At 41.1% G+C, this 72,089-nt stretch overlaps 1 long non-coding RNA gene across 1 annotated transcript; it reads right to left on the reverse strand.

The window, feature by feature from the left end:
- Positions 1-21,051: 21,051 nt before the first annotated feature.
- Positions 21,052-58,109, reverse strand: LOC143441630 (uncharacterized). Its single transcript, XR_013109197.1, has 4 exons — positions 57,910-58,109; positions 23,641-23,826; positions 22,547-22,611; positions 21,052-21,815 (listed from the first exon to the last, which is right to left on the reverse strand). It is a non-coding gene; the product is annotated as an uncharacterized LOC143441630 (long non-coding RNA).
- Positions 58,110-72,089: the final 13,980 nt, after the last annotated feature.

The raw sequence follows: 72,089 nt of genomic DNA on the forward strand, positions 1-72,089 counted from the left end.
AGGCCCAGCTGCCAAGAGAAAATGACAAAAATCTGCAAGAAGATGACAGTTATGACATCATAGCCTGTTGGTACAAAAACCATGAAGAGGCAGGATGAACGTCATGAGGACAAAGAAGCAGAGTCTGGATTTACTGTGTTACTGAGCCAATCCCAGCACACCTAGACATGAGGGCAGAAAGAGAAGGCAGAGTTTGGAAAAGTTAAACAGATTTCTGTCTGATCAGCCTGAAAATCATCTTTGTTCCCCAAAGCACATCTTCAAACATGAAATAAAAAAACGGTTCCTTTTCTCTCACATGTTCATTTTATTTAGCACAGAGCCACTTTGAACTCCTTACTGAACATCTGTAGAATCCAATTTCCGCTTGGTTAAAAAAAATGCTGACATCTGTTTAAATCCTAATATCTCCACAACCATGTAGCATGTTAACTCAAGCTTGGTGTCATGTTAAATCACTTGGGCTTTAAAAAAATATTAAGCTTATGATTTGTTTCAAGTTTCTGGTGATGTTAGCATCTTACTCTTCAGAGGTTCCTAAGTGGTCATCACGAAAAAAAAATTGTGTGTTTCTTGTGCCCCTTGATAATGTCAGATATGAACCTTCCCATCAAGCTCATTTAGGGATTTTTTTTTTCTGAAAATAACCAAGAACTTAGAGCTTTAGAGCCAATCTGACTTGTCCTTAAAAGAGGCCTTCTCCCAGAGATGGTGGCAGCAGATTCTGCTAAGTCAGAATTGTGATGTAGTAAGAATAACTTGGGTTTACAAAGTGTTATAGACATCTTGTGCTTTCTGTATTTACTAGGCCATTAATATTTTAGAACAGAATGAGAAGATGTAGCAGATACCCCAGATATCGCTCCACCCCAGATACACCTCTATATTGGGATTTTTTTCACAGTTGCTGGAGGATGCTTGCCTGCTGGCAGTGGAGTATGTACTGAGGTGCAGTATGGCAAGGTAATGCCCCTCTCCAGGGCCAAACCTCCTACTCTCTCAGCTGGTACTTTTATGGCACTGGTGACTTGCAACACAGCAGAATCCCTCCCCAGGCGCTGCTGCCAACTAACGGGAGTTGCTTCCTCAAAAAGTGGTGTCCTTCCCTAGATGCAGGCTGTACCCAGTAGCTTGGTCACTGTCCTAGGGCATGAAAATTCTAAGCTTTGCTTATCAAGAAACCCCTTTATATAGCAATTGATGTGTTGGAATGTCGCCCTGGTTTAACCTCCATCAATGCCCAGTCTTGCCTTCTTCATTTTCTTTCTCAGGATTATTTCTGAGAGAATTTGCCCAAGAATTCTCTCTGTACCAGTCTCAGCCCATGTCCTTGCAAACCCCATCTAAGACAAGAGAATACTGCTATCCACTCCCTTTCAGAGAGGTTCAGTCACACGGCCCAGAGTTGGGGATTTTAGAAGCAGATGGTGATGAACCATGGGAAATTAAAATACAAAGTCTATTAAAACATGGGGTACCCTGGCTTGGCCTTTAAGGCTGTCTTCCCCTAGAGACAATGGCAGCTGATTTTGCCAAGTCACAGCTGTTAGGACTAACTTGGATTTGCAAGGTGTAAAGACATGTGGATTTCCAGAGGCTTATGTTGCTGCTAAGTGTGGGGGAGTGAGTGTAGGCGATGCTGTCCTTCCTGTCCTCCCTGTCTGTACTGCTGCTGTCCCTCTGTCACTCCACATACCGGCTCTCATGGAGTCCTCGTTGTGAGCAGGCACTATGCTGGACTTACAGAGAGAAATGAGTGCCATTCTGCTCCTTGTGATGTGGAGAGTGGACTCTGCAGCTCTGGTCCCTACTTTGATGCATGCAGGCTTCTCAGAAAGACCTAAGCATCCTTTTCTTTCATTGCAAGCCAGCCCTCTGATGTGGATAAAGAATTCTGAGAGATTGGAACTCTAACAAGGATGATGGTGATGGTGGTGGTGGTGGTGGTGGTGGTGATGATGATATGAGGATTTATACATTATTTTCCCCAAAGTGTGCCATTCTTATAATATAAAATTCATCTATGATTTTTATTTCTAATGAACGTCAAAGAAAAAAGTGATGTTTGTGCAGACCTAAAAACCTTTCAAGGAACAAAGCCCAGGGAGTCACCTGTGTATAAATGTAGCTGGCTAGCCTGGATCACTCACCATGCAGTTCTGTGTGTACACCAGGCCCAGTTTTTACAACACAGCTTTATAATTTATAGGCATAAAAATGTGCTTACTTGAATGTTGACATCAAATTAAAAAAAGATGTGTTCACTGGTGTTCCTTGCTCTCTACCCATTTAATAATATACATTTAATAATAGATAACAATATACCCATTTAATAATATATATATTTAATAATATATCATTTCTAAAATGCACCAATTTAATTCAACCCATAACCTACTGCAGGGGGCGAGGAGCGGGGATGTGTCCTATACCCCACCTTGTTCATGTCACTGCTACCTAACCTTCTCTCTTTAGTATATTTCCACCCCATATATGATCTGTACTCTCTTTGCACACTGTACCCATGTCTCCCTTTTATACCCAGTTTTCTCGGCTTTCAAACTCATTGTCATGTTAGAGTGCTGTAGGCTGAGCAAAACCTCAGGGCCTAAGCTAAAGAAACACTAAGAAATCTTCAGCTCAAGTCAAAAGCTGACCCTTAATCATGTGCAGTGACATAATTAGAGTCTTTGTACTATAATAGAAAATTAAGTATCAAAGTTTGAACAGGTTTAGGAATGCAGATGTGTGCACGCGCACACACACACAAACACACACACACACACACACACACAAACACATGCACACACACATGCACACCTTCCTTTCAGGACTTTTATTTTTTAAAAGCAGAAAATATGTTAATTCAAAGTAATGTGTTCTTAAAAGTAATACTATGTAATGGCCAAATTGAGTCAGAATTTAAAGTAAATGAGGGGTCTGAGGGTCCCAGATCTGCCAAACTGTTGGGGACATGTCCTGATTTGTGCAGATGCTCCAGATGAGCGTTGATTCAACAGCTTGGAAACCAGACATGGAGGCTCAGACACTGCGATAAGTGCTGAGAAATTTACTTGTTTTAGTGAACAGAGTGAAAAGGATGGAGGTCAGCACGAAAATGAGAGAAAAACCATGTTTAAATATGATTTTTTTATATAGCCATCCTCAGTGATGTGGCCCTGTGGCTGGTGGTGATAGCTACCTTTGACAGAGCTGCAGCTAGGACTTCAGGCCATATTCAACTTTTGCTGTAGTGTGGCCGTAGTGGTGTCCTTTGAGCTGTAGCCTTGTCCTGACTCCTAAGTTTGCCACCTAGATCTTTAAGCTTTTGGTCTAGAATAAACAGTGACCTTAGACTTGTGTATCCAGCTATATCAAGAAATATGATTTGGAGGAAGGGGCTGGTTTTTATTTTCACCTTGGTATTTATTCTTCAAGTGTCCTAGTCGGTCTGGATTGCTATAAAAATGTACCATAGGCTATGTGGCTTCTAAACAATGGAAAGTTGTTCCTCACAGTTCTGGGGACTGGACACCAGCGGAGGCAGGCTCTAGTGAGGACTCTCAGACTGCAGGCTGCAGGCTTCGTGTGTTATTCTCATGTGGTAGAAAGAGTCAGGAGAGCTCTTTGAGGTCCCTTTATAACTCTGCTCTGGGCTCATATCATAATGGTTCCACCTTCGTGATCTGATTACCTCTCTTCAAATCCCGACCTCCCACTGCTGGACTGGGGCTTCAAGAGGGGAGTTTAAAGAGTTACAGACCTCCAGCCCATAGTCCCTGGGTTCTCTCCTTTACTTCCAAGCTCCACCCTCATCCTCCTGTTTCTCCACATAACATCTGGCATTTGCTCCTCAGGGGCATGGACTGACCACACACTGGCTCCCTTCCTCATCCACCATGGGCCCTTGTAATGAGAGGACTCACTTTCTTCTGCTTAATGCTGAAGCCCAGTGTTAGCACAGTGCCAGGGGCACACTGAGCATGTCACACATCCTCGTGGGATGATGACAAGAGCGGGTGACCTCGATGACAGCAAAGTGTCTCCTTAGCCTCAAAGCTGCAGCAGTTTCCTTCCATGGACATTTACAGGGCTCTTCCTAGGCATTAGTCACCATTATGGGTGTTTGAGATCGTTCTATTAGGAGTCAAAATAGGCAGAAATTCCTCGGCTGGTAAGGTTATGATTGGTGGACTCCACAGACAAATCCTGTGTGGAATTGATGAGAAAGTTGTTGCCTTGCTTCACACAGCAGTCTCAGGCACATCTCCCAGGCAGGGCAACCATAGTTTTGGAGCAGTGTGAGATTTTTTTATCCTGCTAACCTCCTACCCCAGGGGCTGACAAACTACAGGCGCTGAGTATTTCTGTAAAGTTTTATTGGAACAGTCACACTTGTTTGTTCATGTAATTGCCCATGGCTGCTCTTGTGAGTGAACAGAATTGGACAGTGTGATAGAGACTATACAGTTCAGAGAATTACAGCAGTCATCATCCTGGCCACTGTAGCAAAAGCTTGCTGACTATTTTTCACTGTCACTCTTTCAGTGGGCTGAGCTATGACTTCACCGTAGCCTTTCCTTACATGGTAATGGGTGTTTTATACAAGGAAGTTGCTGCATTGAGATTCAGGTCTATGAGCTTAATGTAAGATGACAGGTCTCAAGATGATCTTTAAAATAGAAACTTACTTACCCAACAATAAAATTAGCTAGATGCTAAAGAGTAAAATAAAATATGTCCCGTCCTTGGTGGATCCTTTGGTCTAACAGAGGAGACAAATACTAAGAAAGTAAGACATTAATGAAGACTTAATTACAAACCATGATAGGTCCTGTCTGGGGAAATGGGAGTCTACCCATGACTCCTCTCTCCATTGTGCTGCCATGTCATAAGAAGGAATGCAAACATGGAGGTTTGACTCCTGGGTTGACTGTGTATTTTACATGACCTGGGCAGGCTGGCAAAGAGGCAGTCCTCAGAGAAGCATGTGTCACTTCTGGGATCATCATTTCTCCAGTCCCAGGTAAGGGATAGCCCAGGACCTTAAGTCTCATTTCATGATGTCACCTTTCAGATACTATTGCATCTGGGAGAAATGCTTAGAGAGGGAAGTTGGCTAAATGCTTCCTCGCTATTCTGGGGGTGGGGGGAGGTAAGAAAACATGGAATGACTCGTTTGAGTGCTTGTTGCTTCTAAGTTTCAAGACTAGGTAATCGGTCAAAGACAAGTATTTCAAAAAGGATGTAGAGATGACCAAAATCTAACAGGAGATCGCCAGGAACCTTCATGCCAAAACCCACTTATATTTTTATTGGTGTGTAGAATGGAGCATTTGGGGGTATAATGGGTGATTAATTAGTTAGCTCTTCAACAAAGGCTCACATGTGGCCTTGTGAACAAGAGGAGGAAATGTCACTTGGGAGAAGGAAACTAGAAAGGAAGGCTTTGAAAATTTGCCCCTGTGAGCATCGACACGACCTAGGAGATGAAGGCAATCTCTTGCTCTCTGGCCTTTCTTATTGTCAGTCTCTTAACTCTGCTTTCCTATTTTTAATGTCTCAGTCCTTCCTTGCTTCCACAATGTGACTGCCTTTCCCTCAGCTCTACCTTGTGGCCAGAGTGGCATTCACACAGAAGCCAGCAGACTCATCTATTCCTGTCACCCCCAGCCTAGATGCATTCCACCTTTAGAGGAGTTTACCTTTGTCTTTTCTTACAGCCCAGGCCACTACAACACTGGAGAAAATTGCAAGCCTGTTGTTGCTTCCAATTCTGTTTGGCTGTCTCCTAGTCAACCCCTGAATGGGAGAAGAGTTGCCATTTCTTTAAGACCCAGTCACCGTGTCCTTCACTGTGTCCTTTGCCCTGTCAAGTTTTGGCTACCCACTGCCTAGTTTTCTCCACCTTCATAATGTAGAAACTGAAAGTCACCACTGATCCCCAGTGGCCTGGGGTTCAAGAGTTAATGTCTGGGCCACATCTTGAGATTGTTGGAAGAAAGGCGCTAGATAAATACAAAGTGTTGTTGTTATTACAGGGAAGAAAAAGTAAGTGTTAGCTCGGGGTCTGTAATTAGAAAACAAATATAGTGTCTGGTGGCTTTGATGATAGGATTTCTATGAAGATGTGGCACGAAGAAAGCCTGTTGACTGAAATGCTAAAAACAACGTTCTAACCATCCTAGTCAGAATCCTGCAGGTTTCCCCTCTTCCTGCCCTTCTTCCAGCCCCCTTCCCCCAACTCCCTTCAGAGGCGAGGTGAGCTGTAGGAAGGCAAGCGCTGGATGAACACCTCAGAAATTAGTGATTTTAACATGTGTAACGGATGTGGACGGTGAGCTTACTGCCTTCTCGCTGAGGCCAGGTCCAAAGACGCGAAGCTGAGTGTGGAGAAGTTCTCTGAACTTCCCCATCCTGGATTCCTGTGCTCTGTAGTCACAGGGCCCTGACACAGGACTAGTCCTCCTACTTGGAAAAGAAGTCTTGAGAATTCTTTCAAGAGAATCTCGGTTGGAAAGTGAGTAAGAAGGAAGTCGTTTGGATGCGTTCTCAAATGTTTATATGCATATTTTCAGGCTACCCATAATATTCTGAGAATTTAAATTGTTTAACAAAATTTCTTCTTAAGGAACATTGTCTTGGGTAGAGGCAGATCAGATTCCTCTCTTTCCGCTATCAATTGGCTTCTTGGTTTTTTACCTATATTTACCTCAATTTCTGCCCCCTTAAAATTGTGGTTCAGCAAATTATCTTGCTTGTGGATGTTGGTGGAGAAAGCAGCTGAGGAAGCAGTTCAATTGTGCAGTAATTTTCATGCGTGCTCTGTTATTCACTAGTCTGCTTCAGGGCTTCAGGCTACTTTCAGGAGTCCCTATTGCCTCAGTTTCCTTTGTATGAAAATAAGTTAAACAATCAAAATGAACTTAGATCGCTTCTGCTTAAATGAAATATTTACGTAAGCGAAGATTTTCAGGTCTTAAATTCTTTGCTTTCCCCTTCCCCCCAACCTCATGGATCCTGGTAAAGTGGCCCTTCCTAGTTTTGCCTACTATGTTAATTTTTTCCTATTCAAGTATGTGTCTGTTATTTTTACTGTGGGAGCTAATTTACCCCCATGAAATTTGATGCCACAATTCTTATTGGAATGGACCTGTTAATTTTTTAAGGCACAAAATTTTCAAGCATGTGAGTTTTTATTTCATGGATAATGAATTGTAGTATGTGTGGGGGCTGTTGTTTTGTTGTTGGTGGTGGTGGTTTGTTTGTTTGTTTGTTTGTTTTTATAGCCACTTTACCCTTGTTGCTTTTATCTCAATAGTTTGGGTTTTTAAGATTTTTTCTCTTATTTCAATAGGTACATTAAAATAAAAACATGTCAAACAATTCTCTCTTCACACCCATGGTGCCAGTGGCATTGAGCAATGGTGTCGTTTCTGTGGTGGGTGGATGAGGGCTGGGCAGAGGCAAAGGTGTTGGTGGAGAGAAAGAGAAGGTCTCTCAGTTTCTTGGAATACCACAAGAGTGTTTACTGCTTTCAGAGGTGTTATAACTTAATTAGTGTTTATTGAATATATTAGAGTTTGCTTTGACTCAAATGCATGGATGCTACCTGAGAACACATTTATTGGCTCCTCTGCTCTGTGGAAACATGGCTTTTTTTTTTTTTTTTTTTTTTTTTTTTTTTTTTTTTTTATGTCAAATTCCATTTCCCTCAGAAGCAGATGTCCTGAGTATAAACTAAAGTGTAACAAATGGGACATATTTCTGGGGCTCATGTTAATGCAATGTAGAATTCAAAGGACAGTGAACAGATCCTCACACCAACTTAAAGAAGTCTCGGAGGATGGGTACACTACTCAAAGGACCACTGAGAGAAGACCGACCGAGTGTTAATGACACATTTGGAAAGCACTTTGCCCATGTGGATTACGCAATACAGGGCCTGCAGAGTGCTGGGCAGGTGATGACAGAGACTCAGACTTCAGTCTTTGTCCCAATCCCATGCAAGGACAAATCCAGGAAAGGCCTTTCTCTCCCTGTGTGCCCAGGACTGGGATGCTTCTCCCTCTCTTTGCCCCCTCTGCTCTGAGCCTGCCTGGATGAAGCTCATCAGAGGTCCTAGTGGGGTAGCCCCCTCAGGGAGTTTGCTGTGGTCACCTCCCAAGTTCTCCAACTCCCTGACACATCTGCTTTCCCGAGTGACAAATTAAAATGTCTGAGGCGGCTGGAGCCGGCTGCCGCCAGCACACATGGCTGACATGTGAAGCTGTGGTCTTCCAGAGTTTTGGCGCATTCCATTCAGGACACAGGGACAGCAGTGTTTAGCAGTTGACACAAGAGGGGTTTCTGCTGCATGCCAGACAGCTAAAAAGCTGCAAGAAATCTTTTGTGGGTTCCCTGGACACTTTGAATTCTTCCAGCCAGCCTGACAACTCTCCACCACTAGCATACTGCAAAGGGTGGCAGTGTTCTTATGGCACTGGGTGAGCCTTCCTGGTGCGGACAGAAGGACACCAGGAAAGCTCCAAGGGGACAATAGATGCCAAGAATTGAAATGCTTCCCCAGCCCAGCTATAAGGATGCTACAGAGCCAAGTGCCAACAGAATGTGACCTGCAGCAAATGGAGAAGAAACCAAGAGACCCCAAGTGAATCTTAACTCTCTGCCCCCCACTCCCAACTACCTCCCTGCTCCCCAGCCCCCTCTGGCCCTGCAGGGTTTGTGTTCAACATCAAATTAAGTGTTCATGACAGCTAACCACAAGTTATTAAATGTGATTCACGGCCACATTGCTGCGCCCTCACTGGTGGTACAGAATAACCACTTAGACAAACCATTTGATTCATGGCGTTGATACAAAGAGTCTTTCAGAGCGAGAGAGGCCTTCTCCATCCTTTAGCTGAAAATTGTTTTATTTCCGTTATTCTCTTAAACAGGTCAGTGAGCTGAATTAAACCCCAAATCCTTTCTAACTGCTTAGCTGTGAAGTCTTTAAGATATTACAGAGCTTGTGCGAAGTGGCTGCGGATTGCCAAGTCAGCGGAAATTTAAGAAATCAGTGTCAAAAATGAACCCGTGTTTGACAAGTGAGACAAGCGATCTGCAGCCCGTGTGAAGGGCGGCAATCTCTCAGCATTTAATGCTCTTAATAATCCAGGCTCCTATCATAGACAAGTCTTCTTATATTCGGTCGCTCCTGCTGCGATGACAAAGCTGGTGACATGCTGGCTGTTGCTTTTCCTGTGTCTCAGTTCTCCTGATTTGGGTCTGGAGATGGTGGGTAAAGACAGACCAGAGGTCTGTGAGCCCGAGAAGCCTCTTCCCACTGTTTTTCTAGTTCAGCATCCAGGGCCTCCTCTGGGATGTGTGGGCTGGTCCTAGGGAGTGCCACTGCCCCCTCCTGGGAGGAACACTACACTATATTTGCTGGTGGGTTCTGCCTTGCTAAGCCAACTGGTTGCATGCATTTAGAAGACCCCAAAATAGGAAGCTGAGCAGTCTTTACTCGGAATTAGCTGGACTGGGCCATGTGTTCTTTTGATAATGCCCCAGAAAGTTCCTGATAAAACTATAACGTGGCCTTCGGTCTCTGCTGAGCAGTGGGCTGTGGGCGCTTGCCATCTGTTTATAATTGGCATCGAGATCTGATATGTTGTAGAGGGATCCCAGGCTTACTGAATTTAAAAGGGGGTACCAAGTTTGTGTGGGATAAATTCAGATCTAACTTGTCATCTCTCTGCCAAGAGCATGTAATTCATTTTCTTATTACCAACATAGTCTATTAGAAAATAAGTTAGCTATGTAACAAATTGAAGCCTAAGAAAATATCCATATTAGGAAACCTAGTTTGATGATTAAATTAAGCAAGGATTACTTTGGCGTGAATAATTCCACAATCTGCTTTTCTGTCCTGAAAAATGAGTTTAGCAAGGCGTGGCTGTGCGTGTAATATTTAACAGCCCTATTTCAGGGCTTTGGATTCCCATTCAATGGGCCCTCAATGTCGCCCGTGACCTAATGTCACCCTGCCTGTCACTTATGAAACTTATAAAAATTACTTTACTAAAGGACCAGACCCAGGGCACATACTATATGCACACCTCATACATGATACACACACACACACACACACATGCATTCACACACACACATGTAGACCACATGCATTCACACACACTAATGCACACCAGGCACATCATATATATATATATATATATATATATATATATATATATATATATACCATATACACATATACATACATGTTCATATACATACAAAGAGCACATACATATACACACTACACACATACCCTATACATCATACACATCACACATATACACACACACATATAGACTACATACATACACACACTACATTCACACCAGGTACATCATACATATACATACATATACACACATATAGACTACATATATATACACTATACACATACCACATGCATCATACACACACACCACACACATACACACACACATATAGACCACATACATACAAATACTACATTCACACCAGGTACATCATACATATACATACATAGACCACATACATATACACTATACACATACCACATGCATCACACACACACAAATTACACATACCACATACACACTCACACAGACACACAAATATAGACCGTGTACATACACACACTACACACATACATCATACACACATACATACTAATAAAAAAAAGTCTTTTTAAAAAGAAATACAAGAAAAGCACAGTTCATGGAGATACACACAGTTTTCTGTTCTCCTGAGAGTCAGGCTGGTAAATTGTTTTGTTCCTGTTACTACTTTAAAGTAAATGAATAAATAAATTTTACTCTTCTCCCTTTTAGATAGAATGAGGGAAATAATCACCAGAGAATTAATATATTGCTAGATCAGTCATACTTTTAAAAACAGCTCTTGTAATTAACATACATTTGCCCAGAATATAGGCACAAATATTTGTTGTTTTGACTAACAGTTGTCTGTTTGTTATAGTGCTTCTTAAATACTGAGAAAAAAGCAAAGCTTATATAATAGAAAGTTTTGATTATAATTGATCTGTGTTTTGATATAACTTAATAAAAGAACTGCTTTCAAGAGTTAAGGTGGCTATTACTCAGGAAGTAGTGTCATTAACAGTCATTAGAAAGTGACTGAAAGACAGGGCGCTCTGGGACTTTTTTTTTTTTTTAACTTGGAAGTATATTAAGATGCCGAGTCTGTTAGCTTTCTTTTAACTGGTAACTTTTTGTAACTTCTAAAATACTGGGTCTCTCTCTCTCTCTCTCACACATACACACACACGCACACGCACACGCACACGCACACGCACACGCACACGCACACGCACACGCACACGCGCGCGCGCATCTCATCTCCTAAACAGCTGCATCAAGGAGATTTAAAGTTCACCTAAAGTGTTTTGAAGCACAATATAAGAGCCTCAGAATTCACGATTACTCCTCAGCATATATAAGGGAAGTGTGGGTATTGGAGGAGGAAGAAGAAAAACTGCATTGTAAGTTGCCTGATTTTGTAGTATTTGGGGCTTCCTAGAAGATCCATTTGCGTGTGTACATAGAGTTTGAAAGTCAGTGCTTATCCAAGATCACAGATGTTTCACCTTTAACACACTCTTACTCAATTCTACTATGAGCCATTCACTCTAGGAGGTCAGGGCTCAACACGTGGGTTAAATACCATCTACCACTTCAGAGAATCTAAAGAGGGAAAAGTGTGACAAATATCACCCATCCATTTCAAACTTACTTAATAAGAGCATTTTATGTTCTAGGAAGGAAAAGGGACCTCCTAGCTGTTAGCCTAAGACAGAGTAAGAAACTACACAAACTCTCAATGAAGAACATGAACTTTAGGACAGAGTGGTAGGCAGGTGTGCAGGTAGATAAAAAATACGTACAAAGGAGTCAGCAGAGAAAGAGCAAATGAGCTCATTCAGAAGGAAGAAAGGTGGCACTAAAGGGAGCCAGAGCTGCAACCGGAGCTTGCTGAGCACGTACTGTGGGCCAAGCATCTCACGGCAACCCTTTGAAGGAGGTGAATGGGTGTCCTGGCTTTAATGAAGAAGTTAAGCTTGCAACATCGCACACTCAGAACTGCAGAGCCAGGATTCAAAGCCGGTGACCGGGTAGTACAGCCTCCATCTTTAGTTGCCTTACGAGGCTGGAGACAGACAGACGATATGGTTTGGGTGCTATGTGGTGGTCTTCAGGCCAAGGAAGAAGACAAACATCAAACCACGTCAGTAAGGAATGAAGCCGTCATTTGCCTTTTAGATGGTTCATTCTTGCATTGGAGTGATAGGCAGATTGGGAATAGGATGATATTTGGTCAGAGGTGATTGCAGGAATGCAGTGGAGTGATTCTGGAGTGAGATATGGAAGGAAAGCAGTACTTGTAAAGATGATTAGGAGGTAGAAACACGGTGGCTTAGTGATTGACTGGCTGTGGAGGACCCAAGAGAGCTCTTGTGTTTCTAACCTGAACAACCAGGATGAGGATGGTAGTATTGTTGACCAGACTTGGGGCACGGGTAGTAAAATTGTTTCAGGATATGTACTGAGATCAGGGTGATACACTGTGAGTTTAAGACCCTTTGAGACATGTAAGTGGAAATGTTCAATACGTAGTGAATCTCTGGAAAGAGGAGTAGACAGCCTGTGTTTTAATCACCTTTAGCATATGATAACCTGTGTGTGTGTGTGTGTGTGTGTGTGTGTGTGTTGACATTTGCATGCAGTGCCAGCAGGCCTGCCTCTCACTTCCCCCCTCATTCCCTCACAGCAAAGCTGGAGACAGCCTGATTCTTCCATGCTCTAACCAGTCACTCAGCACATCCTGGGACAGTCCCGGGATGAGCTACAGAATGAGGCTTGTGGTAAGTAACTCTCTTTCTCCCATGTAGAAGTTCTTTTCATATGCCATCAGATCAAAAAAAAAAATGTCAAGCATTCTCTTACTTAATGAAACATAGTAGTTTCTAGTAATTTTTAACAAATTCCTCAGGGAGAGGCAGGGAGGAATGTAAAGTATTATATAATATATAATAGCCAAGGACTCTGAGGACTGATGTTCTCAGTGTCCTAAGGAAGCAGAGATGGAACACTCCGCCAACAACGAATAAAGGAGGATGTATTTACAAAGGAGTTCGTTCAGAGGTAACTAAGTAGGGAATAGAAGACTAGAGGAGTATTTGAAGTATTTAGACATTTCCCCCAGTAAGTTGTGTTAATGTAATTCGTGTCGGTAAGACCCCATCACTGTGATAAAGTGCCTGACAGAGTAACTAAAAGGAGAGAAGGTTTGTTTCAGCTCATGGTTTCGGAGATTACAGACCACAGTCCTTGGCTCAGTTAACTCTGAGAATGTGATCAGCGGAACCTCCTAGTGCTGGCCATACGTAACAGAGAATACTCACCCCATAGTAAACAGGATGCAGGGGAGAGGAAGAAGCCAGGGACTGGGTATCATCTTTAGGGGTACTACTGGTCTTCCTCCCAACATGATGCTAACATCTGTGCACAGATAGTTCAAACCACAAGGTGAGGGATATTTTCTGCTCCAACAACAGCACAGGACCCCAGATAATTTTGGAAAATGTCTGCCTTTCCACATCTTTGCCAACACCGAATGTTTCCACTCAGATATGCTTGCTAACTACATGCACTGGGAGTGGGCTATCTCTTTGCTCTGTGTGTATTTTCATTACTGATTAAGAGGAGAGACATGTCCAAACACTATATGCTGCTGAAGTACATGCTCAGCTTCCAATTTTATTTTACATGGAGTTAAAATTAAATAATTCGGTCAATATCGTACTAACAGTTGAAAAATTCAGACCCAAGACAAATGCAAATCCATCCACTCTTCAATCTCTTCTGTTTCCACCCTACTGGTCTCTATGATGTGACACATAAGACATTTTGTAACCTGACCCTTAATCAGCTTTAATTTTCCCTTTCCTATAGCCCACTGTATTCCTTACTTTAACCTGTCCCTGAATAGATCGTGCCTTGGAGACTTTCTTACATGGCATATTTTCTCTCCAGCATTGCCAGCCAGCATTTTCAACTTGGTTAATTTCTGTTTAGCCCTTGCACCCTGGAGAAAGGTCCTCCATTCCGAATCACTTCTTACCTTTTTGAGTTGGGTGTGTGAGCCTGCCGTTCCTTTGGGCATCAGTTCACATCACAGTTTGTGATACTCCCTGGGTTGTAAGCTCTTTCATTCTGGTTCCTCCGTCTCTGCTACACCTTACCCAATAAGACTCTTAGAAAGTCACCGCCCCGAATGCTGAATGCAGTGACGGTGTACCACAGTTTGTGTGGCTTGAACACAGGTTCGTTTCTCATATTCCTAACAGAATCCAGGACCAAGGTGCCGGCTGATTCATTTCTGGTGAGGGCTTTATTCTTGGCTTGTAGATGGTCCAGCTTCTTGCTCTGGCCTCACCTGGCACAGTGTACAAAATGTTTTACGTGCCACATCATAGAGACCAGTAGGGTGGAAACAGAAGAGATTGAGGGGTGGATGGATTTGTACTCCCTGCATCCCTTTCTCTTCTTATAAAGCAGTAATAAGAGGGTTCCACTGTCATGGCCAAATGACTTCCTTGAAATCCTACACCACCATATCACTGTAGGGAAGTCAGGAGGATTAAGGCTCCTGTGGTCAAGCCTGATAATGTGAGCTCAATCCCAGGACCCAAATGGTGGAAGGAGAGAACTAAACCCTTCAAGGTGTCTTCCAACTGTGACTCTTGCTAGAGTATACCCTCCACCAAATGAATAAAGGGAGGGGGTAAGAAGTCATACACATAAAAACATCACCCAAAGTGTCAGGTGACCTTGGTCTTCATATTCCCATTGTGTCCCGACAGCTGATGTCACCGCTGTTTATGTTCTTATGTTGTGTGAATTCTAACAAAAAAGACTCTTATCCAAAGTTGCTGGGTGCCCATTCTACTCTCTCCTCCCTTGTGAGATATCCATTTCCCCTTAATCTACCCAGGCCTTCCAGACCATGAGTGTATTAACACATCCATCCCTAAAAAGGCACCCAGGGTCTTACCTGCTAGTCTTTCTTGAGATTTGAGTTGTAAAGAAGGCTGGAAGGCAGACTTCATAACACATTTAATTTCTGCGGTCCCTCCCCATAGCAACCAGACTTGGGAAATTGAGAGGGGAGAATCTTGAGGTTCTCTTGAGACAGAATCTTATTTTGTAGCCCAAGCTAGCTCAGATTCACATGATCTTCTTCCTTAGCCTCATCAGGGCCTGAATTGCAGATTCCAGCCTCAAAAAAATAAATAAATAAATAAAAACAAAAACAAAACAAAACAAAAAAACAAAAAAAAGATACTGTAAATAAAATGAAAACTGTGCGAGAACTATAAAAAAAACTATAGACATTAAGAAGAGTAGGAACAAGAGAAGTAAGGGAGAAAGTTGGGAAATTTTCGACTAGCTTCAGGTAACAGGTTACAACTGACATACATACCTTTGGCAGGGGACTCAGAGGCCCACAGCCTTCCCAGGGGGCCATCCCAGCACAGGGCTCTCCGAACTCCACAGCTTCTGTTCTTCACTTCCTCTACTTTGTCCTGGATCAAATGGAACCTGTATCATTCCAGTGAGCCAGGGTCGATACTGTTGAAACCGAAAGGTGAGAGGGCCAGGGTATCTCTCCCTTCCCTAGGCATGCTTCTAATATTTACAACATGTAAGTCAGTTGGACGCTCTTGTACTGCACACATCCAAATATGTTTGAAAAGCAAGTTAGCCAGTTGTTAAAAACACACTGTCCTCTCATCTCCAGTCTTCTTGACTTTGAGGGCTACTTCAGTAGAATTCATGGTCTCTGAAAAATTCAAACCTAGACATGAGCAAGATGGGCCTTGCTCCTGCTTCACCCTAGCTTCGTCCAGGTCTCTGCTTTGACCTGACCTTTGGCCTGCTTCTTATGTATACATAGCCCTATCTTATAGATGCAAGCCATATGCCTCTCCTTCTGCCTTGCCCTCTTAAGATTTTAGGCCTTTTGGTCTTTCCAATAGAACAGTGGTACTCTACCTTCCCAACACTTTAGTACCCTTCCTCATGTTGTAAAAGCCACCAACCATAAAATTAAATATTGCTACTTCATAACCGTTATTTTGCTAGTTATGAATCATAATGTCAAAAACTGATATAAAGGATATCTGATATGTGACCCTTGTGGGGGTCAGGACACACCGATTGAGAACCACTGGTCTAATGTATCTAGAAGGAATACCAAGGCCCTGAGCGAGGTACCTCTTTGTAACACCCTGAATTCTTCACAGCACAAGCTCCCCAGCTGGAGGAGTGCCAGAAGAGACTGTCCTATATCCTGTCCTAGAAGCCACACTGTCCCTGCCTGCCTGCCTCCGGTGGCATCTGAAGGGTTACAGTCACTCTAAACTCCAGCTTCTCTTCTCCTTCTGTCTCCCATTTGTGGCTTAACCCTGTAGCTCATCTCTGGGTTTCCTGCATGCCTTTTGTTTGCTTCTTGCTCTCCCAGCATCGGTACAGTCATCTCCCTGCTGAACTCCTTTTGTCTTGTGTACACAAAGAGGTTTCTTCTTTTCTGGTCAGATTCTGTAGGATCAGCAACTAATTAAAGACTTTCTCCCTGGCCATTTGAGATAGGGATAGTCTTGGCTTCGTTCTCAGGCCCACCTCCAACTTCTCTTCTTCTTCCTCTCTATTCCCTTCTCCTCCAGCTCCCCATCCCCACCCAAGACCTCCTGATGCTGATAAAAGCATCCCGCCTAAGGGAAGTCAATTTCATATCATTGGTAAAGACTCTCCAAAGATGTTGCTCAAAGAGAGGAAGGAAGCTTGCCTGCAGTGGCAGCCATCTGAGATTTCCAGCACAGAACATTCCAGTGTGACCGCTCTAGCTCCCCCCGGAGCTGACCTTGGCAATTATTTATAAAGTTGCTTCTATGCACACACTACCCTTCTGCAGAACTTTATGAAAACCAGACTTCATGCAGTGTTCTAAGTTTTGATGCATCAAAAAGAAGTTTAAATATTTTCCTTTAATGTGGAAATATTTTTAGATGATGAAGATGATTAAGTGTTGAAAATGTAGTGATCTGTTTGGCACCGAGAGAAAAGAAATATGAAGAATTTTTAATAAAAATCTGACCACAATGGTGTTGGAACACAATCTGTCTGAAATACAAGACAGATACTTTATCCCATGGGCGAAGCTGACTTTGCTAATAGTTTTGGACAGTTACAGGTGTAATTTTAGCTACCAGGGGGAGCAAAAATTATCATAAGAACACAAGAGAGACAATGGGGGAAAACAATTAAAGTTTTAAAAGTAAAAAGTGAATGTAACGTTAACAGCGCTAACACAGAGCACATTTACACAGCTTTTCAAGAGCGATGTCTGTGAATCCAAGGCATTACGAAAGCCAGAAAGGCTTGCTGGGCCTCTGTGTCAAAAGTGTGGAAGTCCTCTCGAGTTGGATGCTCTGACTGCTACAAGTCTGTAGTCTCTAAGTCTGACAAAATCATCCTTGGCCCATTGCTTGGCATAATTAAACCATTAAAGAAACACCACAACAGAAAAACAAAGATTGAGAGAGGGAGAGGAGAGAGAGAGAGAGAGAGACAGAGAGAGAGAGAGAGAGAGAGAGAGAGAGAGAGAGAGAGAGAGAGAGAGGAGAAAGGGAAAAGAAAAGAAAGAAAATGGGAGGGAAAGGGAAAGAAAAAAGATGGATGGTGGAGACTTACTGGGGAGGCAGTTCACACTTAATCACCCCCCCAATGAGTCTCTCTCTTCTCTCTCTCTCTCTCTCTCTCTCTCTCTCTCTCTCTCTCTCTCTCTGTCTCACTCTGTTTCTCTGTCTGTTTGTCTCTGTCTCTGTCTCTCTCATTCTCTCATCTATGTGGCTTTAATTTCCCATTGTAAGATGTAGCCTGTCTGGGAAGAATACGTAGACAGGAGACTCTTATGTGTTTTTATTAAAAAAAAAAAAAAATCAGTGCCATTAATCCATGAGAGATCCTAAAATAACAAGGCAGCTGTGGTGTGTGTGTGTGTGTGTGTGTGTGTGTTATATATGTGGGGTGTATGTGTGTCTGTGAGTATGTGTCTATGAGTGTGTCTGTGTGTGTGTGAGTATGTACATGTGGTGTGTGGATGTGTGGTATGTGTCTGTGTGTCTGTGTGTCTCTGTGTGTGTGTGCCTGCACAAGCTGGAAGGAAAACTTTGGGTAGGAAAACAGATTTAAGTTTTAAGTTTCCAAGGATCTATTTAAATGACAGCAAGGAAAAAAAATATTGAAAAAGTGATGAAAAGTATCCCAGCAGGATCCCTTCAGAAAGCCAGCTGACTTCCGGTGGTTTAACTTGTGCAGTGTAATTTCTACAGCCTTTGAAATATGTGGGCACCCTCACTGCTATTTATGTTCCCAATACTCGGAATCAAATGCTCCATTGGGGTGCCGAGAAGACAGAAGCTTCCAGAAGACTTGGATAATTGCCCCATTCCTTACTCAAAAACAGTGACAAGGGGTCATCACCTCTTTCCCTAAGTGACACTGGCATGTGGTCGCAACCAGGCACAGGGAGGTCAGAGTGTCAACTACAAAGGCATTTCCACACTGGTTAGCCACGTTATGCATAAGAAGTCTCAGAGTAGAGCCATCTCCAGCGTGCTGAGGAAGCAGCAATCTCTCTCCACAGGCAGACATTGACCTGACTGACTCTGAAGAGGAGGCGAGACAAGGACAGACCTGTCCACCCTGGCACTCTAAGAAAGTGGCTCTTCCACAGAGAAAAGCACATTTTTCATGGACTATCTTATGTCTCTAGTCAGTGACAGGACATGCCAGCGCAGCTGTCCCTAATAACACTAATTCTTCCTCACAGGGTTGCTATGGAGTTTGCAGTAACCAGCTCCCTAGAATTACCCTGTTCATATTCTTTTTTATTTTGTTTTATTTCTTTTTAAGATGTCTCTCTCTCTTCTCTTTCCTCTCTCCAAACCCTCCCATCTATTCCTCCTTGTCTCCTTCAAATCTGTGGTCCCTTTTTTTTTATTAACTGTTATTGCATGCATATATGTATTTGTATATACATATATATTCCTAAATATGAACTCCAGATGCATGTGCTAGATCCTGCTGTGTGTGATAACTTAAAATAATATATAGTTCTCAACATATGCAGGGATTCTTCTGAGTGTTCTGTGTGTCACTGATGAGCTACCCTCCATTTGACAGACAGTGTGGCTTGGGTTTTCCCAAGACAACTTAGATTATGGGTAACCTAAGTTTTCTCGCTGCCCAGGGAAAGTGCTGCCGCTTGTTTCTAAGGACTCACACTGGACCTGTTCATCTCTTGATTTTTGCCTTTGGAACTACAGAGTTATGTTAGCTAAGAAGGCGGGCAAACGTGTGTGTGTGTGTGTGTGTCCAGTGATGGATTATCTCATTGTTTATTTAAAATACAGTTAAAGATCTGCAACATAGACTACTCCCTGGTCCTTTACTATTGCCTGTCCCCTTATTCCCTGCCTCCCACTGGGGGACGGTGTTGAAAGAGACCTATTCTTCTGTGCTACTGCTCAGTTTCTGTTCTCTTTTCAGTAGCTGCTAATATTTAGAACAGGTGCTTAACTGTAATATTTGTTTTTAATATATATGGGAACTGAACCCTTGTCTCTTACAGGTATGATTTTCTAATGGCCTTTCTCTCCCATCTTGATTATATATATCTCAAGTGGGATAATGATGCCCCCTGCAGTAGACAGTCCTGTCTGGCTACAGGGGGTTCCTTGGCCTTCCACCTTGGATGCTTAGGGCTTCTCCTGGTATGTTTTGCCGGGAAGACAGCTCCCACATGACTCACTAGAGGTTCTGTGGGCAGTGCCACAGCCTCAGCCCTCAGCCGATCAGGGAAGAAACCACAGAACAACTGGCCAGCAGTGCATTTCAGAGTCAATGGCATGAAAAACTGCATTTTTAAAAAAAAGTGGATGGAATGTTACACAAAATACATCTTATACCTTTTACCCACTCAGAGAAAGCAACACTGGAAAAACACTTGGACAGCAAACATAAGATAATTTCTAAAGACCATGTCAGAAAGCAGCCACGTCATGGCTGCTCTCTGGGAGAGTTCATTGTCTCATAGGCTTATATTTATTGTGGGTCAAGTAAAAGCCTGAAACCCCAACATCTACAGCCTGCGGACACAGAGCAACTTGTTGGAGGGAGAGTAATACCGAGGGATGTGTGCTTAAAGATCTTTTCTCTGAGCTCATCGATCAGCTTGGCCCTTATCTATGTATCAGATGAGGAAAGACCCTGGCTGGGTTTCATCAGGGTTGGGGATAAACTGGGCATCTGTGTGCAATGGTAGACTGTGTCTTTGCAGGTCTTTGGTCCATCTCCTCTTACGGTAACCTCTTTCCTTTGTGGGTCCCAAGTGACCCTGGCTTCCAGGATCATCTACATTCATGTGGCTCATTGGGAAATGCCACTGTTTTCCTGCCAAAGGGTTTGTTACCTAGGTTTACTTTCTGTTTGGAATGAAAAGTATAGCTCAGTTGCTTCTGCGGGCTTTTTTAGAGAGAGAGATGTAAAACCAGAGTCAGAGCAGTGGGAAGCAAACAGAGAAAGCACATAATGAGGGGGTGCAAACTCAAACTTGGGGAGGCTGATTTCGTAAAGGAGGACTGTGTGTGGCCGTAGATGATAGAGGGTGTGCGAGGCTGGCCTGCTCCCCCAAAGCCTCCTTCAGGAGGGAAATCTGGGGAGTTAGCAGGCTAAGTGGAACCTGAAAACTGGAAAAAAGTCAATAGCCTAATCAGATCTAATAACTAAAACTGTGACTACTTCTTAATTGCAAATATTCGCATTATCCTTTTCCAATGGGTAGAATCTTGCATGAATCATAATACCATAAACAATTTTTGTTCTTCACTCGTTTATTTTTTTTTAAATCAATTTACACAGTATTAGGCTTTATTATGGTATTTCACACAAAAATCTGCTGTTGATTCTTCCCTCCCTCCCGACTTCTCCCTACCTCCTGACCATTTTGTATGCTTCCATGCTTTCTATGACTTCTTCCCATTTTCGTGTTACAAAACAAATGTCTCCTTCTTTCGCAGAACTCTTTCCTCCACCGTGGTCTCCTTATAAGCGTCATAGTGTAGACCCACCCAGAGAGATTGTAAGCTGGGATCCACATGTGACAGAGAACATGGCAGAACACCTTGAACTCTTATTCACGCAAAGGAAATACCACCCGAATGCGCCTTCAGAGCCAGATACATGACATTCTCGATAGAGCAGGCCTCATAGAGTTACCTAGTATGGGCACACTAAGTCCTTCCCAGGGAACTTGTCACCGTGGGTCTACAGGGGAATGTTTTCTGCAAAGAATCGGGATTGTATTGTGGTAGAGCCGCAGGAAAGGGAGAGAGAAAGGAGCCTGTAACAAGGTCCCTCCTGTAAGAGGAGAGATGAGAAAATTTAATAAAACTAAATGTGCCTACTCCCCAAAACATCAGACTATGCTATTTTTTAGAGGGAAGATAAAAGAAATAAAATTCTCATGAAAATCAGTATGGCGCTGGGTTGGAGGGGGATACGTTGGGTGAGGAAAGTTACTGCCGTGACACTGGGTGGGTTTCTTTTCTCTTCTTCTAGGTGCAAAAGCAGCAGTCATTTGAACGCCGTTGAACGGCTTTTCAGCTCACACAAAAGAGCAGACGGTTCCACTTATTTCTGAAATTAGATGCAATCATATCTGTGAATCACGCAGCAGCGAACCACCGTAATCTGCATTACAATACATTATCCTGCCACGCTCCCTAACTGCAGTCTACCGCAGCAACAGAAACACTTTGCGGTGACCTGCACGGCTCTGGCAGAAGCGCCAAGCCAAGCCAAGGCACCAACGCGACAAAAAGAAACTGCTTTCTGCTGCGAAAAAAGAGCAAATTACAACAAGAGTCAAGTCTCTGCTAATGCAAGACTGGTGTCTTCTTGTTCACAGTTTGCATAATTAGGTATCCTGAATAGGGTTTTTTATTGTTCTAAAAATACTCCTGCTTTGTTTAAATCAGCTATTTCCTTAACAGCATGACTTTGGTACCAGAATTAGTGAGGTAGTTAGGGCTGCTGCAGCGATAAGGTACTTTTAGTTAACATTCAGAGGGGGATCTCTTTATGCTTTTCCCCTTCCTCCCTCTTGGCAATTGCCCACTGGAATGACAGTGTGAATCTGGTGGAAGGTGGAGGGAGGGTCTGGGGACTCCAGCACCCTAGGACAGCACAGAGCAACTTATATAACTTTTTTGGCAACCAGAGCTGTTGCAAACATTTCACCAATTAAAGACCTTAGTACAAGGAGGCCACCGTAGTACAAAGTCCAAAAACAGCATAATGGTTCAGGTCCAGAAGAAATAGAAAATACTTTGGGCCTTAGTGGTTAGAGTTATGTCACATGTTCTTACCTAATGAGGTGACATACAGGGGACTCTGGTCCAGACACTTTCTGTTTGCCTTCTTTCTTCACTGCCTGTTAAAAGAAACATCTTTCTCTCTGGTGAAGACACCAGCACCAGCATCTTCCAGGGACTAGTTTATTCATCATGACGTGTGTTAAAATGAAGTGTGTGTGTGTGTGTGTGTGTGTGTGTGTGTGTGAGAGAGAGAGAGAGAGAGAGTATGTGTATGTGTGTGTGTGAGAGAGTATGTGTGTGTGTGTGTGTGTGAGAGAGAGAGAGAGAGAGAGAGAGAGAGAGAGAGAGAGAGAGAGAGATAGGTGTTGAATATGTGGGATGGTGTGTATATGTGTCTGGTGTGTCTGTGGTATGTCTGTATGTGTGGAATGTGAGGTAGGGGTGTGGGAATGTGTGGTGTGTGAGGAGTGAGGTGTGTATGTGTCTGGTCTGTAAGTCTGACAAGCTGCAAGGAGTTAATTGGGGATGACCAGTCATTCTACCTGTCTTAAGATCAAACACCAATAAGACCTCAAGGACAGAAGGCCACAGGAAAATTGTGGGCTCAGATTTTCTGTCTCTCTGGAAGCCCAGGACTGGATGGACTGGATAGAAGGTCCTGTGGACTGGTAGACCCCAAGCAGTATCACAGTGTTATCAAAGGCTGGGTCACTCTGAGTCAGTGTCTAGCACATACATACAGGATGACTCTTTCGGCCCCTCAGGATGCCTGATGTCCACTTGGCAGAGCGTATCAAAGGGCCCTCAGTGCATGCTTGACCTTTGCCACTTGTAAATTGCATTAAAGAGCTGTAAGCGTCCGAGGGCAGAGGCAAAGGAAACAGCCCTAACGCATTTACTTTCATTTAGCGCTGTCAGTGCACTGAGACACTTTCCTTCCGATTCTTCTATTTGCATCGCACTTTGGATTATCATATAGCTCAGATATGAGCATCATCCTTTTTTTTCCCCTGAGAACTAATAATAATCATAATGATGAAACTGTGTTAAATGATACAGTGACAACTTCTTAATAAAAGTTGGCTCTTAAAGCCTCCTGGCTATGCTTTACAGGCAGCCGAAGCACAAGAGTTTGAGACACTCACCTGATAAATTCCTTTTCCTCCTTGGGGTCATAGGAACAATTGATTACCATCCTGGCTTGGGTCCTACATGTATTTCTGGTATATAGAAGTGTCAGGGACTATCACCATGATATCACATCAGGACAGGATTGGCAATTCACCGGTAGTATATTTAGCATTTATGGGGTTCCGGTTTTAGTCCCAGCACTGGAAAGAAAGAAGAAAGGGGAAAGGGAGGTGAGAGAGACAAGGAGAGGAGAGGTAAAGGGACTTCCATCTTCCCTTCATATCCAGTTAGAACGTTACAGTCACAGTCCCATCTAAACTCAGAGAAAGCTGCCTCATTAATGTTTAAGGGAGCAAAGTTTACACATTCACTACAGCACAAGAGCATCTTTTGATTTCACCTGAAGCTATTCTTCTGCTAGAGCTAGAAAACTGGGCCTCTAGTTGTCCTGCTGTCATCTAAGCAGCTTGTCTTCCCACATAGACATGTGCTGCTCCTGTAGTCTAATCTCAGCAAAACCCAAAGGGTCTCTTTAAAATCCAGAATCGTTTTTCCATATTCCTCTCTGGGTAAATTTATGGTCTCTTTCATAGCTCTTGAGCAGCAGTGAGCAGAATTGCATGTAGCAACACAGGTGGAGATAAATCCTGTCGTAAGAGGAACCCGAGGCTTGCTTGCAGCTTCCAGCATGCCCCAGATCTTGGCGTCTTAAACTTAAATAAAGGTATATTTCATGCTTCCAACAAAACACTTTAAAAAAAAAACCTTAACCTTCAGACCTCTATAAAGATTTTCATGCCTTGGCTTCATATTAATAGGTGCTTCATTGAGATGACTGAGTATTCTGTGTTTTAATTGTAACAGATATGTGGTAAATTTGGGCACTGAAAAATATTTTAAGAGACATTTTAAATTTTTACTTATTGAGAACAAAACATAGGATCTTCCAATGTGTTAGACACCGTTGAAGCATGAATTCTGGCATGCTTTAATTGTATTTAAGCCCAAGGATAAGTCTTGAGCATATTACAAAGCACCCTATGACCCCTGACACATCTGTTCTTGATTTCTTGGACAGGAAAAGTGACAGCCAGCCCAGCAGAGGCGGGGCAGGGACCCATAGATTGGGATAATTCTGTCTCAGTGTGTTTGAGGGGAAGAAAGTAAAGTTCTATCAAGCCAGCAGCAATGTGGCGTCCACTCCCCTCCTGCCCGCTCCTTTCCCCAAGGCCACTGCCAACTTACCCTGCATTCCTCACGTTGATTATAAGTGAAGCTTTGACAGGAGGGCATTCTGGGTATCAGACAACCACATTATAATTCTACTGAAAAGTGTTCTTATTGTTTCTAAATTGCTAGTTATAGTGAGCAGCCCTTGTGACTTAGGAAAAGGGGAGGGGGGATTTTGAACAAACACATTTAGCCTTAAAGCTGTACTCCATGAGTGGTGAAGAGCAGCAGGCAGAGATCACCGGTACACCTTAATATGCAAAGTGGCTTTGGCTTCCTAAGTAAAAGGGTTAAGCTGCAGAATTGCAATTAAGGAGCCTCCTAGGGTGCCCATCTAGGGTAGCAGTGATGGGCACACTGAGTTCTCACACAGAGGACACATAGAAATCTCTTCCTTCTCTACTGTGCCTTCCTGACCTACAGGTTATAGGCTGTATGGTACCAGATACCAGGGTCCCTGTAATGTGATTTTCCTGGGAATGGTCTATATTCTATTGTAAAGACAATAATGGCTCTCACCCATTAAATCAACACAACCACTTTCTACCATGCTGGCTCCCCTGAGAGAGCTTGGTAAATTTGGTACAATTCGATGACTTCAGGATGTTAGCGATGTCTTAAGAATTCTCCAGCCCTGGAGTTTGAATGTCACATGCGTGACACCCGACAGCTAGTGCTGGAGTCCGAGTGAGTCTATGTAATCAACACATCCCTTATTTTCTCCAATTTGCTTGGCTGGTTCCAAGACCTTCTTTAATTCCTCTGAATTCTTGAATTCTGTTTATTGAAGTGTGGACAGAAATCACAAAGGCAAGTGATACATCTCAGAAGCAAGGGATGCTGTCTACATTGCAGCAGGTTCTGAATAATAATGGATTTGAGAAGCAAAATCAGAATGAAGTCCACTGTGGGTCCCCTGGAGAAGACCGAAATGTCAAGTTTCACTACACTATTGTGGTCGCTGTTGTAACAGGAGAGGATAATAGATGGCTTTTTGGTTTCAAACAACTGATTTATGATGTAAAACTGCTGAATATTTTTCAGTGAGAGAATGTATCATTCCTTTTTATTTCCCACTGAAGTCAAGACCTTGAATATTTGACCAGAAATATTGGTGCCTACTTTAAAACCCTAGGCAGTATAGATGTTTCGTCCATCACAAGCAGCAGCAAAAGGGCTCTTTGGTCTCCATCTGCCCTACTGTATTCTCGGCTCCACTTCTCGCCCTGCCTGCTGTTATCTGAACAAATCATATGACTCATGTTTTTGTCATCTTGGGTATCAAAGATGAAAGAAGGAGTGTCTTCATTTGTTCTAAACATGAAGAACCCTTACCTGGCTGTTTTGAATTAAGAGCTGAATTTCTTTCATGTTTCAGAGATCACAGCACTGAGGATTCTATGTGTATGAGCTTAAAGAGCTAAGTAATATTTGCAAGGGTTGATGAGTGGTCCCTGTGTTACATACATGCTTGTGTATATGGAGACACTGGGGCATCGGAGGCTGCAGTAAAGCCCTGAGAGTCTTACTGGCTCTGACCCTGAGATTGGTCTCTGACATCAGATCTCCCCACCAGATAGCTGGCTTAGGCTTTTAATTCTTCTAGAAGCTGAAAGTCTTGGTCTAGATAAATGTCAGAAATCCTGTTCAGCTTCAAGTATTTAAGGGCTTCTGTATTATTATTAATTTTTTTGTCCACATTAAGAGACTGCAGAAACCAAAAAAGAAAAGGAAAAGGAGTTAGAAAGAAAGAGAAAAAAAACAGACAAAAAGCAGGAGAGCAGCTTTAGGGGAGAGAGAAGAGAGAAGAGAGGAGAGAGGAAAGAGAGGAGAGAGGAGAGAGGAGAGAGGAGAGAGGAGAGAGGAGAGAGGAGAGAGGAGAGAGGAGAGAGGAGAGAGGAGAGAGGAGAGAGGAGAGAGGAGAGAGGAGAGAGGAGAGAGGAGAGAGGAGAGAGGAGAGAGAGGAGAGAGGAGAGAAGAGAGGAGAGAGAAAGCGCCTTTTGGCAACTGGGATTAACCAGATCCACAGATGACTAGGACTCACAGCAGCTGAATGACAGTAAAGGCTGAAGTACAGAGATGCAGAAATGGGCTGATTGTTTTGAGCACATCAGAGCCACAAAACAAAGGGACAGCTCCCTGCTCTCTGGTCAGCAGATCCACACATAGAGACTCATAGACTTTAAGTCCCATTGATTAATAGAAGCATTCTCAGAGAAATTTACATGAAGGTACAGCGTCCAGAAACAGCACAGAATCCATTTCTGAGCGTTGTAGCAGCTCCCACACTGGCCAGGTCGTTAGGCCGGGAGGAGTTGAGTTTTCTCACCTACAGGACGGAGATGATGTCTATGCCTTCTGTGTTTTGTAGAATGGAATGGATGATGTGTTGGTGAGTGTTTCCATAAAATATACAGCACACACGACAGTATTGTTGCCATGTGTATGTGTATAAGACTAAAGAGCTAAGTAATGTTTGCAAGGATTGGCGAGTGGCCCCCGTGTTACATATGTGGCTATGTATGTAGAGACACTGGGACACAGAGGTCTGATAGTCCTGATGGCTCTGGCACTGAGATCAGACTTAAAGTCATACTTCTGGTGAAGCCCAAAGCCCTCCCAAACCCATTTTGTCTTTGCTCATGCAACAGAAGGAATTCAGCCTTTGTAAACTGTGCCCTCCCTACCTCAGATAATAAAATTGTCTTCATAGAAAGAACCAGATTGCCAACACCCGTGTTTTACCCCAAGTAACCAAGCTCCATAGAGATTAAATGGCTTGCCCTAGCTCCACCATGCAGGACCCAGGTTAGATTCTTGGCCTCCTGTGTAGTTATTTTTTTTAATTGTTCCTCAATTTTCATGATTTTAGTTTAGCGTGAGTGTTGCTCATAGACAGAATTGTGACTAATGTCCCAGGTCCTTAGTTGCTAATTTCCTTAAATGTTTAATGCAAAAGAAATGAACAGATAATGGGATGGAGAACCATGTTGGAGCCGAGGTAAAAGGAGACCACGGTCTGCCTTTCTCTCTCCCCTGTATTCTAGCCAATGCCACCTGGGACTTTGGAGTCCTAAATCATGTTTATTCAGCCATGACAAGTGGATACGTGAAACCTTTCTAAAGCTTCACTCCGGGGCCAAGATTCATCTGAATGCATTGCTGTTTAGACCACTAAAAGAAAAACGGTATAAAAGATCTCCTGATTCTCATCTCACAATATGTTAATCTTTCTTATTTATTCCTCCCATTTTTTTTTAAACAATCGCTCTCTGGGACAATTGGGTCTTGTGTTTCCTGTCAAATTTTAGTAGAAAGCAAATTTTTATAACCAAATTATAAAGCTTTCAGCACTGAGGTTTATTTATGATAGAAACATTGACAGAATGTTAATTAAGGCGGCTTCCATGACACAGGCTCCAGAGAGGTCCGATTTCTGAACCAGAAAACTGATCCAATTCTTTAGCATCTTTCCTAACGCCCTTCCCTCGGCACTGTGTGAGATCACTCTTCCCCCAAGCTAAAGAATACTTTATCCACCTTTAGAATTCTTTTTTAAATGTTTGACAGCAATGCTGTGTATCATTTGGAAATGATATCTTCATGTTGTGGGGTTTTGTTTAACTGTAAAACTTGTTCCCGTTTCCTCAGTAACTGGATTAAGAGCAAGACTTTTTTGCTTTTACCTCTGAACTACAGTTGGGAGGGGAGGAGAAACACAAGGCCAACCTTTCTTTTAAAAAGTTACTCTCTGAGTGCAAACAGGAGTGGCTAGGAATAAGAGTTCTCCAAGGGACCACATAGCTTTCTGCCCATTGACTTCTGACAGAGACTTGTACTGCAATACTTCTCTTTGAGAGGTTTCAAAAGCTCCACAGACACAGCTTAAACTCAGTAATGAAATAAGAAGAGGAAGGGAGGGGAGGGGAGGGGAGAAGAAGGAAGAGGAAGGGAGGGAAAGGGAAGAGAATGAGAAATAGAGTCACTGAAATATGAAAATAACCAAGCTGTGATCCAAAAGCAAGAACTTCGTCTCAGCACAATCGCCCGGTATACATGGTTCTTGGATGAAGATGCCATTTCACTCTGGACCAGTGCATGCTCTCAGGGGCAGCCGAAAACCTCCAGCCTTCTGTGGGATGAAAATGATTATAACAAGAAGAAAGCAACTGGAAACAAACAGTACACTCAGCTCCGAGGGCCTGAGGACTGTATACAAACTATTTTGAGGGCTTCGCTTTTCTGGTTTGGGAAATTGACATGGGTACCAGGTATACAGAAGGAAGAAAGACATTCTGGAGCAGAAACAGCAGCAGCTGGCCCTGTTTGGGGGAAGAGAAAAGGGGTGTGAAGTCCACCAAGCCATCTTCTACAGAGCTGAGAATGACCACAGAAAGGAGCAAAGAAAGAAGATTGGTACCTGCAAAAGTGAACCAGTGGTTGCTGGGACTTAGTGATCTAAGAGATGTTATCCTTTAGACAATTATTCTTTTTTTTTTTTTTAACAGTATAATTCTTTTGGCTCTAAGCCTTTGGACACATCAATCTCAGCTTCCCTTCTCTCACGTAGAGCTACCAAATCTTCTAGTTTATTAAGTTATTTTCACAGAAAACAGATGAAAGTATAACTGAGACATCAAAAACATGTATTTGGTGAGCTCCTTTATCAGAAATGTGTGTCAAAGGTCAAAAAAGCACTGCTTGCATGTCTCTTAAGCATGCCATTGTCATAATATAAAAACTGACTTACTAACTTAGATTATTTGGAGAGTTAAGTGCTTGTGTTATTGCAAATTAAACTAATTAGTATCATTTCCTGACAGCTGCAGCTAGTGTTAGCAATTCCACAATTTTTCTTCAGCCGCTCAAGAGGGGGTGTAGAGGGGGGCAGCACTGTGATTTAATGGAACAGGACCAGCTTATCTGACTAAGGGGCTATTGTGCTGTCCCACCTCCCTTCCTGGTTCACTACCAACTGTGTGAGCACACAGATGAGAGGTGTCCGTGGTTTCTGAAAGAGCCCCACCTAGTTGGAAAGATACTGGAATTTGCTTATAATATTTCCCTTTTGGAATAGCTGAGAGTACGCTCTCCATCCTTTGAACCAAAATTGTAGCTGCCCATAAAACATGCTGGAACTAATTTCCTACCACAGCTAGCTTAATTGTTATAAAACAGCCTTATAAAGATGCCCCAAATGGGGCTTCCAGCATCTGTGATTGAATAGCTGAAGAGAAAGGCTGTATGTTTCATCAGTTTTTCTCTGGATCCCATGAGCTTCTAACTATGAATACTTATCAAAGCCCACCAACCATAGGTGCTTTGCCACATCCAACACAGGAAAACTCACATGACAGCATCGTCCTGTGAGACATGAAAATCAAGAAATTATTTATGGGGCTACAGAGGCGCTCAGCAGTTAGGAGCAGGTACCACTCTTGTAAGGAGCTCACTACCACCCAAAAGTCAAGGTGGGACTCCAGGGATCCTGCACTTCTGGCCTCCAGAGGTGCCTGAACTCACATGCACATACTGCATATTCCCACACACATACATATCATTAAAAATTAAAATTAAAAATAATTTTGACTTGAACCTGATCCCCAAAGGAGTGTGTTTCTCTATAACACTGATTCTCCATCTGTGGGTGGTGACCCCTTTGGCAACCTTCTATCTACATAAAATACTTACATGATGATTCATAGCAGTAACAAAATTCCAGATGTAAGTAACAATGACAATAACTTTACGGCTGGGTGTCACCACACATGAGCAGCTACATTAATGGGTTGCAGCATTAGGAAGGTTGAGGACCACTGCTTTAGAGGTTCAAGAGCTGGCTGGTACCTCTGAAAACAAGCATGAAAAAGAAAAGGAAGAGAAGAGAAGGAGAGAAAATGAAATAAAAATGCATGTGTAAAAAGAGGAAGCACAGATCTGCAAGAATTGCATATAATAATGAAAGGAAAAGTTCATCTTATAACGGATTCCTATCCCATTCTTGATTTCACCTCTCTCTCTCTCTCTCTCTCTCTCTCTCTCTCTCTCTCTCTCTCTCTCTCTCTCTCTCTCCTTCTTCCCTTCTTTCTTTTAGGTCTTTGTTATATAGCCTAGGCTGGCCTCAAACTCATGTCTCCTCCTTTAGCCTCCTGGGTGATAGAGCCATGTGTGTTCACCACCATGCCTGGCATGATTTTGCTTTTGGCATCTTCCAATGCTGATGTCATGTAACTCATATTTAATAAAGGAGTGGAAGATCCAGCAATGTCTCTGGGGCTGCTTAAAGAGAAGGAGTGGGGGACATGAAATGTGGAGCTGAGGGGCAGGGAAAACATTTTCCTGACTGGGTCACATTCTCCCTTCTGTCAGATTCCAACAGCAATCGTTTGTTTGTTTGTTTGTTTGTTTGTTTGTTTGTTTGTTTTTATGTCAAGTCTTTTCCTGTAGCTCAGACTGCCCTTAAACTCACAATCCTGCTTCAACCTGCCCAATGCCAGACTTGCAGGTGGGCTCCCTCACACCTAGCTTCTAAGAACAGCTTATTGTGTGTTTGCCTGGGGTTACTCTCTACCCTAGGAGAAGTGGTGGAGCTGTGATCCAGACCTTGAAAAACTGCAAGTTAGAGTCACTAATTAGAGTCTCTGAGATGATAACACCGACATTATAAAAAACAAAATAAAACAAACAAACAAACAAACAAAACCTTGGTGAATGTGATATTTGATGTTTCTCAGAAATACCAGGCTCTTAAAGGAATTAGGATCATCCTGAAGAAGATGCAAAGGGCAAGGTGTGAAGAGGGTTGTGTCTTTCAAGACCCAGAATAGTATTGGAGCACAGAGGAAGTATCAGAAATGCGCCCAGTCTTGATCCTGGCAGCTTTACTCAGGAGCACATTCCATAGCTATGCTCTCAAGGGTACACACGTAAGATGCAACTGTTGTTTAAAATGGCAAATGACTGTATAAAACTTAAGGGGCAACTGATTAAGTAAACTATGTGCAAATATGCAATGAAATACTACACAGATGTGACAAAGAGCGAGGAAAGCCTATAGGTGCCAACACAGATCAGCCTTAGGATATATTAACCTCAAAAATCAAGAGTGAACACTATATGTGATGTGCTATCACTTTGTAAAAAAAAAGAAAGAATTAGGGATATGTGTTTGCATAATCGTAGACTATCTATGGAAAGAGGAATAAAATTCTGGTAACCATAGTTGCCGTAGTTACCTCTGGGGAGGGAATTTGAGGAACTGGGAGTCAAAAAGAGGAGAAAGACTTCCACCATATGCTGTTCCCTACTGCTAGGATTTTTCTTCAGAGTACAGAGTGAAGTAATAATTTACTTTACAAAGTAAAAATCTCTTTAGAATGAAAGATTTAATTACCTTAATTCTAGAAAGCTACATTGTGATAACATGTGCAGCAGTGAGACCCCAATTTATACTTTAAGAAAGTCTTCTGCCTTTGCTTAACACTAAGCAAAGCAAAAATAGTTAATTCTTTCTTTGTGAACTCTTGAAATTATTGTCAGTTGTGAGGGATATGTACTGAGTCTGATCCACTGCAGTGGGGAGTGTGTGGTTGATATGTATCGAGACTGATTCACTATGTTAGAGAGTGTGTGAGTGATATGTACTGAGCCTGATCCACTGTAATGGAGAGTGTGTGGATAGTATGGACTGAATCTGATTCACTGCGTTGGAGAGGAGTGGGTAATATCTACTGAGTTTGATTCACTGCAGTGAAGTGTGTGTGAGTGGATGTACTTAGTTTGATTCATGGCATTGGAGAACAGTGGGTGATATGTACTGAGTCTGATTCACTGCATTGGAAAGCAGTGGGTGACATGTACTTAGCCTGATTCACTGCAGTGGAGGAGCTACTTAAGGAGCCCCTATCAGGAACAGCTTGTTTCAGTAGCACTGGGAAAGTGCGCTGGATGGATCTTCTTACTGTGACCCCTGGGAATAGGCAAGGTGCACAGGATTATAGAAAAAGATAGGAAGGGATGAGAGAAAAGAAAAACCTACAGAAACTTCAAAGACTGATTTTTTGAAATTGTATGTCTATATGAAGATTCTCATTGGTCCATGTTAAAAAGAAAACAGTTAAGACAAGGTGCATTTCTGACAACTAAGCTTATTTGACTTAAATATCTATTTATACTAGTAGATTCTTCTGAATCTTGTATAGGATTCTTTTTATGAAATAATGTGATAATAAATAATAATTATCAGTTTCTATTTTAAAGACTTTTTGGTAAAATAAAAGTTTGATAAAAAAACCTTTGTTGAGCCTCAAAGTTCTACTATCTTAATTAGTAAATATAAGAATTGAGAGGCTGTAGAGATATTTCAGAGGTTAAGACCATTTACAACTCTTGCAGAGGACCTTGGCTCAGTTTCCATCACCCACATGGTGGCTTACAATCCAGGTCCAAACCTAATGCAAACACACACACACACACACACACTCTCATACACTCACACACACTCATGCATGCATGAACACACACACATATAAAATTAATAAATACATAAATCTTTACAAGAACAATTGAGCTATGCTGAGACCATAGGTTGTAAAGAAATCAGAATAAGATAACAATAAGACTTTCTGATAATTGTGTTGATCATTTGATTTTTTATCTATTGATCTGAATAAAAAATTATTTTAATGTATGTAAGTACAATAACTATACAGGTTTGATTTGATTTGTTTTTTAAAAATCAAGCATCTAGTACTTCTTATTTTTTAAAATGTACTTGGAAATAGTAACTCTTCTGAAACAATAATTTTAAGAAAGTTGGAAATAAAATCTTCTACTAAGTTGCCATGAGAAAAGACTTTACTTCTAATTAAAGCCATAGCAGAAATATGGGCTTCTTTAATTCTCAGTATCCTCTTACACCCTTGCTGCTCCAAAGGCCTGTTCACCATTACCAAAATGAAAACAATATTAGAAGTATTACAGTGATTTCAGTCTGTTGAAAACTAATTCTGTGGTCTTTGAGATGTATGATTTCTTTAAGGGAACACATAATCAAAGAAATGACCTAGAACTCCAGGAATTAAATGGTCTGCTGGAGCCCACGTCAGCCTGGGAGGCACCTTTTGTGCTTCTCTGACATGTCAAACTCCGTGGGGTATCTCCGTACAAGATGAATGACACCCAGTCCTGGCTGGTTGTAGATTGCTCACCGTGTTCCTAGGCTGTGTGTGTGTGTGTGTGTGTGTGTGTGTGTGTGTGTGTGTGTGTGTGTGTGTAATCAACCATTACTCATCATCTTAAATCTATGTTCTGCCAGAAACAAGATGACAGCCCTAATGAGACAGAAGTGGGGCTGGTACTCAGTTCTGCCTGCATGAGGGAACCTTCTGAAGACTTTTAAGAGATAGATTTTTTAAAGAGATAGATGTAATATATCTTTATAAATAGATAGATAGAGATACATATTTTATATAATGTTTTTATTTATTCTTTGATACTTTCATAGGCATACACAGTACATTTTAGTCACATCCACCCCTATGTCCTCTTCAACACTTTCCCCTGACAACTTTGTGTGCTCTTCTTTTTTGTCACCCACAGAGTCCACGTGTCCCAGGGTAGGGCCATTATGGCTGCTTTTAAAATAGACCTTTGCAGCCCCTGAGCGGCTACTGCTGCAGCAGATAATCCTACACCCACGGACATACTTAGCTCTCTATGTGGACTCAGTGTGTTTACAGAAGGAGCATGAGCTGGTGGAGAAATGGTCCTGAATAAGTGAAGGAGCTGAGGCAGAATAGGGAGATAGACCTGACCAAAACACATTAGATGCGTGTATGCAATTATCAAACAGCAACCAAATAAACAAAGTGGATCTGGAAGAATGAATAGTAAACGAAGTGGTTTCTGTAATATGGTGGAAATTATTATGCAAATGGTGTGATAATTGTATTTTCCCCATTAAAATGCGAATACTTAGGGTTGCTCAACTTTGTAAATTCCCAGCCCTAAACACAAGGTCTGTTACATTGCAAGGACTCAAACATGGGTGAAAAATTAGATGGGTAACAAAATAAAATTTAAGAGGCAAATTTTTAAACACAAATTTCCCAACATATACAATAACGGACAACAGAAGAAACTCTAACATGTAACACATATGTGCTGTTTCTCAGCTGCCTAACTTGAAACATGCATTCTGTTCTGAGTTTAGTAGCAGACCTTATTTATTAACTTTTGTCATTGGTGATTAAATCTGAGCCTTATTAATGTGAATCCTGAGGCCTGACAAAGCTGAAATAGCCATTGTGAGGTTAGTGAGGTTACGAAGCTAAAGGGGGACACAGAATGGTTGATCTCCAATGCCTTGACTTAAAGTGGTGTCTACGTAGTGAGGAAATTAAAATCCACCCCATTTGGAAGAAGCATTCCTTGCTACTTGGGTCTTTCCATTGGGAAAGAGAAAAGAAAATTTCTTTCTTTTCCTTTACTACCTTCCCCTTGCTTCCTCATGCTTTTTTTCCTTCTCTTCCCTTTCTTCCTCTGCTTCCTCTTTCTCCTCCTTCTGATCAACACACACACACACACACACACACACACACACACACACACACACACACACACACACTTACTTAACTTGTTAAGGATTGTTCTTGCAGCTTTCCTTGGTTTATTTTCATTCTCTGAGCCAGACAGGCAGTTCGGGAGCTCACATCACAGGTACAGACTTATTACATTGGAATCTACCTGGCCCCATCCCTCCATCCCTCAAGAACTCGAAGAGTCCATTCGTTTCTCTACTCATTTCTCCCTTGAGTAATATCAACCAGTTCCTAAGATGTTACCTTGCTTTCACATACAGAGACCAGTTCCAAGGCCCTCCTCAGGCACCACAGTCTGTGGCTGTTGGTATCCTTCACATATATTGGTGTTGTCTTTTCATATATACTAATGTGTGTCCTCAGTGTCTAATAACTTTAAGTGCTACATGAATAGTCATCTTGTTGTTTAGGGAATAGTGATGAGAAAAAAAGTTATCATGTGCTAGGTACAGGGACAATTCATTATTTCTTTTTAATGTCTAATCTTCAATTGGTTTTAATCCTCAGAAAATAAACCTGAGGACACAGAAGGCCACTTGTCTTTACTCTAGTGCCTCAGATGGACAGCATACCTCCTTCTCAGTGCTCATCTGAGCATAGTGAAACAATATTCCGCAGGCAGAGAGTGACTTACCTGAGGGCAGGTGAGACTGGGAAGAACTTCAAAAAAGGGTCCCATATGCAAAGAGGTATTCAGCTATCGTTAGTGTGGTGGCAGTGTGGTGGCAGTGGTATGCTCTGTTTCTGGACCAGAATGTCATGCTCCATGAGAATGGATCAGTTATGGTTTTGTTACCTATGCAGGGCCCTTACCTGGGCTGGCTTCTGTATCCCATCTCTATAATGGCATTTACTTTGGAGTTTGGCTCATGGTAGTGTCAGAGAACTGCCAATATCTATCTTTACACAGTAGAGCAGAGAAACTACTACTCTTTAGAGCCAGATACTCAATTTTTAAATAGCCCGAGTAAGAATTTAAATGGTTCTTGGTAGCAATTCAGAACACATTCTGTTCTCTGTAAGAATGGCACACACACAGTTGCGGGCCTCTCATGGCATCAGCAGGTCTTGGAAGGAGAGCTAATGGGCCATTGGGTAACGAGCATGTATGTTTTATTAATAGCCTAAATAAGCATTAGCATCATGGGTTTCACCGGGGGCTACACAAAGCCACTCTTTCAGGACTCCAGACATGGAGTCAATTATTAATTCTTTTACAGAGTACTTTACCCCGGAAAGAACATGTTAACCAGTGATTTTTATGCCAAAATCTCCGTTTTTCCTGAAGATGTTTCCCATTTAGACTAATGGAAATTTGGCCTGAGCTACAGGAAGGGCAGGGGCAGCAACAGTATATAATGAGAAAGTTTGTCATGTATTAATTTTACAATTGTCAGTTGCTCCTTTAAGGAAGAAACAAGGTAAAATATTACACTGACAGAAATGTCCTACTCAGCACAACTGCTGATAGGCTGCCTACTGCTGTCCCTAGCTCAGGAAGGCATGGCAAGCAGAAAGGACTGAAGTAGAAGACTGGGCCTTAGATGCTTAAGCGCTTAACAAGCAAAAGCAGCTCATGGAGACCTACTATGTGCTTGCACCTAGACAGCTACTTTCCTCTGAGTTCAGATATTCAGTATCTTTCAACTTAAAAACATTAAACTTTATTATTTAATAATATATTAATATTATTATAAATTATATATTTATAATTATATTTATAATTATTTATAAATTATATAAATAATATTATATAAACTTATATAATGATGTCACAATACACACACTGCACTCTGGTCTCCTTTTTCACTGAGAAATCATGACTCGATTTTCATCGAAATAATTAAAAAAATTTAATGGCATGAATGCACATATTATTTTAACCATGCAATTAGGTGACAGCAAAGAAGAAAGTTAATGAATAAAAAAAAAAGTTTGACATAAATAATCAGTGCCAATGTCAAAGAAAGATCATTCTTAATATTCTTTGTTCTATCATATCTTTATAGTCTCTCATTCTTTCCTGTTATTGACCATAATATTCCACTACCTGATATTCCAGCATATAAAGTGTACAGTATATTTTACGTGAAGTATGCTCTCTTTTTTACATAATTAGTTATTTTCTAGAATTTGTTATGACTAGATGCAAATGCAATTTCTTCCATATTTTCTTTCTTGTTTGTCTAATCTTACTAACTTGTCCTTGCTTTTTGTCTTATTACAAAATATTTAAAGTAAAAATCTGGGGTTAAACTTTGTATATACTGTCACATAATCATTTTGAGAGAGAGAGAGAGAGACAGAGAGAGAGAGAGAGAGAGAGAGAGAGAGAGAGAGAATGGCAGGTGAGATGTTCAATGGTGCTTGCCACCAAGTCGACTACATGAATAAAATCTCCGGGATCCACACGATAGGAAGGGAGCATCAGCTCTTGAAAATCATCTCTTAACCTCCACACATGCACACATACACGCACACACATGCACATACATATGCACACACACATGCAGACACACACGCACATACACATGCACACACACATGCACATACACACATTCACACACACATGCACACAATAAATAAGTAATTGTAAATTTTTTTAAATTAAAGGCAAATTTTTCTATTCTGTAGTTAACATAGCTGTTACAGTTAACAGCTCTGAAGGCCTTCACATTTATTTACAGGTTGCTAGAACATTCTTTTGTGATTTCCCTTCATGTTTTGCCTCATTCATTTTTTTTTTTAAATCACATTCTTTATCTTTTTGTTCTTTTAGGATCTGTCCACTTAGGAATACATTTTATACTTAGGAAGACATCTCTCTGTCACGTACATTGTTGTTTCTCCTTATTTGTGAGACCTGTATCACATTACTTAGAGATTTTATCTTTATGTCATCTTTGGGCCATAGTGATGCCATTCAAGTAGAGCGGAATTATCTGCTATGCTCTTCTTTTTACATGTGTGGTCAATCGCTGAGGAGGGGAACTGTCTCACATATGTGGTGGGCAGGGTGTCCTTTAAGAACTGCCTTATTTTTTGAAACAAAAAAAATAAAAAGTCTCTCACCAGTCTGGAACTCACCAAGTAGGCTACGCTAGCTTGTCAGCCAGTGCTGGATATCCACCCAGCTCCACCTCCTCAGCACTGGCTTTTTTTTTTTTTTCTAACATGGCTTCAAACTCAGCATCTCATGCTAGGACAGCAAGTACTATAGCAACTGAGCCATCTTTGTGGCCCCCATGTTAATGACTTAGTCTTAAGAAGCAAAATAGTTTGTAAAAGCTGACATTATTCTTATGAGTTGACATTCATATGAACTCTGGATCCTGTGCTTCAATTTAAAAAAGAACTCTACATGATTTTTGAGGGGAAAAAAAAACTCTATTCACAAAATGAGTCTCTAGAGTCATGTTCAATTATGAGTCTTAGGCCACATATTGGTGTAAGTAAGATCTGTGACAGAAGGATGTTCAGGTTTATGGTAGGATATTTGGTGTTGCTTCTGAAATTAGAGCAAAATAATTCATAAGGTTTCTGTCATTCTGTTACTTACTGTCTACCATATTGACTCCCAGGCTTTCCGGCATTGTCTGGCTCAGAGAACACCCACTGAATGAGTGTGATAAAAATCTACAAGCAATAGCACAGATAGCTTTCAGTTCTGTTTGCCTTCCTGTCACAGTGGGCAGAAGCGGAAAGGGGAGCTCTAAATGTTCACTTCAACCTAACAGCAGCCTTGGGAGACCCTCACTCTCCTCTGTCTCTAACCAAGCCTCGGGATTAAGCTTATCAACTGTCAATAAGAAAACGCATGTTTTCTTTTTTTTTTTTTTCCCAGGAGCTGATTAGAGTTGTGGTCTCTTGTATTTCATGGCATTCCATTGTATTTATTTCTGCTGGAATTTTCAGGCTGAATTACTGTAACTAATATGCCACTAAGTCTGCTGCAAAAACCTTGACCTTTGGATCCTCCCTGCTAGCAGAAAATTGGCATGAGAAATTTCAACACAATAAATGCTTTAATTTTTTTTTTTGCTTAATCTTGATTCAGAATTCATGTGGTTCAATTTAATTATGTCAGAGGTCCTTGCCACCAGTATCAGTTTAGATTAAGGGGTTTTGAAGATTGCCACGATAGGAGAAAACGAGAGAGACGAGATAATTCTATTTGCAGCAGATTATAAGAGGGGAAACAAAAACTCAAAATGTGAAATCCTTTGGTGTTTTCTAAAATAATTTGTGCCCACAGCTCAATTTGAACAGAGATTTGAGGGGCTCCGAGGCTGCGCAACCTGAGAGTCCTTTTCATCTTTAGCATGTGGTTGAAGAGCCTTGGTTCCCACGGGTTGATAACAAGATAATGGCCTATTTTTATTCATCTGCTTGTGTGTAGGATTAGGAGAGGTTTTGAGGAGACAGCCAGAGCCTAGCATATACTCAAGTTGGTAGGGAGGCTGCAAATTCAATCTTGTGTCTCACTTCTGCTCCAAAGAATCAGCACACGCCTTTGGGAAGGGGGCAGAAAGTAAGCTATTTGTGATAACTGGCAAAGGTCTCTGTTACATTATATTATAGAATAGAATAGAATAGAATAGAACAGAACATAAAAGAACAGATAGTCTTATTATTTTTTGTTAGTTTGTTTTACATCTGTTTTTTACAACTCCTTAGAAATGTGAAAAACATTCTTTATTCACAAAGTCAATCCAGAGGTCTTGAGTTGGACTCCATTTGCTGGCTCAGTTTGCCCACCCACTTACGTAAGCTCATTGGAGGGGAAAATCACTCCCCACCACTCCTGCCCACCCAGGTACCACTGCCACTAAGGGTAGACTTGCTGTACATCTCAGTCTGTCATAGTTTACCCAGCACATCTTTGGTCATTGTTTTACTTGATTATCAAAATAGCGTGTATGACAAAGAACATCATGAGTGTATTGGGAAAAACAAGTTCAAACAGGTAGGGACTTCCCCCAAACCATACAGATATTGGAGAAAAGAAGCTCAAATGTTTAGTGGCTTCTCCAAAACTATACAAATGTTAAGAGGGAAAGTCAGGAATTAACATATCTTGTAACTGATGATTGTTTCACTGTCTGTGAAACTGTTGAGTCAGAAAAGGTGTTGATGAATAGCCGATCGTATTGAGAAGGCTGCTAGCCCATGGTTAACATGTTTGTCTGCTGGAACACCCAAGCTTATGCTTGAATAAAACCCCAAGAACACACACACACACGCCCACTTCTTGTACAGTGCAGTGACCCTACAGGTCTAGATAAATTACTAATTAACTTTCAGCCAACTCAGGATATAGGGGAATCTCTACTTAGCTCATAATTCCCACCTACACTGATTTTTAAAAACTGGTGTGATGTGTGCTTCTTTGCTACTTTCAGGGCAGGGAAGGGGAATGGCGGCTGAGTTCCCAGGCACAAACACCAAGATGTGGAATGGCTGGAAGTGGGGAAGAGAGCAAGCAGCCTTCCTCTTCAGCAGCTCTCGATGGGAGGGAATCAGAGTAATGAAACATAACAGAATTGTTTGGAAAGACATGCTAACTCTACTTGTGTGGCCAAAGGGGCTAATCAGGAGCTCCATCAGAAAGACTAGGCCAAGATACATATGGGACTCATTGCTGCATTTTTATGGCTTAGAGACACGAACTGTGTATCCTGTTACACAGTAGACCAACAGGAGCATGGGCAAGATAAGGTCCAAGACACACAGTAACTTTACATGACGTTGTGATAACCTTTTCATCAGAAATTATAGGCCAAAATTGTTCAGTGGCATTTAGTTACATTTGGGTTTTTATTCATCGTCTTCTATATTTAAAAGTATGGGTCTTGAAGAAGCCCATCACTCTGTGACACTTGTTAACTGAGTGCTACCCGAATGCTATGGCCACTTGTGGCTTCTGCAACTTTAACACGTGGAAAGGCTGGAGAAGGTTCAGAAAGGATGTCCAAATAGAAGTACTGGAGAAAGGAAGGCTGGAGCAGGGTTAATGGGAATGGCTTCTGCGAAGGTTTAAAAATACTAACGAGCCATCACATCAAAGATTGTCATTGAGAGATGGAACCAATCATTTTTTCCTCCTATCTAAAACAGGAGTACCAGGAGGCCTCTAGAGCTGGGGTGTATGTTTGTGGACTCCCAGCCCTGTAAGGAAGGCAACAGGAAGGTTTGCCGCTCAATTATTTCTAGGGATCTTCAATTTTATTTTATCCAAAATTAAAAAGCAAAATGGCCTAACAGATGGGGAGATCAGTGTAAAATGTTGTTCTTAAAAGGGGACGTATGTGGCCAGTCAGATGGTTAGGTAGATAAAACCACTCTCACCGACTCTGACAACCCGAGCTTGATCCTCTAGACGCAGTGGTAGAAGGGAAAACCCAACTCCCATAAGTTGTCTTCTGACTTTCATACACGACAAGCCAAACTCACACACAAATAATTAAAAGCCTAAAAAAATTATATTAAAAGTGGGTATCTTAAAACAAAACAAAACAAAAAAAAGTGGAGAGTCACTAACTGAGCATAACACTGAGCCAAGAGTGTATGTGAAAGCGAACTTCCTTCTGGTAAGAATTACGAACAACGATCTGTGCTTTGTTGGACTGACTAAAGTAACTCAGGCCATGATAATTTCAAGGTAGTACAGGAATTTGCATATTTTCCAGTCTACCATTAGTCAATGAAATGTAATCCACGTTCAGTGCCCTGTGGTAAGCTGGGCTCTGAACAATGGGGCAGAGGCAAGCATGACCTTTGGTGTTATGTATGTGGCAAGTAGAACTCAATGGTTTGTGTCCGATGTGTGAGCTGACTCCCTACCTATAATTTCATTTAACTCAACTTGATTTTAAATGTTTGCTTGTAGGGCTTATTTCTGTATTTGACACCGACTTATAACTCAGTAAAGGGCTCACCCCTAAAACTCTAAATTGTGTTTCCCATGTGTGGGTCACTCAGAGTCTCCGTTTTACTTGTGCAGTGTCATAGGAAGGTTTCCTGTAGTCAAATGTGTGAGCTTCTACCTAGACTGAAAGCCCCATGGTGGTGTGGAGAGTAGACTTTATCTCCTTCAATGCCTGCTCACTCTTTGCCAGAACAAGGTGGAGAGGGCTGTGATCTCTGAGTACTTCCCCGTCTTCATCCTATTAAAGATGATTTCCTCTCTAACTATTCACTGAGCTCTCAGTTCATTTACAGAGCTTTATGCGGAACGAAGAACGCCACAAGCCTAAGTCTGCAGCGCCCACGCGCCCGGGGCGGTGATGGCACTCTTCCACAGGCCAAGCATGCAGCCTTTCAAGAGCTTTCCCTTTTATCCTTTTCCTTTTTTGGCACAATTTGAGTTAAATTCAAAGTCACAGACAACACACAAGAGAGATAAATTGTTTCAATTTTTCTCCAGAAATATTAAAAACATTTTGTTCTTAGCTGGGGATTTATTTTTTTTTTCCAAATGACTTTCCATTGACTTTGTACCAAACCTTGGTTTCTTACAGTGAATCACATATATCGAACACTTACATACAATCCAGAAATTAGTTGGAGCATTTTGCATGCATCTTCTCATTTAATCATTGTGACAGCCATGCCGTTATTACCATAGGATGGGGGGAGAGAGAGCTAGGTAACATATTCAGAATCACACTGGTCGAGCTGGGGAGTGGCTCTTACCCATACACTTTCATGATTTTTTAAAGAAGAAATGATTAGATTTCTTTTAAGGAATTCTAATTTGGACACCGCATAAAACTATTAATTAAAAATGTCCAAAATAGCTGGGTGGTGGATGCATTCCAGGACAGCTAGGATTTCACAGAGAAACCTAGTCTAGGAAAAATAAGAAAACAAAAAACAAAACACAACAGTGGCAGCAGCAGCAAAAACAGCAACAATAACAACACACACACACACCAAACTGAAAGAAAGAGGTCTAACGTGTGTCTTAGGTGAATTCTCCAATGTGATTTGTTTACTAACGGAGTACTCTACAGCACTAAAAAGTAAAATCTAACTAAATGATCAGGTTAGGAAAATAGCCCATACTCAACGTGGAATAAAAGAAGCCAGACATATAATTATTGAATTTATTTGTAGAAGATTCAAAAGCATGGGAATTAAATATTGTGATGCATAACAACATCAATGCATGGCAAAATTGTAGGGAATTCAATACACAAGACTCAGGATTGAGTTACATTTATGAGAACAAGGAAGCAGTGTGATTTGGAAAGCCTCACCAGGGAGGAAGGGAGTGGCAGGGGGTGTACAGGGAATTGTGTTTATTAACAATCTATATTATGTGTTCTTACATTTCATATTTTTAAGAAAATAGTTTTATTGCTAACTGGCTAGGATGCCAAAGTTCCCACTAGTTTAACCAACAACTCCCTAGTCAAAGTTTCCCTGCCTCCAACTGAGCTTTCCTTATTACAGGAACACGATCCCCACATTCAGGAGGCTTGAGTTGGGAGGGTTGCAAGTTCAAGCTCTGCTGGTTACAGTGTCTTAGCCAGGGTTACAGATCGTATATTTTTATGTACGATTTCTATTCTGATACATTTCTGAAAGCATGGTGACTTAGAGTTTCTATCGCTGTGATACAAGTCTATGACAAACAAAACAGTTGAGGAGGAAAGGGCTTACTTGGCTTCTGCTTCCACATCATTGTTCATCATTAAAGAAAGTCAGGGTAAAACTGAAAACAGAGCAGGAACCTGGAGGCAGGAACGAAGCAGAGGCCATGGAGGGGTGCTGCTTACTTGCTTGCTCCCTATAGCTTGCTTGCTCAGCCTGCTTTCTTCAAGAATCCAGGACACCAGTCCAGGTGAGGCACCACTCACAATGGGCTAAACACTTCCACATTAATCACTAATTTAAAAAGAATGCCCTTCAGCCAGATCTTATGGAGGCCCTTTCTCAGTTGAGGCTTTTTCCTGTCCTGTGACTTGAGCTTGTGTCAAGTTAGCATAACACTAGCTATCACACATAGTGGTGTCTATCTTTTCAAAAAATGGTGAATCTTTTGTAAGGCAAAACATTAATCAATCCTTGTCTACTAAGGCACAGGTTAAGACTACATTCTTTGAAACCCGTTTGACAGACATTTGCACATCAGTGTCTGCTCTGGCATTATTCACAATGGCTAAGTTACAGAACCACCAAGGTGTCTATCAACAGCGTAGAGAGATAAAATGTGGAGACCACACAATTCATGTTTTAGTCAGTCATGAAGAAGAACGAATTTATGTGGTTTCATGGGATGGGAGGGGTGGTAGATGAAATTGGAGATCATCATCTTAAATAAATTCAGCCAGTCACAGAAAGTCAAATACTACATATTTTCTCTCATTTGTGGGTCCTAGAACTTTATAGACAGATAAAATCTCATATTTACAGATCACATGAAAGTGGGGACTAAGTGGGGTGGAGAATGAGAGAAGAAAGCACATTATATACTTGTATAAAAACAGCCTACATAACCCTGTATAATTTTTAATAAAGAAATAAGACAAATCTATAATGCCAATTACTTGTTCAGCTACTAATATTAAAATGTATTACATATGGATAAACACAAAATATTGATGTTTGTTATTGTTCAATACTTATGCTGCAAGTAGATTTTTATCAAGAAAACTTATTTTTTATATAAAATTTGATGACTAATAACACATGTATATAGATTTTCATGCCCACCATTCCTATCAACACCAGTGATTTGTGGCGATAATCAAGGTTGTTTTATTTCTCGTGGCATCTTTAGGTAAGTTGATGATTCTGTTTGTTTTGTTTTTATTTTTTGAGGCAGGGTTTCTCTACATAGCCCTGACTGTCTTGGAACTCTCTCTGTAGTCCAGGCTGGCCTCAGACTCAGAAAGATCCTACTGCCTCCGTCTCGAGGTACTGGGATTAAAGGGGTGAGTCACTGCCAAGCTTCGAAGCTAAGGATTCTTGACTGGCACCTTCAGGATGCCATCCACTGAAAGGTGATCGGTTCCATTGCTCCTGGTTCCATTGCTTCTGACAAGAGTGGGTGTCCTGACCAAAGGCTGTGCCTCTGCCCTGTGCTGTCTCCCAAACACACCAAGATTCTGGGTCTGCTCATTTCACTTTCAGTTTTTTGTGATCTTGGCAGTGAACCCAACATTTTTATTTCCAACAGTTATTCTGCTCTAGAAAGAGAATTTGTTAAACATTAATACCATCCACAAAACTACCATCTTCTTCTATAGACAGAGGTGGCGAAATGCTGCCATTCACTTAAGATTTCAGGGCCACAGACTGAACATTATAAGACAGGAATGAAATGGCTGTATTATAAAAAAAACAAAAACAAAAAACCTTGCTTACTGACATGGAACGCCTTGACATGGAATGCCATGACCATTACTTCTGTTTAGCTGACTTATTAAACACTTTACCTGGAAAATACATTAAGTGGGATCACTCTGGCTCAGAGAGACCATCACCACGTATGCAGACACTAGCTTCTAAATGTTCTAGATGTGTGGACAGGGGCCAGGAAACTATAAAAGAGACCATGAGATAGAACATGGGGCACTGTCATGAAAGGGGGTGAGAAGGGTACATAGAACACAGGTGTGTGAGAGCAGGAAGACGGGACACTAGAGCAGAAGGTGAGTGTGGGTAGGTGCAGGGGATGAACACTCTAAGTATGCATAAAATGCCAAAAGGAGCTGTTGTTATGTGCACTAATTTAAAAATAAATGTAAGCTGGATATGGTGGCCCATGCCTTTAATCCCAGCACTTGGAGGACAGAGGCAAGTAGATCTTCCACAAGGATGATGCCAGACTGATCTAAATAATAAGTTAGCAGGCTATCCAGAACAATATAGTAAGATCCTGTGTCAAAGAAAATTATTAATTTAAAATACCTAAGGTTTTTTTTATTATTATTAAAGTCATAGTGGCTGGAGAGGTCGCTTAGTTGTTAAGAGCACTTTTTGTTGTCCTAGAGAACCTGAATTTGATTCCAAAAACCAATATGGTGACTCTCAACCGTTTATAACTCCAGTTCCAAGGGATCCAATGCCCTCTTTTGGCCTCAGTGGGCACAAAGCACACACATGGTAGGTAGATAGACATACATGAAGAAAAAAAGACCTGTACACATAAAATAAAGAATTTTTAAGTGCTTTTAGCTGACAGTAAAATTTAGAGTTCCTCAAGATATAAGTAGATTCCTACAAAGGGAATTTAAAAAAAAAAATGAACATCACAGAGAAAATTTAAAACCTAAATTATTGGGGCTGGACAGATGGCCCAGCAGTTAATAGTACTGACTGCCCTTTCAGAGGTCCCATATTCAATTCTCAGCACCCACGTGGTAGCTGACAACTGTCTGTAACTCCAGCCCTAGGGGTTTTGACATCCTCACATCAATGGACATAAAATAAAATTTTAAAAACTACCTAAATTGCTCATGGTTCTATCATTAATGCCAATGTACCTCCAGTCTTCTTCTACGTCTCCACTTTTGTGAATAGACGTATGGGTAGGAAACAGGAAGATCTCATGTTTAACACCCATCTAGGCTACTGAGAGAGCAAAAAGACTGGCCAGGGCAACGGTGTGAGACCCTGTTTCAAACTAAGAAGTAAAAATAATGCCTGGAGATATAACTCAGTTGCAGGACAGCAGCCCAGCCTGGGTAAAGTCCAAGTTCAATTCTCAAAATGACAGAACCCAGAAATGATGTCTTTCTAATCATATGAACAAGAGAACAAAGCAGCATAATCCTATAGAAGTAGGAGTGCATGAGATATGAGATACCCCAGGTTCTCCAGACACCTAGACTCCTAGTTAATATCCAGAAACACAAGAACTCATAAAGATCATCACCTCTCACCTGCTATTTTGCAAAAGTAAACATGAATTCAGTGGACTGGACTTGTGCTCAATTTTACATGCAACTAGACTACGTGTACAGCTGATGCTAACCCAAGCTGTAAGAGCAACAGTGAACCCCTTCCAACAGCCCCCATTTCTGGAGTTCAGCTGCTCCCCACCCTTCTCCCCTGGCTATTTGATGTTTAGACACTAAAGGCTTGATGGCGGAGAAAATATGTAACATTATTCTTTTCTTCTGTTTCAAAAGTCCAAAATCCTGTTATCTTAAATGCACTTCAGGAGAAGGAGAAACAATGAATCAATTTTAGTCAGTGAGTGAGATCCGGCAACTGCTGGTAAGAAAGCCACACATTGTGCTGGATGTTGAGAAGGACATGGGATAGGTTAAATGTAATTCCTTCTTTTAAAGGCATGGCTTAATTGAAGAGGCAATTATAAATGTATTGTATAATTTAAAATAATACAAACACAAGACACAATTTGTTAAAGTGTATGATAATTTCTATCTAATTATATGAACAAAAGAACACAAATGTCCTGATCCTAACAAGCAGGATCATGTGGCATATTAGATAGCCCATATAAGTCTATAAAAATTCAACATCAGTATTTTTAAGAGATCATTTTTAAAAAAATCATGATTTCTAATATTTTATGTTTTGAACTATTCAAAAGTTGATTGGAGTCAAAATTCTATTTAAAATGCTTATTTAAACAATATTAGATTATTTGGCTATATCTAATCTCTAGTCCTGAAAAAAAAAAAAAAAACAGAACAAAACAAAACAAAACCAAAACTCTTTGAAAGACAGAAACAAGCAGAACTTCTTCAATCTGATAAAGAACTTCTTTGAAAAGCCCATAGTTAGCACCCTTGTTGGGAGAAAATTCGAAGTTGTCCCTAAAATAGACACAAGTCAAGCCCATCCTCCACTACTGCTCCTATTCACAGAGCTGGACCACTGCAATCAGACAAGAAAATAAATAACAAACATCCATATTAGAAAAGAAGAAATAAAACTGTGTTAGTTCACAGAGAATATGATTACCTATGTACAAAATCTGGTTGAATCTACAGTGATACAGAATAAGCATGTTTATGGAGATTCCTAGCTATAAGACTATTTTATAAAATTTTATTAAAATTTAAAAATATAAATATAAAATAATATAAATATTTACAAATATGTAAATAATATTATATGACTATATAACTAAACATTACATAAATAGAATTAATTAAAATTCAAAAAGAATGGTATAATAGTAACTATAAGAATAAAGATTATTCAAAATAAAATTGGCAAAAGATAAGATTATAACATACTCATTTAGAAAACCCAAAGGTCCAAATAAATAAGCAATTATAGAAATGAAACTTAAAAGCAACATGAGGAGCTAGAGAGGCACCTCTGTGGTGAGTGTTCTTGCAGAGGGACTGAGTTCATTTCCCAGTATCTATATGGTGGCTCACAATCATCTGTAACTTTAATTCCAAGGGATCTTGTATCCTCTTCTGGTCTCTGAGAATACTGCATGCACATGGTACACTTACTTGTACACATGCAGTCAAAACCCTTTTGCACATAAAAATAAATTCTAAAAATCTTGAAAGTAGAAAGCGATACCATAGTGCACATTTAAAGCTTGTCTCAAATGAAAACATGTGAACATCAAATGTTGATGAGGGTGAGGAAGGGCGTGACACATACGCTGTAAGTGAGGCTTATGATGGCATAGCCACCTAGGAAAACAGTTACTGGTTTCTGTAAAAAGGTGAACATGTGGTTACTATGTGAATCTGCTCCTAACTGTATTCCAAAGAAATGAAAGTGTATGTCCATATGCTGATCTGTAAATGAACATCTATAGCAGGTCGGGAGAGATGTCTCAATGGCTAAAAGCACTTGATCCAAAATCATGAGGACCAATACCTATGGAATAAGCTGAGTGTCTTCAAAGTCCTGTTACCCCAGGACTGGGGAGGGACAGAAAGAGGGGACTGTTAGTTCTTGCTGCCTTCCAGCTTAGCAGAGAAAACACAAGGGAGAGACTCTGACTCAAAGAACAAATGAGGAGTGATATAGAAAGGCATCAAGGACCCCAGTATGGCCTCCACATACATGGGTGTGCAGCACAGATACACACACCCATGGACACATGTTCGAATACACTCATACGGACTTGAGGATAGAAAAATATAGACTCACACACAAATAAAAATTAATATCAATAGCAAATTTATATGTAATAGTGAAAAACTTGAAACAATTTAAAGGCTTGTGAACACACAAATTGAGATATCTCTCTCTTTTAAAGAAAATCTTTCTGGTTTTATTTATGTATATGTGTTTCTGTGTGGATTTGTGTCACATGTGTGCAGGGGCCTAAGGTGGCCAGAAGAGGGCATGGTGTCTTCTGGAGCTGGAGTGTCAGGCTGTTGTGAACCTCCAGACATGGGTTCTAAGAACCAAACTGGGGTCCTTCATAAGAGGAGGAAGGTTGAGCTATCTCTCCAGTCCCAAGGTATAGCTTTCAATAAATTAATCTTTGCAGAGTTTGTTTCAACTCTTAATGAGGGTTAGCAGTATGCGCCGACGGAAACACATGGAATATAGACGTGGTTTGACTGGTCACAGCTGAGGTTTTGCCTTCTCTGGACTTAGTGTGTTGAAGCATCCGCTGTCTTCTGGACACTAGTCACTTGGTAACTTACGACTAAGACTCCACTGCTATGATTGGCTGAGACTCTGCTACATGCTCTAAGAAGACAATTTTTTTTAGTTGGCTTGTACTTTGTGTTCACATTACTAAATTAGGTTGCCGTTTACTACATATGGAACCAGGCTTAGCTTAAAATTGGGTTCACTCAACATATTGACACAATACAGAAATACTTGTCAACAGAAGATAGTACATTATTGGTGTAAAGATCAATACAGATTTACCTCAAAATATCTGCTGAACGAATGGCACCAGACATGAGCAGGTATGATGCCACTCAAGTAAAACTAAAAAGTTCAACATCACCTCAGCAATAGCTAATCAGCTCTGGCTGGCCTGCAGTGGGCTTTGGGAAAAGTACACAACAGGATCACTATCAAGAAAATATCAGAAGATTTCAGGATTTAGACTCTAATCACTACCTTGATTTTGAGAACACTTCCCTACTGCATGCTTGTCAGAGTGCATGTGTACAAATGATGCTACGTGCATATAGATGTATAAGAATTTTACAGTTTAAATCTACTTCATACTTCAAATAATATACAATTTAAAGATATGTACCTTATTTTTCTGCCAATTATACATCAATAAAACTATCAGATTTTTATAGATCCTCCAATTCAAAGCACTCCATCCTACAGGAGCTAAATAAAATTTCCAATTAGATTTAAAACATTCCCTTCTTCTCAAATGACAAAAAACCATAACTGAAGGTTTAAAATTTCATCGGCTGCTTTTATGAATTATTTTTTTAGTGTAAAATGCAAAATCCACAAGTACTTATTAAAATAATACCTCTAAAGAAAACTTTGAAATGATTTCCAGCCAGACTATAGAAATCTAACAGAAATGGTATTGTATGAAATTTAAGCTGGACTATAGAATGAAAATATGTTCATATCCAAACAAGAATGTATGTAGAGGCTCTGCATAAAATCCTATGCAGGCTTTTTGCCCAGTGTAGTTCCAGACCTATGAGGAGAAATATCTTTTCCTAAGGTGTATAATTACCCTCTGTCACTCTTAAATCTCCTCTGTATCTAAGCTCGCTTAATAATGGTGAACGGATGAGCAGAAATTAAAAATAAAGGCCTTCTACCAATTTAGCGCCCCACACATAATGTACCTATAATGATACTTTGATTGCCTGGGCCCGTTATTTTGTTGCTGTCTTTTTTTCTATTACTGCACGAGAGCCCTAGGTTTCAAAAAGAGGGCGGCACTCTGCTCTATAAAACCAGAGCAATTTACATGAACACCAGCTTTGGCCTGTATTAGAAAAATGCATAGAATGAAACGGGAAACATAATGTAAGGCCGCATGGACCGTTTAATGTCAGCGGCATTCTTCACTTAAGTATCATATTACATTTTGGTTAATTTATTTCCCAAAAGGGAAAAAGTGAAAAGCATGAATCTTTTTTCCAGCAGAAGAGGGGAGAAAATTGAAGTGTTTATGACTATTAAAGATGAATAAGAAAAAAGCGGCCTTGAAAAGAGGGCAGCAAGTCCCCTTCAAGAGTTTCCTTGGCAGACAGAAAGCAAGTTTTTTTAAGTTATTAAAGGTAAGGGACCAAACAACATTATTCAGATTTAGCATAAAGTAGAAAAGTTATTAAACAGCATTATCATTTTAATAATTTGATCTTTAAAAATCATTTTGAGAGTGTTTCTCTTTTGCTGGGGGCAGTTGTGTGTGTACATTTGTATGAGTGTAAGCATTCATGTGTGTTCGTGTGTGCGTGTGTGTGCATGTGTGTACATGTAGTGGCCAGAGGCCAGCCTCTAGAACTGTTCCTCAGAATCTGTAAATCTTGGTTTTGAGACAGGGTCTCTCAATGGGTCCTGCATCTTGTAGATTAGACTGGGCTGGCTGGTAGTGAGCCCCAGAAATCCTCCTGCCTCTGCCTCACAAGCACTGGGATTATAAGCACAAGCCACCAGGCAAGGCCTTGTATGGGCCCTGGGATTCAATTCAGATCCTTATGCTTACATGGCTAGCACTCACTTTGTTGATCAAACTCTCTTCCTCATCTCAGTTACTGAGTCATCTCTCAGCCTCACTGACTGCGCTATCTCCCATTTTTCCAGCCTTTGACAAGTTATCGCCCCAGCCCCAAAACTTTATGGATATTTTTCATATTCATCTTCTCTCAAGGACAACTTATTACACTACCAAAAATACCTATTATAACTCATTTGAAAGAGAAAGCAGAAACTGGATCCTGGTACTGCAAGCCTATAATCTTAGCAATTCAGGATGTTTGTGGCCTGCCTGAGGTACACAGCTTGATCCCACTGCCAAGGAAAGGAAGAAACTGAGAGAGGGAGGGAGAGAGGGAAGGAGAGATGAAGAGATGAAGGGATGGAGGCAGGGAGGGAGGGAGGAAGGAAAGAGGCCAGCCTTCGTGCTACAATTAACTCATAATAGTAAGCTGGATATTTTTCAGTTGCTAAGATTACTTCTTTCACTCATTAAAATGAAGTCTCGTTAGTTATTTTAGTAAAACATGACAAAACCTTAAATGCCAATGACCCGTGGAACTCTGTTCTTTGCTAATATATATGAAGGACTTTAAGACCTTTGGGTGCACCATGCCGGGCAGCAGACTTTGATGAGAGTGTGAGGTGACTACTAACTCAGCTCATTTTAAGTCCTGCACATCTCAACTCCTGCTCTGTGCAAAACCCTCACTCCTGGCACATCGGCTCAACACCACTGAGGGCTCAATTATCGCTGGCCCTGCCTGGCAGGCCTGAAGTCTGTAAACAGCTTGTGGTAATATAGGGGCCCTATCTCACTCCAGTAAAAGATCTTCCTCTCCGCAGACCTATGAAATGGCCCAGGGGAACTGTGGGTGGTTTTCAGTTACCTTCCAAACATCCAGTATAGGCCCTGCTTGTACATGGACAAGCAGACTGTATGGATCATTTGTCGTTGTGTGTATCCTTATTCCCACCCGACAGCACCTGTACAAGCAACCCCAGCAGTCGACGTGAATATCTTCAATCATTATAACTTATTCCTCAGTCATTTCCTTAATTTTATGACAACGTTTGGTCCATTTTTCCCCTTAGATGTTCTGGACCGTGGATAGGAAGGAGTGTGAGCCAATTCTTTGAGCTATTTTCTCAAAGCCATTCTGTGTGGGGTCCTGACTGTGCTAGTCAGTGTGCGAGGCGATTCTGGAAGATGGAAACCCCCTTCGCCCTCACGCTCTCTAGCCTCTGGGGGTTGGGGGGAGTGGGCATAGCACAGAACACTATTTTACACATATTAAGTGCCTCTGAGTGCTGAGTCCTGCAGCGTGAAGCAACAGTAGATTTTCGCGCAAAACAAGGGTGCATAGACTGGAACTGGTGGGGGGGGGCTGAGAAGAAACCTTTATTCAAGAGAAGCTGACAGGGCTCTCTGAAGAGAACACATTTAGGCTGCTAAGGTTCTCTTAAGCAAGGTTCAATGTCAGCAAGCCGGAAGTCAGTCTCTATGAAGAAAAAAAACAGAGAAGAAGAAAGCTCCAGGGATGGGGGAGGGGGCATGATACGGGGGACATGGGATAACTGGACCAGGCAAACCAGAAGAGTAGGTCACCCTTACTTGGCTAAGTGATAGGCAGTGGGCCATTTGCACCTCTGAACAGGAAGGCCTTACTCAGGAAGACAGGCTGCCAGGGAACACAGTTCATCCGGGTCTACCCTTAAGTTGAATGCTCTGCTTCTCTCCTAAACTGCCATCGGGACACTTGAGACGAGGGTTAGAAGTTTTATCCATCAGACTTCAGGAATGAAATCTGATCAAATGCTTGAAAGAACGACGGATGGGAAGGAAGCTTTATTTGGGTTCACAGATTAAACTCAGTTCGCCCTGTTGTTTCTAGTCCCGTGTATGGTGGGGCAGAGATTCCTGGAGGGGAACTAGGTAGGGCAAAGCTGTTTATCTCATGGTGGGGCAGGAGACAGAGAAAGAGAACCATGAGGAAGGACAGGGACAGGATATAGCCTCTGAAGGCACAGTAATGCACTTCCTCTGGCTGAGCACAGTCTTTGAATAAAGTCCCTTCAGCTTGGGAGCTCACCAGTAGTTAATCTAGTCAGGAAGTTAGCAACCTGGAAGCCAAGGCCTCTCAGCCGCATCACCAGCTGAGCACCAAGCCTTCCACATATGCCTCCTGAGGGAGTTCATATCCAAACTATAACAGATCTGTCTTCAGAAGACAACTCCCACAGCTGCTCTGCTTTACAGTTGGTAGTGGGTGGGCGGAAGGCAGGGGGTTCTGTAGGTGCAGTACCATCCCAGAACATCAGACTGTTTCTTCTTTCTCCTCCATGGTACTCACAGATCCAGTAGTGACTGTGCATGGATGCTAATCTACTTCCCAGGTGTTGAGGGGTTAGGACATGGCAGGCTGTTGACATAGCTCCAGCCCAGAGGGGAGCTAGTCTCTGTGGAAAATCTGACCTAAAAGTATTTCCAACCTCTAACCTCAGGAACAGTTGTCATGTGTCACAGCTAGGTGAGGAAAGATGAAAACTAACGTTTAGTTGGTGAGCTAAGGGAACATTGATAGGCCCTGCCTTTGTTGGAGTAAGATCTTAAACTGCTCTCTGTGCTAGAGAACTCAAAAGACACTCTCATTAGAGAGCTGATGTCTCCCAGATCCACCCTATGAAGCTGCTGAGTGAACTTCTCATTTCTTTCCTGATTGCATAGTTATCCTTGGTGGGCTCCTTCTTGCTTTCCTGCCCTGTTCACAAATCAACTTCTCTGGGATCTTCCTCTGCTCTTTTCTTCTCTCAAGATGCGAAAGTTCCAGACTTCAAATGGAGAGTTTCCGATAAGTTTTGGTTGCAGCCACAGAACTTCTCTGTAAGGGTGGGAAATGTGGTCAGGCGGCAGAAGGAAACATCTTCCTGAAAACTGTTAGATTTGCTACACTCAATTAAGTCCCAGTGGGAAGTCAACATCCCTTTGCTATTTTGGAAAATTCTTGGAAATGAGATGTACAGAGATTTCAGCAAAATTTCAACCCTAATAACTTCTGTAGATTGTCCCAAGGTAAGAAAAGAAGAGCCAGAGGAAGGGTCTCTAAAGAAACATAACTCCCCCTCCACTACTATGCAGGGCCAGAGTCTCTGAACACGAGTCTTGGTTTAGGAAAGCTCTTGGCCTAGGGGCGGGCATGAGTTAGCATATCACAGAAAGCCCCATATAATCTGCTTACACTTCCTCATCAGGATCTAGTGGGCAAGGAAGATTTTGGAACCTCAGTTTACTAGGTCAGGTGTAGTAGGCAATCAAAAACCCAAATCACACCATTGACATCTCAAAAACATAAAGCCCTAAGTAGGCCTTAGTAAGGTCCTGTGTCTTTATGTTGCTTACCTCAATTCTAACGTTTGCTTTAAGCCTCTCATTTTTTGCTAGGATTAAGGACACTTTCTTGCTTAACAAGAATCAACATTCAAGGACCAGTAGGTACCAAGAAAAAAATTCCTTTTTGTAGAAGCATATCAACTGGTTATCCAATACCAAATTGTTGGCTCTAAGAACAGACATTCAGCAACATTTTACAGACTGAGAAGGTTATGTTTTGCAGTGTGTGTGTGTGTGTGTGTGTGTGTGTACACATACAGATATACATGTAATAATATTTAATGAAAAAAGGCCAAGAGTCTGAAAGAGAGCAAGGAGGGGAATATGGGAGAGTTTGGAGGGAGGAAAGGGAAGTGAGAAATGTTGTAATTCTATTATAATCTCAAAAAGAAAAAGAAAACATTAAAAATATGTTTTAAAGGTTTTGTTTTTTTTTTTTTTCTATCAGACTGCCCAAGAATCTTTTGAGGATAAAGTGGCTTTAGCTTTGGAAACCCCATCCCCAAAAAACATGACCCCTTGTCCAGTCCAGGAGACAAGAAGTTTGGTGGATGTGTTATTGATTCTGGGGTTGGTGGGTGATAACAGAAGGCGAGCTTCAGGAGCCCTGTGGCTATCGCTCTTTCTTATAGAACAGGGGAATGGGGGCAAGAAAGAAGCAGCGAAGTGTGCAAAGGCTCACACAGTCTCGTGTCATAATTCTACCATATGAAAAGATGTCTTTTCATAGGATGGCTCACACCATATCACTTCAAAGCATGTGCTACCGAACATCTCTGTTCTTCCCCTCACTATCTTCCCTATGTGGTTATGTGCTGGTTGCATTTCCTGGCTTTGAATTTTAGGTAAGATGGACCACAAAGTTTATGCTCTTTGGAATCTACTTCTACTCAACATGTGTTCATGGACCTCATCTACTGTGCTGTAGTCTATTATTGGCGTAAGGGACTTGGTTGTAGGAATGCTACAGTTTATTTAGCTATTCAACTGCTAGTCAGCTTTTGAGTTGCATAAGGGACTCAAAAGCCCCTGTTTGTTATGCACATAGGAGGCATTTTAGTGCATTCATTGAGTATAGGTATCATTCCTGGTGGAGAGTTGCTGAGTCACACAATATGTGTGTTTCTGCTTAATAGAGATAGCTCAACAATTCTCCAAAGTGACTGTCCAACTTAAAACTCCACCGGCCGGGGCTGAAGGCTCTAACTGTTACATATCCTTACAAAAAACTTGTCATTAATAGTTTTTTTTCCTTAAGTCATTAATATGATTGTATTTCTTCTGTTTTTTAGAAAAGTTGGAGGAAAAGAAGAGGGCTTCTGTCCCCAGATATTTTATTTTTTTAAATCACGTATAAGATATCTCACTAAATATGTTGCCACTTTCCATTTGGTAAATGACTACAAAAAATATAAATTAGGATTCTAGCACAAACGTGCAAAGCACACACTTAGCTGAGATATTGCAACTAAGGGTAGTTTTCAGTGGCTGCTAAAGTCTTCCACTTTTCAGGTGTGCTTTAATGAGAAATACACATTTTCCACCAGCCAATGTCATAATGGGGTGCTCTAGGATGGTTTGACGGCTGAAGCCTGACCTTAATTCTAAAGAGGACTACAGAAAGGAACATGTGAAAATGTGGCGTGCCACCTGTGGGCTAAGTGCCAGCCTGTAGCCTTCACTTTTACAGTTACATTTTCAAGAGTGCTTACTAGGCCTGTAGCAAAACAGTAAAATTAGAAAGAAGATAAATTGTTAAAAACAAAAGAAAACAAACAAACAAACAAAAAAAAAAACCAAGACAAGCAAACAACAAAAATAACTTAAATTTGGCATCGGATTTAAAATCCAGACTAATTTTTTAAAAATAAAACCTTAAGGTATAATTAAGTCAAAAAATTAGATTATACCCCAAATGGAAACGAATCAGTTAAGTACTTTTTTTATATTGAATAGACAGCAGTCCGATAAGGTGCTATGAGGCTATCTGGGTCAGTAATATTTGAGTATACACTCTCTAAAAATAATTGATGTCTCTAATATCTAGGGTAGATATACATTAGTTCATTAACTTAAATGTAGCAATATAGTTTCATTATGGGAGTCTTATGTTAGTCAGGTACATAATAATCTTTTGCATACATGAGTCTTTGGGTCAACATTTCCCTCTGATGAAGTTAAATTTTTTTTCTTCCATTTTGTACATAAGGAAACCAGACTGTAGAAAAGTTAAGACCATGCCTTTCGCTAAGCTGTAGAGCAGTGGGTATCCATGGCCAGGTCTCCTGGATTCCTCTGTGAGCCACTGCCTTTATAAGCTCCTGAAAAAAGATACAGCAGATCTTCTGGTGGGAAAGACTTCCAAGTGTGGCATTAGTCCTGGGCCCCTCCCACCGCCCTCACCATCTGTCTGCCTCTACCCCACCCACTACCACCTTTCAAAGCCTGTCACTCACCGATCTCTTGCTTTGGAAGGTGTACCCAGTGTGTTTGCTTCTCCTGGTAGATCTCTGACAGGAAAGGCCTCACAGACACGGTTCTGTTTGAATCAGGCTGCGGCAGCACCATCTGCCAGCTGGAGAAAGACACCCCCTTTAATTAGGAACGTTGAAATGTTGGGAATCCAGGCCAGCTTCTAGCATTACCGAAAAAACTTAGGGTATGGAATCCAAGGGGGAGGAAACCAAGAGTTGGGCCAAAATTTTCAGGGAAAACACACAACTGCACAGAGTCAAAGAGAAATAGAGCCTTGTGTCCAGACTGTGGGAGGTGTCCCTGCTCTGTGTGCTGAGTGGTCTCCGAAGTCACAGTGTGGGTGTCAGATACACCAAAGGAAGTTTTCAGTTGTGTTCTTGGATCTCTAGCTTGTCTCTTTTCTCACACGTGTGTGGGGCTTCCTTACCGAGGGTATAGATAAAGCTCTTACCTCCTTTCTGCATGTGTAGCTATTAAAAAGATTCTAGCCATTTCCCTAGCCACATGAGTGAAACTGAATAGTCCAGAAATGCACCTTTAGCTCAGATCTGGGTTTTGTTCTTTCTAAATTACAGAGATCAATATTGATTTGCATAAGAATTATTACACGTATAATATATGTAATTTATTCATCATTCATTAGATAAGTAAGGCATCATTTTAATCATCTAAAGATTGTTTACTTGAATGTAGTATAGTTATGATAGTCAAACCAAGAATCCTTTTCTTTGTATTAAATAGATCTCAGTACAGTCAGTCCTTTTAAAATAAACGATTAAATAAATTAAAATGACAGACTCTTTTTACTTCTGTGTTTAATATCCTTTAGTGGTGAGGGGGTTATTTTATTTATAAACTTTAGGTATATTTTATTAATTTAAAAAGTAAAACATTATTACAACATATTTTATCTGAATTGTCTATTTTTAAATTTTTTACAACATATTTTGATTGTAAGTGACACTGAACTCTAAAAGCATATGCATGTTTGTATTTATGAATATGCATGCACTTAATATTAAAATAATCAGAAGAATAAATACAAGACAAGGTTTGCCTTAGAGGAAATACATAATATGTCAATGCCTAGACAAAACTCTGTTAGGTAAAATCTTACAAGACCTATAGGATTCCAGCATTATAATATTCCTTCATGAGTGAATTTTAAGATAAAGTCATTCTTGTCTCTGGCTAAAAATCACTAAAAATAAAGAGAACAAATAGGTAAATTAATAAATATACTAAAATAAGGAAAACAAACACAGTTTCGCTTTGACTATAATTTACAGTGTTGATAGCATTCTTACATGAGCCCTCTCTAACTGGACACAAGGGAATTAAGACATGGTCTCAACTAATAGAGTGCAGGTGACATTTATTCTGACCAATCAGAATACTGATAAAATTTCATTTATCTTTTGTTCCTCACATTACGATGACAAATATCAAACATCAGGTCTTAATCCTTAAGAATTCCATACCATGATAGAAGTAATCCATACTGGGAGAAAATCCCCATGGCGCCATGCTTCCTTAATTTGGTCACAATAGACACCCTTACATGAGGAAGGCACCGTGTCGAAGTAGGGACTTCATTCCTAATTACTTCTTGCTATAACCTAGTGTAATCCATAGACCTCTGATTTGTCAATCTTGGTCTTTCAAAGAAAACATAATATAAAACTCATCATCCACTGCTCAGTCCTGTGCCTCCACATACCAGTTTAATATCATTAATTCCAAAGTCAATCTGTAGTTTTTTTTTTTAATCATATCACCACCTCAGGTAAGGACTGCATAAAAAGTGCCACAGGAATCATGAATTTTAATTGATAACTCTCGTTTTGTCCATGCCACAGACGCCAAGCTTTTCTTTGCTTTTCTGAGCTGCCCACTATCAATAACATTATAACTTGTTTGCCAGAATGCCACATCTTGTACCTTCTCAAGAACCAATCTCCCAGGTGCTCTTGCTTTCTTCCTTCTGTATGTCAGTCATCACTAACCCCATTAGCTCTGAAATTTAGCTCTTGGAGAGCTGTCCTTGCCACCCCCAATCCCCCTACTTCAGTGTAGACCCTGTGGCTCATCCTTACAGGTATCCCTGTCCTCTGTATGCCTGAGCCTGTGGCTGTCTTCAACCCTGTCCTCTGTATGCCTGGCTCTCTTGAATACTCTCTCTGAGCACAAGCTGCTCATTACAACCGCCAACATAATAATGTCAACTTCCTGCCACCGCATCTGCCAAACAATAATGCTCACACTCTCCCCTTGAATTTTCTAAAAGTCACCTAAAGGTCCCTGGCCAAAGAGTCTGGAGTGACAGCAATTGCGCTGTAGGACTTACATCCCATGTCACCAAGTAAGGGCCTGTCCTGGAGTGGGCTGAAGGTACAAGACACAACCTGTTCTTCCTTTTCGAAAGAGTCTCTTAGAACCTTTCAGTGTGGAGCTCTCATCAACCCTAAATCAAACACATGAGTTCAAAGCTAAGTAACTGTTTATGAGTTCAAAATGACCACCGGTGAATTTTTAGTTTGGGGGTTCTTTCTTCCTTTCTCTTTTTTTCCTTTTAGTTTTCCATGATGTTCTCAACCACAGAATCTGCCTTCTCCAAAGGTGGGAGGAGACTCTGTTGAAAGAATTAACAGAGAGAGGACATGTGGCACCGACAGGGTGCCTTCATAAAATCCTTTTGAGAACATGGAAAATGAGTTATTTTGCCCTCTGACATTTGCCCTCTGACATTTATCCCTAGCTGCTTTGCAAATAGGTTCCATCATGGCATTTCTGAGCCTGCTCCTGGTGTTAGCCACTGTCTGGCCTTTGTGACTTCTTCTAGTGTTTCAAGAATACTCTACACATTTTTTATTTGAGTTGATCCAAGGACTGACCTGAGGAGATGTTTAATAAACACATAACAATGTTGAGAAGGTCAAGTTCAGCTCTACTGCTAGTTTCTTCTACAATTTCTTCTGTGCCTTGTGATCATCATTTGCATGTGCGATGGGAACCTTAAAAATCATTTTTTGTTTGGCACTGAAGCATGACAAATAGAATTTGGGGAAAGCTCTTCCTTTCAGCAAGTGCCATGTGGAGTCCTCATGGTCCTAACCACAGCTGGGGCCCCATGAGAAGGGACTGTGCTACACTCTCAGGAGCCTCTCTCCCAGGTACAACGGAGCTGCCCTATCTGGCTAGTCTTTGCAATGAGCTTCATGAAGCAACTCGAACACAAGCAGGACCATGTCCGTGCTAGAAATTCAAGTGCAAACAGACAACCGTCTGTCTGCCTAGCCTTCCTTTCGAGTTATATGATGGTCCCGGGAGGGGAACAAAGACTAGCTGACCTTACCACCATGGCCTGCAAGAACCCAAGGGTCTGGTTAACTTTCCACCAAGATTTGTGTCAAGATTTGTGGGGGTTGGATAATATTTCGTAGCAAATAACTCAGACAGAGGATTAAATCCATTTCTCTGCAACTGTGGCAGATTTGGGTTTTATTTTTACCCCACAGTCCTTAAATTACAATACCCCTTTTGATGTGGCATATGCACATTTTGTATTCTTAACTGCTTATTTGGATACATTTGGGAATCTCACAAGCTTTTTTTTTTTTCTTTTCACTATAGATGCCAATAAATATGTCTTCGGAGGGGAAGGGGAAATTGCACTTTTATATTCCTGGTTTGGGAGTCCTAATCAGAGCTTTTAAACTTTACAACCTGGTAGCAACCCATGACTCCCACAGCAGCACACCAAAGGATTTTTACTTCCCTTAAAAGGAAAGATGTGGAAAATTTTTTTCTGTCTAAATATGACCTGCTATAGTTTCCCCGTGTGGAAATTCTGAGTACCTTTGTTATCTGGTGCTTCCCTGTTACAGTCACTGCGAACTGAACCTGTACTCCATGGAGTGAGAGCCAGAGAGTTCTCTGAAGGCTCTCCCTAGGATAGCTCATTTTAGCCGAAGGTCATTATATTTCTGTCCTCACTGTCTTTTGATTTGATTTTTTTTTTTTTGTCCCATACCTGCTGCTGCCTGGTGGCTTGTACCTTCCCCAAAGTCGCGTTTTGACACCTAATCTCCATGTTGGTGGTGATAGAATTGGGGCCTTTCAGGAGTCATTAAGCTCTTGAATGTGGAGCTCTCAAGACTCAGATGAGTGATGCCCTTTTATAGGGGCCTGAGGACCTTATCTGCCTCTTCCTCTTTGTTCGTACATGGAAAAGGTGTTCTCTCAAAGTTGGGAAATGGGACCTCACCAGACTGTCAATCTACCTGGATTTTACTATTGAGCTTTGCAGCATTTGGAACTATGAGAAAGAACTGTTGCTTGTAAGCTATTTACTTCATGATATTTTTGTTACCATCTCCTGGATGTGCTGGAGACAGCTTCTCTGTTGTATCTAATGCTGTGCTGACACAAGTAAGTCCTGGAAATGTTTTATGGTGGATAAGTAGGAATAATGAAGAACCTCCACAGGACAAGGAAGCTGCCAAGATGAAGCCTGGTGCACAGCTCTAAGGGGCCAAAGAGAAGGTGAAGGAGGAGTGGGGCACAGTGCAGCCTAGAGTCCATTAACCCAAGCAGTAGGCCCCAGTTCCCTGCCTTCAGACTAGGCTTTGAAAACCTAAATTTGTATACACAGAGAACATACATAGAGGACAGCGGGAATCAGCGCAACAACAGAGGAGAAATAGCTTTGCATCACCCTATGGCTAAAGCCTCTGTAACTAAAGACAGATGATGAAAAACAAGCAGTCAAATTTACTTCATGTTTTCTGTGACACAGGTCTTCATAGTAAAGCTAAAGCTTTAAGAAATGAGTGGCCCCGTGTGTGCACGTGTTTCCGCTGGACCTGGTGAAGAAGGAATGGTCCTAGAAACACGTGGGGGCAGAAGAAAATGATCCAACAGTGAAAAATGGGAGAAAGTTTGACACAAAGCTTGTGCAGAGCTCTCCTGGTGTCTTTGGGATAGACTGCCTGCTCCTTTCTGCAGATGTGGGAAGGCTCCTCTCCAGTGAGGATCTTCTGACCTGCTTCAAGAGATAATCAGAAAATCCTTCTTAGAAACCAGGCCCACTGGCACATGCCTGTAATCCCAGTGTTCAGGGGGCTGGGTGCAAGATTCCACTAGGCCAGTCTGGGCTACATAGCAAGAACTTATGTCAGGGAAAGGAAGAAAGAAAGAAAGAAAGAAAGAAAGAAAGAAAGAAAGAAAGAAAGAAAGAAAGAAAGGAAGGAAGAAAGAGGAGGAAAAGAGGAAGTGAAATAAAGGGAGGGAAAAGAGAGGGGTTGGAGGAGGGAGGGGAGAGAGAGGGAGGGAAAGGCAGAGAAGACAGAATTTTTTTAAAGGTAGGAAGAAAGGAAAATCTTTAACTTTGATGACTGGTTTCAAGAGAATGGGCAGAGAAAGGAAGAAGAGGTTTCCTGTTTCTGTTTCTCCCAAATGCCATGGAGACAGCTCTGGGGAGAGAAAACCCCCAAACCTATTTGTATTTAATGCTCACTGGTCACTAAATGACCAGTCACTAAGTGACTTTGAATGTCACCACTGGATGCCTGCAGTTGCCCATCCCTTCCACATCTGAGCAGCTGTTCCCTTCCTCTCTGCACTTTGATGACTGGGCACATTTTGTGCCTCTGGGGCCCTGTATGTGGCAGTAGGAGCAGGAGATCCATCCGGGTTGTGGCTGAATTTCTTTGCCAAGCATAGCATAGTATGTTGCCCTGACCTTTATCTGGAGTTCTCAAGGCCATAATTAAGAAATCCTATTAGTGGTGTATTTTAGGAGAAAACATTGTAAGGAAATGAACAACTAGTGTTCTGTAATCATGCAAAGTAAACTGCATATTGTAAAATCTATCAACCAACCAATATATATATGTGTATGTGTATGTGTATATACACTCACACACACACTCACTCACACACACTCACACACACACACACACACACACACACATTCTGATTGACTAGAAAGAAAACTCATTTGGAAGCTTTACTTCTTAGTGTTTTAAGTTATTTGAAAATTTTGATTTTATAAAATACAGCTACCCTTTAGATTGTGTCCTTCTAATTGTCTTATAGAAGAAATAAAATTTGTATAATTTCATAGGAATGATAGTGGTCAGGGGTATGTACTGTCTTTCTTAGGCCTTACACGATTCAGCTAATTATAGTCAGATTTTGAACATGAGAGTTATTTTCTGTTGACAATAGTAAGAGAACAGGTGGCTCTTTGACCAAAATCCTTCCACATTTTCATACAAGTTTTGTCTAAATCTTAGAAAAATGTAGAAGTTCTCAAAGAAATAAAACAGAGGAGTGTTTTATTTATGGAAGCAAGAGAATGCAGTTTCATAATTAACATGTGATCATATCCCATTCCAGAGGGGAATTCTTCTTGGAATATTATTGGGTAGATGAGGTGATTATGCAAAGTGCCTAGCATATTTCCGTGTTTATGTGCATGTGTGTGTATGGAATCTGTGGGCTTTTTTGTGTGGGTGGATGTGTGGTCAAATTATGTGGACAAGCATGTTTGTTAGAACATGGGCTGTATACAGGAAATTAAGAATTAGAAGCCCTTATGTTTTTACTTTAACAGAGGTAGGTATGGACTCTAGTGGCTTTCATTTTTCATCTGAAATCATTTAAACTTGCATTACTCTTATAATATACATCAAACGTGAACCCAGAACAGTTTTAGAAATGAATTAGACAAAATTAGTGGGCATATTTTTTCATGGAAAATACCTGACCCACCATGCTACAATTTTATTTCTATAAACCTGGCTCCAAGGGGATTAAGGAGACAATTCTTCTACACCTTCACTTCTTAAAAGCCGATCTGAATAATTTACCCACTGAAGACGAGTGCTTACATAGCCATCTGCCAAGACATGCTTAACCCTAAGCCAATGAGTGTGGTAATGAGTGAGCCCAATGAGGACTGCAAAAGAGTACAGTCTGCACGCAGTGCAGAACTGCAAAAGGACACCCACATCCACAGATGGGTTTGCCTACCACATTGAAATCAACATGGCAAAGATGGGAGGAATTGAAAAGTGTTTATTTCCTTGGGAAATCTCATATATTCCTACTGATGGGAACACATCTATTCAACAAACATCTAGTGAGAGCCTACTATGTGCCAGACCCTGTGTTGGGTGCCAGTATTGATCCATAGAAGATCCCTTTCACATCCATAGGGCTACCATACGGATGGTACAGGTAACAGTCTAGTCTGGGAAGACCCCTGACTGCATCCCAGGAAAGGCAGACGTCACTACAGAAGGGGGCATTTCTGTGTCCTGAGGGATGGGTAGGAGTTTTTAAGTAGAAAATAGGATACAGCAAGACACTGCTGGTGAGGTGTTCTCAGTGCAGGGTGTGCTTGGAGAATCACGGGAAGTCTGGTGTGGGCTGAGCACAAAGCTTAGCAGATAACACATAGTCTCTGTCTCTTATGAAGGGGGTCACAGTCTAATGTCCCACTCCCTTCAGTTGGCAGACTTTTTCTTTTTTTGGCCCATGTAGTGTTTTAAAAATATTTTGAATTAGTTGCCAAGATTTAAAAATTGGAAGATTTCTCATAAAATTCCAGATTTCTGGCTTCTCTTGGGGAAAAAAAAATCTGAAGATCTGGCAAGATTGGGACCACATTCCCACATGGCAACAAATGACTAGAACTAAGTAACAACTCCCAAGCCCCTCCCTCTCTGAAAAAAGCCATGATTGCCAGCTCACCCTGCCCCCACCCCATGCTGTGTAATGCCTGGCCACCGCTGTACTGACTGGTTCTGGGTAGCCATGTTTGACTAATCACCAGGCTTCTCCTTCTTAGGTAGTGTATGAAGAAGTAGACTTTCTGGGAACTTGGACTAAAAGGAAAGTTGGAAAAATATGAAAGGGACTTCTCATAGCTTCTTAAGGAATTTTGCCTTCATCCTATGGGTTTATAGGGAGACAAGGAATATTCTTAAGGTGACATTATTAACTCTCTCTTCTGGAATTCTGAGAATAGAGTGGCAGAAAAATTGGAAGTAGAGATTGCAGAGCAAAGATATTGGCAGAGAAGCTGTTATCTAAGAGAAACCCAAACTAGATATCAGTCTGCTCCACAGAAGAGTCTTGGATGGCTTTGTTCTGTTGCTGTGAGAAAACATGTTGACCAAAACCAACCTAGGGAGAAAGGGTTTGCTTGGCTTACACTCCAAGGTCACAATCATTACTGAAGGAAGTCATGGCAGACACTGAAGCAGAGACCACATGGGAACACTGCTTTCTCACCATGACTTGTGCAGTTTGCTTTCTCCTATAATGCAGGACCACTTGCCCAGGGGTGGTACCACCTACAGTGAACTGAGCCCTTCTGTAACAATCATTGATCAAAAAGTCCCCCACAGGCCAATCTGATAGAAGCATTTTCTCAACTGAGGTTATGTCTTTCCAGATGACTCTAAATTTACATCAAGTTGACAAAAACCAAGAAGTGGAGGTCCTAGAAGAAAGGTCACTTACTGTAAATAATCCATACCTCCCAAAGAGAGAATTTTTGAACTTACACACAGTAGGACATTAACTTACATATTCAAATGTTGATACAATACAATGTTAACTTGAATATTCAAGTGATGATATAATAAAAGGAGGGAGAGAAAGAAAGGATGGAGGCAAAGGGGGAAGTAAGAATCTTCACCAAGAAAGGATAAAGTGAAAATGTCACCATGTACTCAGTGCCAGCATCCAGCTGCAGAAACTCACAGTGGCCTCTCGAACCCATCTCCTGTAGCCCCACAGGTCTGTTGCTGTCATTTCATAATTCACAATAGACTATGATCTACCTCTCTCTAGGTTCTTACTGTAGGGTCCCCTCAGCAAGAATATACATTCCTAAAATTAGCTGCTTATTTAAAGGCCAGAACGCTGTTTACTTCAGAAACTCTTCAGAACTTAGGTCTATGTCCCAGGAAACCATACATAGGTTCATTCATACTCTGTGGATGTGAGTTTTGCTTTCTTGGCTCCAACTATTGGTCTTTGTATGGACTCTCGGAGAGCAAAAACCAAGAATATGATGCAAATGGACTTTTATGGTTTGAGGAAGGGGGTAGTAAATTTTTAGAGAAAGGTTCGGCTGTGCGCTCAGAAAGAAAAACTGCTTACTGAAGACGGTCTTTCTTATAGTAAATAAAAATTCTTCAAATCCTTAATGTATATACTCCTGGGGTTCATTGTCAAATAAGGCTGCTTGTAAATCTGCCATCCTGCAGAGTGATGCTGTCCTTCCTAGAGCTGAAATGTATTTTCAGGGTCTCCTGTCAAGGACTAATTCATGGGAGCAGAGACCACGAGTTATACAGTACACACAGGAATGTCAGTCTGCCTTGAGCAAGTGAGAGGCTGCAGAACATACAGCCATACTAAATAGAGAAAAAAAAAATATTCAGTTGCCCTGAATCTTGTCAATTTTGAGTTCCTTGCACTAGGAGAGTTAAGATTTGAGATCTCCGATTCCAAGAGTGCATTAGACTTGGCTTGACCAACATGATGACCATCAGGATGTATGGAAAATGAGCCATCTGACTTTTTCTATAGTCTTTTATAGAAAACAAATATTTAAATCTTTCCACATTGAGGTCTAGAGCACAATACTCTAAATTCTCATATAATCTTTCAAGTTTAAGATACTCAAAGACAAGATTTTATTTTTGATAAATGGCAATAATCTCCAAAATGTGTCAAATGAATGTTTTCTTCAAAGAGAAATTGTGAATGAGTTATGTATGTGCTCAAAATTATTGATTCTTTGTTTGAAACAGGAATTGACATAGAGCACAGACTGGCTTCGAAGTGCTGGCCCTCTTTCCTTCTGTCTTCCAAGTACCACTGGGATTTTCTACAAGTACCACTCTGCCTGAATAGAATTGAGTGTTTCTTTTAAAGATTTAGTTTATTAATTTTGAACTATGTATATATGGGGGAGAGTTTGTGTTCATGGTAGTACATGTGCCCTCCGAGTCCAGAAGAAGAGGTAAAAATTTCTTTAACTGGAGTTACAGATAGTTATGAGCTACCATGTGTATACAGGGAACTGGTCTCTACCAGAGCAGTGAGTGTTCTTAAAAGCTGAACCAACTTTCCAGCTCCCAGAACTAATTCTTAATGATATTAAGACTTTACTAGTGATTCATCTGACTGTGTTGAGACAGTTAAAGTAAAGTGGGCCCAGTAAAATAGCTCAGAGGGTAAACGTACTTGCCACCTAACAGGACCCACATAGTAGAAGGAGAAAATTGACTCCCAAAAAGGTCTTCTCTTACCTCCACATGCATGCCAAAACGTGTTCATACCCACACGTGTGTCACACACAGACTCGTTTTAAAATTCACATCAATTACTGATTTCTCTCTTGTGGCAAATACAAATAAAAATGCTCCCTGTACAAAGAGGCCGTGGCACTGAAAACCCCTCAGGCTGATTCAAGGCTTGTTATTATCATTGTTATCATTGTTTTTCCATTTGACCTCTGTGATAAATACGTCATTCTCTTTTTAATACAACTCATTAGTTAGTTAAACTATCTGCTGAAAGCGACTGTTCTGTCTTCAGGTCCTCTTTGGAATTTTCTGGAGATCTTAAGAACATACTAATGCCAGAGTCCCTTCCTCAGAAATTCTGAATGACATAGCCTTGCATTTGAAATTTTAAATTCTCTTTAGGTGGTTTTGATGCGCCAAAAGCACTGGGAATCAATATTCTAAAATAACCCAAATCAGCAATGGGCATTCTTGCCATACCACCAAGCAGCACCCTCAATATTTCTCCAATATCTTAGTGATGGTGGGATTTAGGACTACAATGGTGACAACCACGGCAGCCTCTTATTCACTCTCATTTTAAGTGTACATAGGACCATGCTGGACTCTAGCTTCTGATCCTTCTACTCCATCTTCCTAATACTGGGAATACAGTATTAGGAAGTATTACCAACACATCTGGCTTTAGAATATCTAAAAATATGCAAACATACTATAAAGGAAAATAGACACAACATTTTACCATATGACAGACTCTTCGTGGATAACCATGAGTGAGGAGTTGCGCTCAGTCTGTGTCATGCCCATTCTGCTCCTTCTGAGTGAAGTGGACATCTTTGACTGACGCAGACCTAGAAGAATGTGTCTGTCAATCTTTGTTGGATGATGCAAAGCTATGCCAGTCTGCAAAGGAGGCAGGAATCACATTCAGACTACTGAAACTAGTCCCTCAGATGACAAGAACTAAGTTTTACCTCCCTTCCGCATGAGTGGCTGTCTTTCTCCATCCTCTCAAAGACCATTATGTGGCTTTGTAAAGAAGGCCGATTCATCATGCCCTGGGGAAAGCCACGAGCAGAATGAAAAACATGTGTGCTCAGAATCTGCACTGTCCACTGTCATAACCTCGAGTCACATGTCCCTACTTGATTTAAGTTAAAGTGAGACCTACTTCCCCTGTCACACTAGCCTTATTTGTCACACACAGTAAGTAGCGTCTGTGGTGGACACTATAGATGACAGATCATTTCTACTTCCAGCAAAAGTCTCCTAGGTGTGATGGTTAGTGTTAATTAATTGTCCCACAGAATCTAGATCCTATCAAGAGTAGTTTTAAAAAGTTTAATAGTGAGCCAGGCAGTGGTGGCGCACGCCTTTAATCCCGGCACTTGGGAGGCAGAGGCAGAGGATTTCTGAGTTTGAGGCCAGCCTGATCTATAGAGTGAGTTCCAGGACAGCCAGGGCTACACAGAGAAACCCTGTCTCGAATAACCGAAAAAAAAAAAATTAATGGTGGAGAATGGCTAGTGTTGGCTTCTCCAGGCCAAATATGCATCATTTGGAATCCCACTGCTCTGCTAATTACTGACACTACACACACGGCCACAGCTGAAGTATCATGAGATCTTTATCTAATGGTCTGCCTAAAGTAGCTGACTGCCTGCTTGATTGTCATATGGAAGATGACTGGATGGCAGGCACCGGAAGCTGCTCATATGCTTCGGTGAGAAATGTGAACATCTCTTGCTAACTTTTCATATATTTAAGCAAAGTAGGTTGGATGATAGTAGAATTCTATATTGAGGTGTCACACAAAATTAACTTGCAAGTGCTTAGCCAATAATTATTCTAGGAAGAACATATTTCTGGATAAATCTCCTAGCTTTCGATAAATCAAAAAAAAAGTGTATTATCAAAGTCATCAACTGACATTTTATATTTAAACTAGGAGACAAAAATCTTCACACTATCGCTGCATCTACATAAGTATGCCATCTTAACATGAAGAATGTACAATAATTGATATGCATGTTTAGTAATACATTTTATTTAGACATAAAATCAACATAGAAATGATGAACTTTTCTTGGAATTTGTAAGACTTTTTAAAAAAAAAAAATTATTTTACCAGGTGTAGTACCACATACTTGTAGTCCCAGTTACCTAAGGGACTAAGGTAAGAGGATTACCTGGCCTAAGAATTCAGGGGTATTCTTGGTAATATAGCAAGACTGCAGTTCACATATAAATATAAATATTTATGGATATATGTGTGTGTGAATTCTAAAAGCTTTCACAAATAATATTGATTTCAGCAGAATTTTAAAAATAACAAACAATTTTGTTAATTTAAGGCCTAGAGTCCAAACCAGTGCCATGGACATTTTCTGCAAACAGCCCTCAAACATAGACGGATAGCTTTTATTCTTTCCTTTCATTAAATAAAGAAGCAAAATTCTGTTATACGTGCACATTTAATAAACTCAAAGATAGTTTGGCAGTCATTAACATAGTAAACAATTATAAAAAGTTTTATTCTAAATCTTATGTCTAAATTTGACAAAGACAAAATGAAGGGTTTCCACTGGAGACAACATATACTTAAGGGGAAAAAATTTTTTTAAACCAACACTTAAAAAATATTTTATTAGTTGAGAATTTTGCACAATTCGCTTTGATTATATTCACCCCCTCCCCAACCCACTCCAGACCGACACTCCCTTCGCTCCCAACCCAGCCTCATGGCCTCTAGAATGTTTTCTTCCACCAAGTCCAGTTTGTGCTGATTATATATTCTCAGATGTGTGACCTTCCACCCACAATAGACAAATTTTTAAAACAGCGATTAGTAAAGGTCATCCTTATGTAGTTTAAGTTTTCAAAAAGTAAAAACCTTTTCACATTATTCTGAAGCATGTTAGTGATAGAGTAATTGCATTTGGATACAAAATAACTTATGTATTGAATTTCTTTAGTTAGTATTGCAAAATGTCTCCTTATTACATTGTTGTAAATGCTCTCTCTCCCTGCTCACACCCCGGTTACACTCTCAACTTGTTTGCTGTTTTGTTTTCTGTTGCTTTGTCTTGATATGGGGTCACCACTGTTTGTCTGTGAAGGTCCTCACCCTGGGTCAGGAGCTTTCATTAAAACCACTGGAAGTTGTTGAACTCCCAAAGACCATGGAGGCCTTCCCTAGTCAGATTCAGTTCCCGCGCTGGGTCCTCTGCTTCCTCTAAAGCAGCAGTGAGGTGATGGGTTGGGAAGATCGATGCGGGGATTGGATTGAATCTGTAAGTTGTTGTGAGTAATATTGCATTTTCACTACATGGATTCTGCATAATCCTTGGCATGACAGGTCTTATGTCTCTGGTGTTTCAACTTCTATAGCATCTTACAATTTTCATTGTATAGATCTTTCCCCTGCTTAGTTTTATTTTTAGGTATTTTACTTTTATTGAAACTATTTCCAGTGGGATCTTCTCCATTCTTTCCCAGATTTCTTTGTCAGCAAGTTTGTTAATGGTGTTTAGAAAATGTTTTGTTTTGCTTTATTTTGTTTTGTTTCTTACATTTTTTTTTTTTTTTTATTTAGTAGGGAAGGCAGGCACAGAAGTGCCATGATGTATTTGTGAAAGTCAGAGCTCAACTTGTGGGAGACAGTTCTCTCTTTCACCATGTGGGTACTTGAGAGCAAACTCAAAATGTCGGGCATAGAGCAGGCATTTTTACCTGCAGAGCTATCTCACCACTACTAGACAAAACTTTCACTTCCTGATTTTACATGCTGCTACTCTCAGGAGAGTGATTATCATATCTAAGATTTC

Source organism: Arvicanthis niloticus, chromosome 3 (assembly GCF_011762505.2).
Source record: "Arvicanthis niloticus isolate mArvNil1 chromosome 3, mArvNil1.pat.X, whole genome shotgun sequence".
Classification (NCBI taxonomy): domain Eukaryota; kingdom Metazoa; phylum Chordata; class Mammalia; order Rodentia; family Muridae; genus Arvicanthis; species Arvicanthis niloticus.